Source organism: Haemaphysalis longicornis, unplaced genomic scaffold, assembly GCF_048455015.1.
Source record: "Haemaphysalis longicornis isolate Haplotype H1 unplaced genomic scaffold, Haemaphysalis longicornis Haplotype H1 scaffold_13, whole genome shotgun sequence".
In the NCBI taxonomy this organism is placed as follows: domain Eukaryota; kingdom Metazoa; phylum Arthropoda; class Arachnida; order Ixodida; family Ixodidae; genus Haemaphysalis; species Haemaphysalis longicornis.
In genome coordinates, this window is record NW_027526233.1 from 84,425,837 (window position 1) to 84,497,925 (window position 72,089).

General features: G+C 46.9%; 1 protein-coding gene across 2 annotated transcripts; it reads left to right on the forward strand.

Moving 5' to 3' along the window:
- The first annotated feature begins 19,285 nt into the window (after positions 1-19,285).
- LOC144164125 (uncharacterized) lies at positions 19,286-48,480 on the forward strand. Of its 2 annotated transcripts, none has more exons than XM_077694666.1 (6): positions 19,286-19,380; positions 20,521-20,652; positions 37,234-37,388; positions 38,677-38,741; positions 45,032-45,115; positions 47,789-48,480. In XM_077694666.1, the coding sequence occupies exons 2-6, from the start codon at positions 20,530-20,532 to the stop codon at positions 47,926-47,928; spliced, it is 567 nt and encodes a 188-aa protein (XP_077550792.1). In that variant the 5' UTR covers positions 19,286-19,380; positions 20,521-20,529; the 3' UTR covers positions 47,929-48,480. The 2 variants fall into 2 exon arrangements, with proteins under 2 accessions (XP_077550792.1, XP_077550791.1); XM_077694665.1 differs by having other exon boundaries at positions 19,327-19,401.
- Positions 48,481-72,089: the final 23,609 nt, after the last annotated feature.

Here is a 72,089-nt window from a genome sequence, read left to right on the forward strand (position 1 = left end):
AAGGGACGACATACAGACATCTGGCCACTACAGAAACGTCACCATTTACGCACTGCTTTCAACGAATGTGAATACGTCTAATTATTGGTGAATTCAAATTCGGTTGTGTTGTAAAAGGTATTACAACAGGTGAAAGGCTGGCTCTGATAAATGGCGATTAGAAAAGTTCCATCAGGTTTGTCGCAGTTCTCAAGTCACTAAACTAACTAGTTTTACTCGGCGTAAATTGCAATCCCTAAGCTCACATGCCCAAATGTTTCGGTGACTGCACTTGTGTCGCGCGGTTGTGTCGCCCCAATCTATCACATCAGCATGACTAGGTTCCGCTGTTTCCCCCTTCGATAGACGCTCCTCTTCGTTTCCTCTCTGCAGACGCAAGTCCGGGCTACAGCGGCGGCATCCGCCGCTCCAGCCCTTTCGTGGCCGACGCTGCTGCGTAGGGTTGGCCACCCACGCTAATTCCAGGTAACGGCTGGCAAAATCTTTGGTTTCACTCTTTGCAGAGCCGCCTGTGTGAATTCATGTGACGTCGCCTGGGAAATTGTTGTGGGTGTGGCTTAAAGCTTTGCTTTCCAATCATCTCTACAAAGTGCATTAGAGCCAATTGCTTGCGTGTTCACCCAGCATAAAGTTTCTAAAGACTTAATGATGAAGAAATATTGTTGTGGGATTACTTCTATGTAATTCACCACATTTAAATATTCTTTTACAACGCTGCTCTTTTACAGCCACAGGCAAATTTCCAGCCTCTTCATGAGTCATTCCTAGGAAATGGAACGTGCCTCCCCGTGCATGACAAAAAGCTAGACTACACCATGGCGCCAGATTTCCTTCTAGTACATATTATCAGTCTGAGGTTCTATGGTGTTGGCAACGAAACGTGCGCCAGCAATTGTTCAGTCGCTGACATGAGGATACCTCTCTGTTAATAATCGGGTAATAAAAAAATTTACCATCACTTCCTGAAGAAAGCTTAGATAAGGACGAAAGCTTTCACCCACCAAAGCGGCGAAAAGATGCGCCACATGCTCCGATGTAAGTCCAATACGATAAAAGACCAAAACAGAAAGGAAACAATGAACCCAAGCGACAATTATTTTTTGTGTACTATGTTTAATTAGTATTTTTAAATTATGTATTGAATACTGTAGGCCTTTCTAAGGCTCATACAGAGTGGGCGTGTAAATATGCCCACGCGCGTGCAGATGAAGATATCGCACATACAGAAAGAAACAGAATCACAAGATGCTGGTGAAAATAAAACTGAACGATGAAAGCTATTGCACTAAATTATGGCCAGGTCGCAAAACATCATCGCGGCATCCGCCGATGGTGCTGTGATCAGTGTGTCTGGAAGTGCTCACAAACAAACAAATGGGAAAAGTTTACTCTTCAGAAAACAGTCTTTATACATTTCGAACAATTGCTTCTGCAGATTAAAGGTTAACACAATCACGTGGAAGTTTATTCCACCCTTCCACTGTTGACGGAGGTACAATGAATATTTAATTCTGTAACAGTCTTTATCTAAAAGAAAAAGAAACTTGTGATATGTGTGTGATATAAAAGAAAAAGAAACTTTAAGGAACCTACAAAGCGATGGGCTGCACGGCTCGGCATGCACGCAAGCAGGCGCTGCTCAGTGACACTGCATGCCTCGAATACTTCATATAGGTAAAGCGGAGGGCCTTGTGTTGTATGTTTTCTAATTTGTTGGGAAAATATTCTTGATGGGGTTGATGACAACGCTAGCGTACTCAAGGATCCGCGTTTTAAGAGATTTATACGCTGTCAGTTTTACATTAGAAGGCGCCAATCCACGTTTACGGCGCAGGAACCCTATCTGGCGTAATGCTTTTTTGTCTGTGCTGCTTACGTGTGCACCCCACTTCAGTTTGCTTGTGAAAGTGACATCCAGGTTATTAACAGCGTCGTTTCTTGCAATGCTTGTCCCAATAAATTGCATTTAAAATACTGAATTTTTTTCGAGCGAGTTATGCTAAGTCAAGCCGTTATGGACAAGCCTATATTCATTCCCGACTCAAGGCACAAATGCAATATTTCCTAGCGTGGTGTTATGTCTACGCTGGTCATCTGTAGTGCGGATAGCAGTGCAGATCACGCAATCATCAGCGAATAATATCATTTTAACGTTAGGCTCAAGGCACGTATAGATATCATTGACATATATTAAAAAAAAAGATGGGTCCTAAAATAGAGCCTAGCCACACTCCAGGAAGAACTTCCAGTGAATCAGAGTCTGCGTTGCTTAAGGTTAGATACGGTGTACGATTGCATAGATACATTTTTATCAATGCTATAACGTTACGGTTAATACCAATAGATACAATTTTCTCATTTTTTTGCTGATGTACGTTCTGCAGATGTACAATTTAACTTCAGGCTGCCTTTGAAAATGTCATTAGCAATCCGGTGTTTTAAATCTGCACTTGGTTCGTTATCGCCCTCTTCCGAGACATAACTTACGAAGTTATTCTGGTGGCTCCTGTTTTCCAAATCTTCAGCCTTCACCAATAGATCGCCTACCAGTTTATCTGTTTCCAAGGTCAGTATCTGATGCTCGGCGAGTTTATCCTCGCATTGTTGTAGGCGAGGTAACGGTTCTTATATGGCAGTTATTCTTTCCTTTTATGTTAACAACGGTTGTTTCTCCTTGTTTGAAGTTCGCGGAAAGGACAGTGAGCGTTCGATTGGTCTTAGTTTGTACTTTAGGATATTCCTGAAAAGCTGGCTGTATAAGGTTGCTTCGGAACTCGAATCTGAGGCTGCGCGGGGCACTGGATATAACTCCACATCACCCGATGTTAGCAGCAGTAGTTTAAAAAGTTTCGGTGGACATCTACGTTTAGTTTTTAATACGTATGACGTGCTAGCGTCTCCCCTGCATCGATGGATTATATTGGTACAGAGTTCCTGCATTTATCATTTATGCGTTCCAAGGGCAAAAGTTCCGTTTCCAGGGCTACGCTAGCACCAGTCGTTTTAACCACCATGGTACAGGAAACTCGGAGGACACCTACACTTGCGTGGCTAAAGGTATGGGCGTGAATATTTGCTGCTGCGACAGGGGGTTAGGGAGTTCTAGAAAGAAAGACTGCATCAAGGTTTAAAGGGTTTACGGTGGGCCTGAGAGAACGTTTTAGGTTTTTTATTAAAAGATGGAGAGAGGGAGGAAGGAAGTGGAACAAATTTGTTGAGTATGATTTATGAAAAGTTTGAGAAAAGATGATAAAGAGCGAAGTTGATAAAGAGAAAAGTTGATAATGAAGAGAAGAGATGATAAAGAGAAGTAACTTCATTTTTTCAAAGGGATTCGTGCTGACAGCAGTACAACCATTTTTATCGGAGTATTACTTGAGTTTGTCGTAACCAGTATGTATCCGCATTTGTCCTTTCTTTCCCAGTTGACGGCCCGTTACCGCATTCTTTTCTGGCGTTACTTGCAAATCTGAAAACCTAAGCCGTTACTATTTGAAGCCGCCGATATAAATTATAAGTTTTGGTATGTATGATTGTTTTGCTTTCACTCGTACCTGTGCATTTATGGCACTGTATTCTGGGTGGGTCAGCCATCGTCATTTTTTGTGCAAATCGTGGTTACTCTTTCCTGCTCATCTGAGGTCAGGCATTTGGGTCAGCGCCACCAGATGTTCGAGTCCATCAACAATTTTCCGCTTTTTCCACGTGTGAGTGCGTGTTAGTAAGTCAGTTGAATTGTCTTCACTTCGAGCAAATCACCAGCTTTCTTGAGATGACTTGTCCCGTATTTCTGGCACTCTGTTGGTGACAATTCGATCTCTTTTGTTTCTCTTGTTTATCCAAGGAGGAGCAATCATTGAGTCGGTCAAGCAAGCTATATCTTGGACTGCTTCATTGAATTGAGTCGTTATGTGTTCTTTCAGCCTTGATAATCACATTGCTGCCATAATTGGCAGTTCTGCCAAGCTCCACTCTTTGATTGCAGCGACAGGCGTCTTGCTGTCAATAGCATCGATTCTCTCGTTCCGTCGAGTACAACCATACTATGTGTGCTGCCGCTCTGTATGCTGCTGGATCCACATCGGCAAACACGCGCAGCTTGTGCGACTTTACTTATTTGTCCTTGTGTGCGAACCATCGGAGAATTTGTACGACGCACAGTATCTCCGCCTCCGACATGAGTCTACCCCGCTCATGGCATTATTGTTTATTGTTATTTAAGGAGTGAATCATATCCCGTTACGTCAGTTTTTCGTTGTCTTTGAAAACCTATCTTGGCGCGAAATGTAAACGGAGTAGTAAACCAAGCTAATATCTTGGCTGCTTCTGTCCTTTTGTTTGTCCTTTTGTTTGTAACACTGTCCTTTTGTTCAAGCACGTGTTGTCGTGAAGGAAACTCATTTCTCCACAGGGAACAATATCACGGTATTTGAGTGCTTCCACATCACGCCAAAACGCAGAGTGCTCCTTGGAGCGGATCGTCACGTGTATATTATTCCCCTCATTTTCATCGTTCATTTGGTTGTGTCTTTCTTCATTGGATGCACATTTTCATAAATTCCTCGCTGCCTCATTGACCACTTGTTCCGTGCTTTGTATAGATTGAGCGAAATTTCCAGCGTCGCTGCCCCAAGGATCACGTCATCCTCGTAGGCCGCTTGTCGAAGGATTTCTGTTGTCTCTATATACCTTGCAGACACTAGTTTCAGGTAGTGCTCGCTGGTAGCTGCAAGGAGAAACGGGCTTGGTGTCGTGCCAAACGTCACTAAAGCCATGCCCCATATTTGAACCTCACTTAGTAACTGTCCATCAGTTTCGTGCTTGCACCACCGAAATCCCTGTTCTCTTCGTGGATGGAAATTAGGGTACACTTATCGCAGCCGCCCACTATGTGTTAGAGAGTCCCAGGCTCTCCACAGAAGCGGCAAAGAGAAGAACAGTGTGTCCGGCCAAAGCGGTGAAGTCTGGTCGGATGTGGGAAGCTCTTGACCGGCCAGGCACGCAATATTCTTTCCTGATTCATCGGTAGCGATTTGTGGGGTAAAAAGCAGTTTTTTACGGGACAGCACATAGTGCTGCGTGATTTCCTGGAAGGTAAAAAGAGGTTGAATGCGGTCGGGCTAGGCTTCGGGTTCCCCAGGGCTGGCTCGGCGGGTCAAATCTCCTAACTCTCCGATCGACCCTGTGGACGACCAGATGGTTGTTTTCAGCGTATAGGGCATGGAGGATCCCCGGGATGTGGTCGGGGAGTGGCGGCCGGCCTAGAAGGGCAATATTGAAAAGGATAGGGGGCAAGACAGGCCCCTGTCGTGTTCCGCGCCCACCCAATAGGAAGGGTTCCGTAGATTTTTCCCCGACTATTAACATAACTTTCTTTACAGAGATAAAATCTCTGATGTAGTTGTAAACCGTGTCTCCACATCCCAGTGGTTCAACCTTTGCAAAAGTCATGTGTGCTTGACGTTATCAAACGCACCTTTGAGGTCCAATGCAAGGTTGGCAGTGGCGGAGGCACGAGTCGTAGGGGCCATCACTTCCTCTTTAAGCTGAAGTAATATATTCTGAGTTGAGAGTTGCGGACGAAATCCAACCATCGTAGGCGGAATTTTACTTAAGTCTTCCAGATACGGTTGCAGTCTGTTGAGACGTACATGCTCTTGGAGCATTCCCACACCCGATGTAAGAGAGATAGGTCTAAGGTTTTCAAAGGCTAGGGGTTTGCCTGGTTTTTGTAAGATGCCGACTTCCGCTGTTTTCCAGCCCTCGGGTAGGGCGCCAGCCTCCCAAATTTTGTTTAGGCGGGTGGTAAGTTTTATCAGCGAACGATTGTCGAGATTGATGAGTTCTTTGTTAGTAATTTGTTCAATTCCTGGAGCCATGGGGCACCTCAGATTTTGAATGGCCGCGGTAATTTCGTGAACAGGGAGATCCTTGTCGAGAAGCTCGTTTTGGCTGCCGGTGTATGGCGGCAATAGTTCCGACGGTGGCGCAGGTAAGTACCTGGCTTTGAGAACCAAAAGGAGATCCTCTCCACCGTCTGGGGATTGCTGAATGACTCTAGGCTTATTGTGGTTGGATTCCGTCCTACTGCCTGTGGGACTGGAGAAATATCGGAGCAGCCTGAAAGTTTTGGATGTCCTTAGGGTGCCTCAAAGCCCATCGCAAAGGGTCAGCCAATTTTTTCTCGCTAGCTTGTTCGCGTATTCCACTGCCTTGGCAGTGAGTAGAGCAATGCGCTTTTGGTCTTTCCGATTCATGCGCTGCTTTTTCCACCTGTTTAACAGCCTTTGTCGGGCTTCCGAAATGTGAAGAAGAAATGCGTCGATGCAAGGAGTCGTGTTGGAAGTCTGTAATGTTTTGGTATGGGCGTTCACATCCCGGGATAACTGTGCGATCCATTCTGGGATGGTTGAGGAATTCTCTTCCTCGCTTTGGCGTCTCTCTGCTCTTGTTTCTCTTAGCTTCGTCCAGTTCGTTAGACGGGCGAACCCAGTAGTGACCTTTTACTCCAACCAATGTACAGTGGCAACCAGAGAGCACGATCGCTGCCATAGTATTCGTGCAAATTGGTCCATGTAGCGTGGGGGATATTTTTTATAAAAGCGAGATCGGGATCGGTGTCTCCTGTCGAGCTTGTGGCGATACTTGTACTCTTCGTGGGATCGTATATAAGTGTGAGGTCCATGTCAGTCTGTATTGCAGGTTGCCTATGGGGTTTACGTATTTATAGCCTCATAACTGGAAGGACGCGTTCAATTCGCCCATTACAATCAGTGGGTTGCTCGCTGCTTTGGAGGTGGCCTGCTTTATGACATGTTTGAGGATGCCACGGCAGTCAGTGTTTAGGGGAAACAAGGGATTCTTTCTTTTAACTTGTCGCGTTATCAGCTCCTGCAGGATAGCGACCGGTTCGCATTGCAGCTGGTGGTGCTGTATAGCCACTACTCTTTTACTGACAAGTGTGTAAAGGCTATCCCCTACTTAATGGCTGTACGTGACGTATCCAAGTTGGCGAGCACGTGTGTTCGTTTCCTGAAGCGCAACAATGTCTGGAGGTGATGTTGACGAAGATATGCTTTGAAGAAGAGAGCCGTATTTGTTTTTAAAGCTTAGGCAGTTGCACTGCCATACGGTGGTCTTGCCTGTAGAGCCTCGGCGAGGTTTTGGCGCCTGTAGGGGAACAGTCATTCTCGTAATAATCTGGATGTAGCGCTTGGTGCATGTGGAGGTCGGTAGACTCTGCTGTGGTTACTTTCTGCAGCCGCCGGAGGTGCCTGGCCTCAAGAGCAAACAAGCATTCGTCTAGCCTTTCGAACCTTTTTTGAATGTAATCAGCAAATTTCAGCTACGGGGTTGCGATGTCTCGCTGCATAACTGGCAAGTGCTCCTCCATTGATCGCTCTATAGCCTGCTTTATAGTAGCCTGCACGTCTTGGATAGTCCTGGTTTCCAAATCCATTACATCTTGGACGGTAGCATAAGCCGCTGGAATGAGACCCTGCTGGTAGCTGGGTGTTAACGGTTTCCTGTTGATGTTATGGGTCTGGGCTGTTGCGGGTTCGCTTTTTTCTTCCCGTTTACGGTGCGAAGAGGTCGGGATTGGGCGTCTGCCTCGTTGAGTCTTTTGTCTGTTTTATAAATTTCGCTTCGAAGCGGCAAAAGTTCGGCTCGCATATTAGCTAGCTTCTTCTTGAGGGTGGCGTTTTCTTCGGCTACTCGTGCACTATAGGCGCACTTCCTAGACAGGTATGGAGTGACTGCTGCGGGAAGAGCTTTTGGAGAGGTAACCTGCATCCAGCTCACCTGTGGTAAAGTATACAAAGCTGGCTTGCTTTTTTTGCCGGCCACTCGTTGCCCGGACTTTACTTGGAGTTCTCTCTCGGGAAGGCGTTTGTTTTTTCGACGAGGACTTCAGCCTTGACCCGGAATGGCGCCTAGAGATTCTCCTTCCCTGGCTGCACTGCGCCTCGTTGATTAGCAAGGATGGCGTAAGTGCGAACGACCACCACTGAGTTCAGGGGAGGGAGAGCGAATCTGTAGGGAGGAATGTGGCTGTTGGCGCTGAGGCTTTTGTCGATTAACAGGTGCCAGGTACCGTTTAGTGCAAGACTTGTCCACCATGGGGTGGGAGCCACCACACAAGCTGCACTCAGGGTGGCAATCATGCGGTGCCGTTGTTAAGGCGGACCCACATTTCCTGCACCTCAGCTTTGAAGAGGGTTCTGGGCACACATGCTCCCTGTGACCAGACTCTTTGCATTTGCAGCAATTGGGTACCATTCTCTTGTAGAGGTTGCACGAACCGGGATACCACTGTAGTTGACATACAGTCAAACCCGGCTATAACGAACCCAGATAGATGATGATGATGGTTGGATGTTTATGGCGCAAGGCCAACTAGGGCAAAGAGCGCCAAAACAATAGTCATATGAGGGTGAGACCTTAACCACTATGTAAAGTCAGCAAAAACAAAAGTAAAATCAGAAAACGGCAATGGGCATGGCTGGTGTATAGGGCCAGATTTCATTATGCATGATAGGAAATGAGGTTTAAAAACTTGACTTCTGACAAATACTCAAACACACGTTTCACTGAAACAATGGCATCGTCACCTAGAAAAAACAATGGATGTAGGGGAATATGTTGTCTGTAGAGTTCTCTGAAGTGTTTGTGTCGTGTTGTGTGAAGTGCCTTGCATGTTATTAGTATGTGCACTACGGATAGGGCCTCTCCGCACCTGCTGCACTGGGGTCTAGGAGATCCCGTCAGCAGATACGAGTGAGTTGCATGCGTGTGCCCTATCCGTAGCCTACCCAAGGCGACTTCCGAGTGTCTGTTGTGTGAGTCAGATATGTACCGTCCCAAGTGTGGCTTTATTACATGTAGTTTGTTGTCTGTCTGTTCATCCCAGTGTGTTTGCCATGTTCTTCGCAGGTGTTGTCTTATGTGTGGCTTGAGGTCTGTGTAGGGTACTGTTGCTATGTCCGGTGTATTTGTATGTGCAGCAGCAGCGGCCATCTGATCAGCGGTCTCATTTCCCGCAATCCCAGAGTGGCCTGGAACCCAACACATGATCACCTCGAGATTTAATGCATACGCGGACATAATGGTTTTATAGACTACATTAAGAACATGGTTTTTAGAAGACTTGTTGGATGACAATGCATGTACAACACTCAGTGAATCTGTGAAAATGATAGACTTGGGTATTTCATGTTGCACTATGTGATTTAAAACAAGCAAAACGCCATGGGCTTCTGCCGTAAAAATGCTGGTCTTCGAGTTCAAGGTCTTAGAGACTCTAAAATCGGGTCCGTGCGCCGCACAGGACACAGTAAGGGCAGTTTTTGATGCGTCACTGTAAAACTCTGCACATTCATACTTGAACTGCAGGGACAAGAAGTGCTGCAAAAGAGCAGTTTGTGGTACCCTGGTTTTATCAATTTTCACGAAGGACAAGTCACAACACACAGGTTGAAGCTCCCAGGGTGGTAAGACGTCAGTAAAAGAAGATGTGTGAATGTCTAAAAAGGAGATGTCGAAATTTGAAGCTTCCTGTCTCACTCTAAGTGAGAACGGCAAAGGAACAGACGGGCGATTTACAAACAGTGGCGATGTGGATGTATCATTAAAAACACGTTTAAAAGGATGGTCTTTCAAAGACGAAATTTTAAAAGCGTAGAGAAAGTCCACATACGTCCGTTGGTACTCAAGGCACCACTTATTACATTCAACATATAGACTCTGGGCCGGGCTAGTGCGGAACGCACCCGACGCAAGGCGCAGACCCAAGTGCAGTACTGGATCAAGACTTTTTAGCGTTGTTTTCGATGCCGACCCATACACGACGCTGCCGTAGTCTAATCGAGACCCGACTAACGCGGTGAAGACCCGGAGAAGCAGTTCTTTGTCTGCACCATAGGATTGGTGGGAGAGGACCTTGAGAATGTTTAGTGTTTTGAGGCATTTATGTTTAAGTGTTTTGACGTGAGGTATGAACGTGAGCTTGTTATCAAATATGACACCTAAAAACTTGTGCTCCCGTTTAACAGGAATAGGTGCACGGTTAAGCGTAATCTCAGGGTCGGCGTTAATCCCGCGCTTGCGGGAAAATACAACACAAGTACTCTTGGCCGGGTTCAGTTTAAACCCGTTAAGGTCCGCCCAGCCAGCTAGTTTCTTAACACCGAGTTGTACTTGACGTTCGCATATTGACAGGTTACAGGATTTAAAAGATATTTGCACATCGTCTACATAGATGGAACAGGAAATGGTCGGCGGCAATGACTTTCGGAGGGAGTTCATCTTAACTATAAACAAGGTGCAGCTTAGAACTCCACCTTGCGGCACACCATTTTCCTGCAAATACACAGTGGAGAGTGCACCACCAACCCTCACTCGAAAGGTTCGTTCGGCCAAATAACTACAAAGAGTGTTCATCATGTTGCCAGAGACACCAAATGACTTAAGGTCCCTGAGGATGCCGTAGCGCCAGGCTGTATCATCAGCTTTTTCAATATCGAAAAATACAGTAACGCAGAACTGGTTATGGACAAATGCATCTTTTATGTAGGATTCCAGTGCAAGAAGTTGATCATTGGTAGATCGCCCCACCCTGAAGCCTGCCTGGCAGCCCTCGAGAAGACCATTGTACTCCAGAAAGTACACTAGCCTACGGTTTATCATCTTCTCGAGGAGCTTACACAGGCAGCTTGTGAGGGCGATGGGACGATAACTTGCGGGAGAGGAAGGGTCCTTCCCCTCCTTCAGAAAGGCCACAACTATAGCCTCCTTCCAAGACCTTGGAAGCTGCCCCGAAAGCCATATTCTGTTGTAGAGGTGTAGGAGTGTCTCAAGAGTGTCTGTGTGTAGGTGTTGTATCATGGTGTATGTAATGCTGTCTGCCCCTGGAGCTGAGGGCTTACAGGTGGAAAGAGCAACCTTCAGCTCATGAAGTGTGAATTCAGAGTTGTAAGCAGAATTCGACTTGTTCTTGTCTCGTAAGGGCTTCTTTTCTGCATTAGTTTTGTGTTGCATGAAAGTATTAGTGTAGTGTGCTGAGCTGGACACGTGTTGGAAGTGTTGTGCGAGTGTGTTAGCCTGGTCTTCCAGTGTGTCCCCTGTTGTACTAACCAGGGGCAGGCTGTGTGTCTGTTGTCCTTTTAGTTTTCGTATTCGTGTCCAGACTTTGTGAGTGTCGGTGTATGAGTTTATGGAAGTGAGGAAGGCGCGCCAACTCTCACTTTTTGCCTCACGACGCACTCGCTTCCCCAAAGCCTTTGCCCGTTTAAACGAAATGAGGTTATCTGACGTGGGGTACCGGCGAAGGACACCCCACGCCTTGTTCTGGACCTCTCGCGCCCGCCTGCAGTCCTCGTTCCACCAGGGCCTCCTTGGGTTGCGGGACGCACTGGAGGCCTGGGGCATGGACTTTTCGGCGGCGTCGACTATGTGCGCCGTGACGAGTTGGGCTGCTTCCTCCACGTGTAGGTGTTTTATGGTTGTGTGGTGTAGTTTAGATGTTTCTGTGAATGTACTCCAGTTTGCTTTTGATTCATTAAACCTTTTATGGGCAGATGGACTGCATGGGCCTTTACCTCTGTATGTTAGGGATGTGGGGAAGTGGTCACTACCATATGGGTCCGTGCCCACGCCCCACTCAAGACATGGAAAGAGAATTGCAGAACCAATAGCCAAGTCGAGATGTGAGTACGTATTATGTCCTAAGTTATGGTAGGTAGGCTGTTTTTTGTTGAAAAGGCATGCTCCTGAAGATGTAAGAAATTTCTCTATCAGGCGACCTCGGGCATCCGTTCTGGAGGAGCCCCAAAGAGAGTTGTGCGCATTAAGGTCGCCTGTTAGTATGTATGGTTCGGGCAGCTGGTCGACCAGCGCCTCGAAATCAGAGCTCGAAAGTGCATGATCAGGAGGAATGTAAATGGAGCACACCGTTACCAACCTATTAAATATTATTGTTCGAATTGCTACAGCCTCGAGGACAGTGTTCAGAGTGACAGGGTGGCAGGCTAAGGATTTCCGGGCGACAATTGCCACACCTCCTGAAGAGTGTGTGCAGCCAACCCTGTCCTTTCTGAATACCATGTATCTATTTAAGAAATTTGTCTGTTTGGAATTGAGGTGAGTCTCTTGGAGACACATGAGACTTGGCTGATTGGCATGCAGGATATCATACACATCATCAAGATTTTTAAGGAGGCCTCTGCAGTTCCATTGAATGATGTTTTCTGTTCCCATTATTTAGGTTTAAGAATGAATGGAGTGTGTGTATGTGTTCATGTGTAGTCTTTCGGGGCTGTTACTCTCGGGTTAGGCTTTTTAGGCCTGTCTGTAGGCTTGGAAGTCGGTGGCCGCTCCTTGCGCTGCGTTGCAGGCAGGAACGGCCCGACATCCATCTCGTCGTCGGATGTCCGAGGGGTGCCCGACGGACCGGGCGCCCCGGACTTGGCCCCCCCTCGGGAGCCCTTCGTTTGAGCCGCCACCGCCGAGGGCGTCCGGGGCACCAGAGGTGGCACGGGCGGTGCGGTGACGGTGGGAGCCGGTGCGGGGCCCGTGGTGTCCATCACCTCGGTACCCTCCAACGGACTGGAGGACGGGGAGACAGAGGCGGGAGCGGCACCGGTCCCGACAGAAGTGGTTTGCACCACAACCGCTGCTGCCTCAGCAAGCGGCGTGGTGCCGGGTTGGGCTGCGTGAGGCAACCCAGCGGGGGGCGGGGGCGGGACCAGGTCAGACTCGCTGAACTGGGTCCCTGTGGAAACCAGACGCCGCTCCGCCCCCCGGCGAGCCGCGTCTGCGTACCTCCCCAGAGGAAAAGAGGCGAACCTCTTTCGCGCCTCTGGGAAGGTGATGTTCTCCGTGACCTTGATGTTAATTATCTTTTTTTCCATTTGGAATTTTTCACACTTGCGGGAGTACGCTGCATGCGGACCGCCGCAGTTCACACAAGTGAGGGTTTCGGATGGACAGTTGTCAGTCGGATGATCGTGCGCCGCGCATTTCGCACACGTCGTTCGGCCACGGCAAGAGGTTGTACCGTGCCCGAACCGCTGGCACTTAAAACAGCGCCGCGGATTCGGGATGTACGGACGGATGGAGCAACGGATGAAACCTGCATTGATGTGTTGTGGAAGAACTGCGCGGTCGAATGTCAAGATAATGTGCTTGGTGGGAATCTCCTTGTCGTCTCTGCGGATAGTGATGCGTCTCACGGCAGTGACGCCCTGATCCTTCAAGCCGGCAAGGAGATCCGCATCCGTTTCGTTCAGGAGATCTGTTTCGGATATCACACCCTGGGAGCTGTTGAGGCTCCGATGGGGTGTGACCCTGATGTCTAGATCAGCCAGTCTAGTCTGAGCTAGAAGCTTCGTGGACTGCTGCTTGTCATTTGTTTCGATGAGGAGTTCACCAGACCTTTGTTTTTTGCACTTATATGATTTTCCTACTATGGCTTCAAGATACTTGGCGATCAAGAAGACTGACTGAGATGCTAGAGGGTGGGTTGGATTGAGCGATTCCATCACAAGAAATCGAGAGAAATTATCCGGTTCAGGAAATGTTAAAGATGGCAATTGGGGAAAAGATACTTCGGTGCGGCCCCTTTTCAGGGACCGATCACGTTTGGGGGGGGGGTTTTGAAAATGCCATAGAGCATAGTATAAAAGCAGGGAGACTGGGGTACTTTCTTCTTTGACCTTACCCTGGTAGCCAAAGAGGTCCCAGAGCTCCCTGCCTGGTAGACAGACAGGGAGCCCATCCGCCGGAGCTTGACCTGGGCTCCGACGGCCACCGTTAGAGGTTTCTACCCTTCACCTTAAAAACACATCACCACGGTTGGATCCAGCTTATGTTTGGGGGCTCGGGGTCCGCGGTATCGCCAGTACCGTCACCAAGATTGCTCAAGGTGCCCCGTGCGGGGTCCAGATAGATCGAATTATGCTATATATCGAACAAAAATATTTCAGTTACGGAAATACATGGGAAACATATTCCTTATAACGAAGTTCTCATCCGATATATCGAACTCTGCGCGCCGAAAATGGCCGCCGAAAAGCGCGGTCTCGGAGCGGCGATTGGGATACGGATTGGCCGCGACCACAAAGCAAGAGTTGCGACTGAGATACAGCGCCTCGCACGGACGACGTGACGACAGACACTTTCCTTAACTGTTTCCGACGCGCGGGACTCACGACGGAACCCGTGCAGTCAGCGAGTCCGGACCAATACAGCAGCATCGGTGAACTGCGGGAAGAGCCCCCCCCCCCCCCCCCCCATGTTCCCGATCATGTCTCGAGTGAAAGCTGTCCGACGCTTATAATGAAGCGCTTTCGGGAGTCGATGTGCTCGGCCAATGCGTCTTAGATTTTGGAGGACGTGGACTCGCACTGGTGTAACAATGTTTCGTGTGGAGAATGCTATGCTAGTTGAAGCCGCCAAAACGAAAGTGAAAACAAAAATCACCGCTTTTTTCTTTGCAAAATTAGCAGTTCAGGCGGAAAGTAGCTTTATTACTTGCAATAAATGGAATATTTTGGGTATGGTACTGCCTATTTTAATGTGTTTGTTTCTGCGTGCGGGGATGGTGGAGTTGGGGAGGGCGAGAAGGGGGGGCTCCATCGGATTGCGAACTTGTAACAATAGGTTCGTTATAGGCGGGTTCGGCTATATCGAACTATTGAATATATCGAACTAATCCTGGTGCATATTGCAATACGCTATAAACGGGTTTGACCGTAAAAGGCCACGCGCTTCCACAGAATGTGATCACCATTGTTTCGGTGTTTCCAAGCCTTCTGCAATTCAATACTTCATAACCTGGATGCTCGATGCGTTTGAGGACCGTGTCTGGGGTTGTGTCAAGGTCGATGTTATGAATGACCACTTCGCAGGAGTTGTCTGGAGATGGTGCGTACTACGCTACCTCGTAAGACTTCCCATGAATGGTTAATTTCTGGATCTTGCTTAGCGTCATAGCGGTTGTTTGAGAAGGGGTACTCATGATAAGGACGTTTCGGTCCTGTCTCTACGCGCATCTTGACGTTGACTGCTCGAACAGGTAGGTTTCCTTCAGTTGCTATAGCCATTATAAATTTTTTGGGGCTCACCCTTGCAATGCGTAGACCGTTGCGGGGCCGAAATGCCAGTTTCAGATATTCAGCAGGTAGTGGAGGCGGTCGGATTTTGTGTGCTGTGGACCGGCATTTGCGAAGGGTGACTTCTCCATCGTTTCGGCCAACTGCCAAAAGGACTATTAAATGAATGTATCAATAAATCAAAAGAAGTTTCCCGTTGATGTTGTTCACTCAACGGCGAAAATCCGTGGATTTTGAGAGATGGGCGATCGTTGGGTTGAAGATTTCTCCGCTGAAGGAGGTTGGGCGATGTTTTAGAGGAGTGTTGAAACATCCTATGACGCATACAAAAGTAAATTGAGTGGTTAGGACAGGGTGTGTCTTTCTCGTTATTTTATCAACGCGTCATTATGCACGTTTAGAAAACACAACGTCAGTGATATTCACAAACACGAGTTACCCGCCCCCAGATTAGGCGAACCGGCAAACAATTTTAGCCCAGGAAACTCACCTCAAATGTGAAATAACAGTCACCGGCGTTTACAACACTTCCATCAAAGAATTCCATCTCGCCCCTCCATGGTGCATTTTTTCTTGTTCGGCATGAGTACCCCAGACTGTTTACTTCAGCGAAATGACGCTTTCTGCATCCAACTCCACACAACCAGCTGGTCACCACAATGAAACCCAAAAAATTCCGGGAAGAGACTCTACACTTACTATGATAACAACGCCAGGATGTCAAAGCTTGTTGTGCTTTAACTAGGCAATAATTACCTAACGTTCTTTAAATCAATTTTAATGACTGGTGATGGTAATTCAATATATGGTAATTGATTATACCAGCCTAAAATTGTGTGGTAAAATATGCCACAATATTGGCCACACAGCTAGGTCCAGTAATGCATAAGCTGTGTTAAACCCTTCTACGAAACCACATGGCAGGAATGAAGAATGTGGTGTTGGGTATACTTACTGCCGTTCATAAAATATGGAAATATTGTGCTGAATTTAGCCAGTCATATTGGATCGAACAGATTAAAAGAAGTCGGTGCTCAGCGCCGATGACGGCAGATGGCCACCGAAATTGCGCGACGGAAGTCGTAAGGGTGACCAGCAACAGCCTGTAGTACAGCCCCCAACTTTGTTGACGTAATTAAATCGGTGAAGAATGAGGGAAAATGGAGAGAGCGAGATTGATTTTACCAAATCTTTCGTGGGGCATTGTTAGCGCATAGCTTCACGTGCGCGTGTAATATTGGCTCCTGTATTCCTGGCAGTGTAATCACCGTTGCGTGACTTTATAGCACTACTGAAACCCCTCCGCAGGTCCCTTTGAAGAAGTCCGAATGGGCTACTAAACCCAAATATTTTTGTCTTTCTATGCATCGATTCAGCCATATGAACAACATAAATATTTATAGACACTAAATGTGGAAAGACACTTCCCACCTGTCAACAGTGTTGCTCAAACAGAAGACATTACGCATATTAGAGACGCCACAACAGGCAGTCGCAATGCTATTTTTACAGCAAAGGAATGTGTGTTTGATGTCAGCGAGAGTAAATAAACGATATGCATTGGAAACAGCATTTTCACTAAAAATACAGAATGAGCTCAGCGAGCATAAATGTAGCGGTGGGGTTCAAAGGATACCAAATCGAACAGTGACAAAATATTCAGTAGAATATACGAGAAATGGCATTCGGCAATGGATTGACATTCACAAACCTCCTGTGTGTTTTCTGCGACGATAGAAGGAGAGGCGAAGTCTACTGGAGATAGGTGGGGGAGAGAAGATAGGCATTAACAAGGCAGAGGCGGCAGAACATTGTCCTGTTTCGACGACATTTTACAGCAAAGGGAGCAGATAATCTTCCAAGTTCTATCTCGCGATGGTAGTTCCTAGGTAAGAAAATTGACAAGCCACGCCGATATTATCTTTTTTTGTGTTTACGTCATTTTCGTATATTTTCTGGTAATTTTATCTATGAAGATTATATGATCTCCGATCGTGGTTTCTGCCCCTCTTAAGCATCTTGTCCTTGCCTTTCGCCCTTTACATTGGAGTAGGTATGAGTAATCCAAAAAATATTGCATTAACCCAATTATTTACAGGTAATTTGAAAATAAAAACGTCTAATACGCTCCGGTTCAGTCGTGCATGCTGAACATAGAGAAAACAGCTGATTGCGGTTACGGCCGAATAAAGCACAAAGCCAAACAAAGTGGTAAAGATTTACCACTTCACTGCCAGTACTCGGTATGCAATTCCGACTAAAATATTGGGGTATAGGCTCGATTTGGATGCGGAGGCTCATCAAATGAGCCAGGTTTCTCGTGAGTAAAGTCAGGCAGATACCATAGCCGGGAATAAGTTGCTGAGAAAGAAAAAGCGCGGCAGACGATGCTCTCACGGGAATGGGCATAATGCGTGTGCGTGTACCCTCGCCTATTTCACCTCTAGATACCGTGGTAAGGCTCTGAAATTCTGATTATGTCATCGCCCCCATGATATTATACAAAATTGGGAGGGTGTATTTATCAAGGTAGGAATCAGCGCATTCGGCTAGTGTATCGTGGGAAGTTAGGGGAGAAAATTCATTTTAAGCAATGAAACACAGCAGGCCTAACAGTGAGAGAACGTGGCATGAAATCACCAGGATTTGTAAGCACTGCCTAAGATGTAATGAATGGGGAAAGAATAAGGAATTGCAGAACCAGTATGCCAGTATGGCGGGCGCCATAATAAGGCCCTTTAGTGATGGTGAAATTAAAACAGCGCGAACGACGACGACAGAGGAACACAAGTACACTTTACGAATGTTTGCGTTCCTCGCTCATGTTCTTTATGTTTTTTGATTTCTTGATCACATGCACCAACTCGCCCAATAAAACATTTTATAAGATATGGTGACTACCGCGCATAAGGTTGAGGCTACGGCGAAGTGCGTAGCTCGGAGCGTCACGTTCGGAAACCTCGTATGCTCTCATCATCGTCGTCATTCTTTCTTCTTGGCGACTTTTGCAATCATAGTTTACAATAACTGATATCACCTATCTGAGGCCTGCATGTAGGTTTCGGGTTAGGTAGCCGTAATATCACGCTTTACGACGTGCCAAGCAGTCATTGTACGCACAACTGAGCTTACAACGTTCCCTTTAATCTTAACGATTGGGCTCATATCATTCCGTGCTGCCGGCTTTTGGGCCGCCCAAAACATTTAGCAGCAAAGTTGTGCGACTAATCGCCTAATTGTTCCTTCCGTAATTGAAATCCACAATGTGTTTATGCAATTCATTGTACTTGTGTCTCACATACGATTGGATCCACCATTGGTTGGCTGTAGTCATCCAGTCGTCGTGGGATTGGGGATGCGTCCTTATCTTGCAATCAAAGATCCTGGGTTAATATTTCTGCAGAGTACAATCTACCCATCCATTGTTTGAACCGACTTCCTTAAATTATATTGTTTTTTACCATGTCGGCCATGTTCCATTATCTCTCGGTGCCAGGAACGTCGCCGCATAAAAAAGCAATGAACAAACATATTCCGACGATCTTATAAACGTCAGCAGAGCTTCGATCGTAACTTTGTGGCCAATAACGTCATGCATTGATACGGTGCTTGGAACAAAGCACATTCAAGGATTTTTCAGACGTCAGCAGGACGCTTTTCTCCCTTGATACTGTTAACAAGCCGTGCATTGCTGTGGTATTTCAAACTACACACATTGAAGGACTCTAGGCACGCACATCGCTCAGCACTTGTTGCACGTTGTTGTTGATACGTGCAGAGAAAGACGGCTTTCGAAGCCTAATTCAAGGATAAGAGAAAAGGCACACACGTGGCGGAAGTTTTTCACAAAAAACTTTTTCGACCTTCAATTCGCGTACTAATGTGCTTGTTCCTGAGTGCCGGGCCGATTGTCGGCTGCTTGTATCTGGGTTCAAGCCCCATTTTTTATTCCTCGCTGTAGGCTGTGGCCCATAGAACCTTCAAACCGGAACGAGGAAACCAGATGAAAAACAAGCGTTCACGGTAGAAACGTTTCGAACAAAACAGAATTAGGCATCTGCCGCACTTTTTTTTTGGGAAACTCGAGGCATGATCTCAGTCGAGCTATGTACACTCTGTTGCAACTAGAGCCATTGCCGCAAAAAAAACACAAAAACTCACATCTGTGCGCGCTGTTATTTACCTGTGCCTTTATATTCGACAGGATTGGCTCACATTCGGCATTTGTACCTCTCACGTAGCCCCAGAATTTTTTCGCATAGCATACGAGGTAGGAACTCCCACTTCCAGGGTATGCATTTCAAGCCAAACCTTGCAGCAACTTTTGGCAGCTCTCTTGGCGGTCTGTTGAAGATTCTCAGCAAACTTCTTTTCGAACCATAATCCGTACTTTACGATTACTTGGCACATTTGGTATTTTCTATTGCGGTGACCATACCAGAAGCTTCTTCATTAAGACGTTGATATCAAAGTTACTACCTAATACCCGCACCAAAGTTCTGAGGTCACTAAGACATCCGGTGCAGAGGATAAACTAGGGAAAATCTTACGTTTTGGCATTACCAGCAACCTTTCGGTTTCTGCCAAGTAAACGTAAAGTTTGGATCTTTGCACCTATGCGAAATGCAAGAAAGTGCGTGGGTCTTTGTGCGGAAGCACTGAATATTTCTCGGTTAATTTTCTGGCTCATGGCGGTAAACCAATTCATTAAATATTTTACCTACGCCTATAACTCGAAATTGTGGAAAAATTACAGAATAATTTTATTACCGGCCGGCTTCAATGTAGCATGCAGTATTTCAGAACTGCTAAGCAACGAATATATGTACTATACATAAAGTAATCTTTGTGCTAATGGTCATTACTACGAGCACTCCTAAAGGTAATATTATCTTGCAATTTAACATGCCAATTTAACCTAGATGCCATAGTGTTACGTTTTTTATTTGCCAAATACTTTAGAGTAATCCGTGGAATCATATTTAAGCGGGTACTTCGACGGTGCTTCAAAATGTCTCTATTTGAGCAGAGAGAACTAAGTTGCATTTCACAACTGTGCTGAAGTTTACCTTTTTCAGTGGCGTAAACATTTTGAAAAGAAAACTCAACAGACGCCACACGCATGTAGGACATTAGGGTGACGTAAAACGCCGAGAGCACTCAAAACTTCTAGGTTGTTTATTCGTTCGCAGCAAAGCAAATTGGCAATTATAAAATAAGATACAAATTTTTTTAAGCATTGTCGTAGTGATTAGGTTTTATTCATAGCTACCTCTTGCTCAGGCTGGTGTAGTAATAGGTTGAACTCAAGTTTGTTTTTTCCAGCGGCGTTTCTTAAGTGAAAAAAATGCATTAACGCGACCTAATTTTGTGTTCGTAATTGCTGCTTACGCATATTTGTTCCTCGCAGTGTCCTGAGATGCTGCCCCAGAAGAATTTTAACCGACTTCTCATCGGAGCTCTGGCAGCGGTTGCTCTACGAGTTGCCGTTTGCACAGCACAGGATTGCCAAGCAAACCCAGATGACTGTGATGCTGCTAAAGTGAGTTCATTGCATGAGGCCTTGGAAGACATAGACCTTATTTACCTCATAGTAGGAGGGCACTACCAGATAGTTGCGGTTCGTTGCTTTGAAATAAAAAAAATCAATAGTATATTTTGTTCTAGACTGCCAGAAGTTGAAAAGCTTGTATCACGAAGCAAAGGACTCCGATGGTGACCGCACGGCCGTGAAAGCGCTGTCTGCGACACACACGTGATTTTCCCGCGTAAGCATTCAGCGAAAGTTTCTGCGAAACGTTTGGCTAACCTGCTTAGTTTAAAATAAAAACTGAGGCATGTAGCCCACTGGGTTAGTGCAACGAAATTGTATACATTCTGGGGTTACGCCGCCAATGACGCTATGAACCATGCGTCTTGTAGTCTGCTGCGAAAATGATACGCTTGAGCACACGCTGCCTGAGTCCCCCAATTGTGACTAGTTAGGTGGTGGTTAAAGTAGCGGTTCTCGCCCGATGGCAGCGAATGGGAGGCCGCTCTACCCCGCGTTTGTTCACACTTCTCGCTTCTACTCAGAAAAACCCTCGAAACTGCGTCAGAACGTGTCACCTTCTTTCAGTGTTTAGCGGCCCTTCGTTCGCGTATAGCGTTCCGCAATCATTCATGTAATGTTGTGCTAGTATGACACCTTTCAAGTGCGAGAGCTTCGTGCAGCGGCCTCGCACTTATGATGACGTTCGTGTAAATTGGCTTGGGGGAACAGATTCTTTTGTTTTGGTTTCCTGCGGGAACCAAAACCTAGAGGGACATAGGCGACACATTTGGGTTGAATAGTTAAATTACTGCGGAACCATCTTCCCACCCCAAGGACTTCTTACCCCGCAGTTCCTCCAACCACTCGTCCCCTACATACACCCGCTGTCTATTGGATATAATAATATAAAAACCAGCGATTCTTTGATTACTTCAACAAAAGGGTAACATCAGCATGAAATCGGTATTAGTGACCAATACATTGCATTGCCACGGAAAGACACGCCCAAAACACGAAGTAACGGCTGCTGCATTACGAGGGGCAGTTAGGTTTCAGCCTCTTCGGGATTATGGTTGATGTGCTTTCCTGGCACCAAACTCTCTTTAACTTCAAGCGAAAGCCGCCCTGAGGTAATCATGGCGGAAGTGAATAATTCGGCCGCAATTATGAAGTTTTCTTTCTTGTACATGTCGGGGATCTTCAGCAGTAAGCTAAGATATAGCCTCGTTTCATGCTTCCTCTGTGCCGCTTTCAGCAAAGCACTGCGTCATCAAGGTGAAGTGGACGAGTTCCGTACTCATTGCGCTGACAGCCCGAACGTTTTCACTGCATAGGTCACGAATCCATTGTCCTAATCCTGGTGTCAAACAAGTAGAGAAGTCTTCGTGTTAAAAAAGTGCTAACATGTAGTTTGAAAACTGAAGTAATATGATAAAGGCTCTCCCGGATATATGGTGACATCTCCCAGCTAGTACTAACCGTAAACATTCAGTTCAGTGTATTTCAAATTCATTTGAATCATTGCGTGCTCGAGAAAGCTCCGAACCGATACCCGTTCATATTCGGCATCAGCATGACGATTATGAAAGACCTCGCCCAAACCTGCCGACGTGAGGTCTTCCGTTACGTGGCCAATGAGCTGGCTGCGGTTGGCGGGTGCTGTTCCGGCGTGTGTATCCCATCAAGATCCCGTCAAGTGGTGTCCACCTTTCCGTCAAGAAGGTGGACACCACTGCCGGTCTGGTCGCGTCAGCGAGCGCTCGCGCGTGTGACTCCGCACCGCTACTTGTGTGACGAGAATGGTGAAGTCTTGAGCTGGCTCCTGTAATGGCGGTAGCCTCTGCGTTCGTTTAGTGGAAACCGAAACTGACAGGGATAAACGAGGCTGTAAATAATTTTAACGCTGCCATCGACAGTCTAATGTGTCATTGTAAGATTAGTGGCTGTATGTATCATTGTATGTCATACTCATTGTATGACTAGCGACTGGGACGGTGTTCTAAGATCAGTAATGAAGTGAAGTTTGATTTTCTTCTGCTTCAGCGTTGGCCGGCCGGCGTTCAGCGGTTTCCGACCTAGCAATAGACAGATGAATGTCCGTTAGGGTCGAGCTAGGGGACTCATAATGCGAACGATAATGATACGTTACCTCTGGAGAGGCGTGTGGTTTATGCTGAGGCTATAGAGTAGGGGCTTTGCTCTGCAGTTTTATTTGCAAAATAGTTTACGAATAGGGTGTCGAGTACATCTTGTGTCGAAGTAAAAGTCGCATTCAAACATCCGGGTACATCAGCTGCAATAGTACTGATTTAAGGAAAGCTGTTTGGAGTGGTGAGAATGGTTTTTGGGCCATTAAACTCTAAGAGCGCGGTCGGCTTGCATGCCATTGCAAGCAACGCCAGGGTGGGTCTGGTGCGGCGTGGTGCAGCGAACTGCTCTTAGTCTCAGCCACATTCTAGGCCCCTGACCTTCTTATGTCGTTTTTTTTTCTTTTGTGCTTACTGAGTTTTCTTGGTTCTATACAGCGGTATCGATCGAATGAGAAGCAGAACGGTTATTCTGGTGGTGATGAAAAAGAATGTAATGATGATGATGATGATAATTTAAATTTCGTTGCGCAAGGCCGACTATTGGCAAAGAGCTGCAAAAATAGATATTTCACGAGAGTGGTCTCAGAGGTATTTCTGTAAAATATACGAAATAATACGCTTCAAATGAAGAAAAAAGCAATGAAGATGCCTGATGTAAGGCTCGGTTGTCAATACGCCTGATAAAAAGTGAGGGGAAATAATTGAACATTGGTAACAAACTTAGACGTGCGCTTATAAAAACCATGGGGTCGTCATGGGGAGCGATTACTCTACTTTCTCTTCCATGCACGATTTGTTAGGTGTAAAACTCTTCATTGCTGTTTATTGAGGGTATCATCAATTCTTTAAAGAATTTTAAATGGTTTTGAAAAGCTTTTTCTCGATTTTCTGATATTAAAACATCTCGCTCTGCAATGAGCGCGTGCAGAATTATAGCATCATGCTCGAAAGTGATCGAATGATTCTTTGGACCCGAAGAGCGTGTGTTTACCGGTTGTGCTTTACTACTGGGTGACAACGAAATGTCCATCAGTGGAACCACATTGTCTGCAATTCTCGAGGAGACCGGTAACTGCCATCAGGGTGTGGTTACTTGCGGCCGTCATTCAGGGTGTTGGCTGCGGCAGTTGTCTCTTCGAACTGTCAGAGCGGCTGTGGCAACGTCCTGACGAGTGGCGAGCAAAGCAGGCGGTGGTGGAAGACAAGAAGATCCCGTTTGTCCGAGCCTTGTCCTGGAGTGGCGCCCACTGTCTGGGTCAGGGTCTCCGCTATTTGTTCAGCGTTTTTCTGCACCAACCAAATTAGAGCAACTGCACTCAATATGGAAGCTGTCGAAGTGGGAAGCAATGATTCGCCAGAGAGGCTGTTGCACCCTGTTTATAATAGTTTGATTATCAGACTGCCGTTGATAAATAAAGTGGTCAAGATAGGGCTAGGCAGCACCTTAAAGGGCATTAAAAAGGCGCTAGATTGAGCTTTAGTTACTTTGGGGTAATTCATTCGTCGATTTATGTTCGTTCCTTTTTTATATCTGTGCACTTACTTGCGACCTAGGAACGGCAGCCTTTCGTGACAACCGTGCAGCGGAAATATTTCCTCCAACACTTGGCAGATGCGTAACGTGTGCCTTTGTGCCGTGATATAATTGACATCAACTGCAGAACGCGAGGGACTAGGTTCTGATGGAGACTAGAAAAAGCAGTTAGGTTTTTGAAGCCTCTGATGGGCTATGTACCGCCGTGGCTACAGTGGCTATGACCCGTAACTCTCACTAGCTGCGACGACAAAACGGGGCCCTATGGGGCTCCGCATTTATACGTAGTCGAATTAGACGTCAGGAAGTCAATACCGTGGAGACTATGATACAGAGACGATCGTTGTAATGTTTCATTGCAGCGGTTTGTACTGATGCATGTCGTGAATGCTATGCTAGCCCATTGTCGCCACTTCTTACACCCTCAGCAGCACTACCAAGTCCCAAAATACCGTATATAACTCTTGTATATAACTCTAGCGTCAAAAGGACTCTTTTTGGGAGAACTATCCGAAGCCTTTCCCTCCTGTTGGTTTTGTGATCCCTGACTACTTGCACCGAAGTCCGCCTTTTTCTGTGCCGTCATAACTGCGCCAGCCCCCTGCTTCGCCGTCCAAGGTTTTCCTTTATCTCCCGCTTTTGCTGGAGCAACCTCGTCCCTTTCTCCCCGGCGTGACGCGTACTCATCAGCCAAGTCGGCAGCTGCCTGCACTGTTACTACTCCGGCCCTATCCTGGATCCAGAGCTTCATTGGCTCTGAAAGCTTAGAAAAAAACTGTTCGAGAGCCACTAGTTCAAGAGCCTTTTCAAAGCTTCCAAAAGCGCTGGCTCCCTTCATCCATTCTACCAAGTTGACCTTCAACTCGTAGGCAAACTCAGAATACGCTGCCGGAACGCAACTGACGAAAGTCGGAACCTCTTTAGAAGGCTATCCTTCACTTTGTCGTAATTGTCCGCATCCTCCACCGGAAGCCGCGCGATCACATCCGCTGCTTCACATGGCAGCAAACTTAACAAATTTCGAGCCCATGTGCTACGGCCAAGCTTCGCTTTTTCACAGGTTCTCTCGAAGTTCACAAGAAAGAGGCCCACATCTTGCCCTACTTTGAAGGGTTGCATTAGCTTAGATAAATCACAAAGATTTTGTCTTCCTGCTACCTCTACTCCTTGAACCTCAGCCATCTTCCTCACTTCCACTTCCAGGCGCAGCTGTTCTACTTCCAGTTCTTTTTGCTTTAGCTGGCACTCCTGTTGCTTTAGCTGGCACTCCTGTTGCTTTAGCTGGCAGTCCTGTTGCTCCCGGTTTTGCTCGCGCTCCTGTTCCTGTTGCTTTTGAATCTCATTCCACGTTTCTGTAATATCTTCACTGGTGAGATTCAAGCCCTCGATAGCGCGAACAATTTCGTCCTTCTTCATCCCCGAATCTACTTCTGCTCCCAGCTCCTCCCCCAGAATCAGCAGCTGATTCTTCAACAAACGCTTCCAATCCATGACAGAGAACCAGTGTGGTGCGGCTCACTATCTACCCAGAAGTTCCGGAAACAACTGCTTCTGTGGTAGCCTCTACCAGCGAAAAGATTGCACTTCTATCTTATCAGCCTGGCAACCAAAAAACCAAAGCCAGCACTCACCAGTTCACAGCTGTCAGTCTCCGTGATCTCGGCGTGTTGATCATTCTCCGTCCTCCAGGCTCAGATCCAACCGCTTGCCATCCAGTTGTTGCGTCTCGTTGCGAGTTGTAGCGACCGCAGTCTGCTGGTAGCGGGGCCGGTCGCCGTCGCTTCGTCGAGCCAGGACTAGGGGAGAGCTTAGAGCAAATTTAACGGGTTTATTTACATTTTTACAGTGAGTTGTCGAGATGAAGACAGAAGACAGCTCTTGGCGGGCCGTAGCACGCCCTTTTTTGTTGACCCCCGATCCCTAGTTCCCTAGGTTAGGGATCCCCATACAAAACAATGCGGACCAATGGTGATGTATACGTTCCTCGCTGTGAAGCACCGCCCTCGGGTAGGGACACGCCTTTCAGGTATGTCGGCAGATGCACAGCACACCCACACACACACACCCTTGCCACTCGTCCGGAGCCCGTAGTAGAGGGGAAGAACGGAAGACGCGCGAGCGCCTCGTATCTTTTTGGTGTCCGCCGCGCGCTGCGTTCCCACGGTGGGGTTCTCACACGTACTTCCCAGGGAGCTAGCAAGGTTCGTGGAATCACTCCGGGAAGGGTTAATGGCTTGACCATTGCCACTGCCTTCTTCGCTGTGCTGCCGCCGCCACTGGGTCCCATTGTCCGGTCGTCGCCGTCTGGGCTTTCACGCGCACATGCGTTCAGTTTCTTAGGCCGGGGGACGAGCGGCGGCTCCTTAATCCCTTTTGGGCAACAACACTCAACACCGCTCAAAAGCCGCTGTCAATCAGTGGCCGCCGCAGCGTCGTGTCGGCCTCCTTTCGTTTCCGTCGACAAGCGGTGGGGTGGTCGACCGGCGGGCGACTGACCCGCGCAAACATGGCGCCAGTGAGTCATAACAGCTCCTCCGCCGACGGGAAGATCTCGGACGTCGTGTAGTATCAGCTGCTCGACGGGAGAGATCACAGTAGCAGCATTCTTCCAACACCATTGAAACCACAAAGACCAACCTCCCCGAACCAGCAAGCACCGGCAATGAGTTTTCGGCAACCAGGCTGCTCTTTCAAAGGTGCTACAATGCACCTACGCTTTTTTTTACATATGGCAACCACACTAATACTCTTGCTCACAGCTAAAAACTTCGACTGAATTACTTAAAACACTACTCAAAATCACTACAGAAAAACGTTCCTCAACTGAAAACAAAAGAAAGCAAAAGAAAAGCTAGAAGGCTCTGCTTAATGTGTCAACATTGGCATTGGCAGAACACTTCTTATACTTCACATTGAAGTTAAGCTCCTGAATCGCAAGGCTCCAGCGTAGTAGTCGCGGATTCTTTCCCGACATTTGCGAGAGCCATGTCAGCGGGCAGTGGTCAGTGACGAAGATGAAAGAAGTTCCGTAAAGGTAGCAGGCCAATTTTTGGGTGGCCCACACAATGCAGGCACATTCTTTTTCTGACGCACTGTAGGCCTCCTCGCGAACTGAGAGTTTCCTGCTGGCGTACAGCACTGGGTGCTCGTTCCCGTTCTCATCCTCCTGGCAGAGTATTACTCGTAAGCCCCTATTGCTGGCATCGCACTGCACAATAAAGGGACGATCATAGTTCGGTGCATGCAGTACGGGTGAGCTAACAAGAGCCGCTTTGAGGCCTTGGAAGGCACCCTCCATTTCCGGGCTCCAAACTACCTTTTCTGGGGCCTTCTTGCACAGGGCATCCGTTAACGGAGCGGCTACTTCCGAGTACTGAGGAATGTAGAGCTGATAATACCCCGTCAGTCCCAAAAAGGAGCGGATAGCAGTCTTGGTTTCTGGCTGCGGGAATTCACTAACCGCCTCTACTTTCAACTCGTCAGGTCGCCTCCTTCCCTGCCCTACCACGTGCCCTAGGTACCTTACTTCGGCGCGAGCTAGCTGGCACTTAGCCGGCTTCGCTGTCAGTCCAGCGTGCGTCAAACGACTAAGGACATCGCTAATGTGGTATAGGTGATCTTCCCATGTATTGGAGTAAATAGCAATGTCGTCTAAGTAGGGAACAGCGTACCCTTCAGCCCCCTGCAGAACTCGGTTCATTAGCCTTGAAAAGCAAAATGGGGCGTTCTTAAGACCAAAACTCAAAACTAGGGGCCGAAATGTGCCCGTCGGTGCCACAAAGGCTGCATACTCACTAGCTCGTTCAGACATTGGAACTTGCCAATAGCCTCTTACTAAGTCCAAAGTCGAGACGTATTTTGCAGCACTCACTTTTTCGACCAGCTCCTCCACGTTGGGTATAGGATATGTCTGGTCCTTCGTTATCGCGTTAAGTTTGCGATAATCCACGCAAGGTTGTGGATCCTTGCCAGGAACCTCTACTAGTATCATGGGGGACGTGCAGGTGCTTTCGCATGGTTCAATAAGCTTAAGCTCCAGCATTCGATCTACTTCTTTTTTCAAGATCTCCTGCTGCCGCGGGGCTAACCTGTACGGCCTCGACTTCACGGTGGTGTCAGAAGTTAGTTCAATGTCATGAGTGATAACCGTAGTTCGCCCTGGCCTTTCCGAGAAAACTGTGATGTGTTCTGACAACAAGTTACGTAAGTCGACTTGCTGCGTCTCAGTCAAGCCCTCAGTAGGTGCCACGGCTTTCATGACGTCGGTAACCTCTATTGATCTTCCAACTTCAACCAAGCCTGGAATTTCAGGCGTTAGCTCCTCCGGGCTATTAAGAGCCAAGTTCACCTTCTGCACTTCTCCCACATAGCGCTTCATTAGATTGTGGTGATAAATTACAACCTCTCGGCGCCTTCCTTTCCGTTCCAGTGCATAATTTGTGTCCGAGAGCTTTTTCACAACCCGAAAGGGCCCTTCCCATTGAACCTCCAGCTTATTTGCTCGCGAGGGGCGCAAGACCATCACCTGATCCCCTTCCTGATAAGCTCTCAGTTTCGCGTTTCGATCGTAGTAGCTCTTGGCTCTACTTTGGGCCTCTCTCATGTTCGCCTCAGCCATGTCGCGAGCGCAACGCAATCTTTCCAACAATTCGAGTATGTACTCAACCACCGTAGGGTCGGTACCTTTCGACTCCCAGGTTTCGTGCAAAAGTCGCAGTGGAGACCTGAGCGTCCTTCCGTAAACCAGCTCCGCGGGGCTGAAACCCGTCGCTTCATGAGTGACCGATCTCAGCGCAAACAGCATTGCTGGGAGACAGGCATCCCACTGACACTTCTTTTCAAAGATAAGGGCTCGCAGGATTCGCTTCATCACGGAATGACACCGCTCTACACTGTTGGACTGTGGGTGGTAAACTGAGCTGTGGATTATTTTCATCCCACACTTCTCGAGGAAGCCCGTAGTCAGAACACTGGTGAATACTGAACCCTGGTCGCACTGTATCTCCTGAGGAAAGCCCACTCTCGAAAAAATAGACAGTAGTGCGTTGACTACTTCTACTGAGCTTTGCTCCTTCATTGGGATCGCCTCTGGAAACTTGGTTGCTGGACAAACGGCGGTAAGCAAATACCGGTAGCCTGACTTTGTCGCTGGGAGTGGTCCCACAACGTCTATTACCAGCCGGCGAAAGGGCTCCGAAATGAGCGGAACAAGCTTAAGTGGTGCCTTTCCCTTCTCGTTCGGTTTTCCCACTCTCTGACAGGTGTCACACGCTCTTACGTGGTCCTCAACTTCTTTGAAGCATCCTGGCCAATAAAACTCCGTTAGGAGCCTATCTTTGGTCTTCCGAGCTCCTAAATGCCCCGACCAACCAACTCCGTGACAGAGATCAACAATGTCATGCCGATACTTAGCCGGCACTACAATCTGGTCAAACGTGCGACCTTTTGCATTCCGGTAGTGGCGGTACAAGACGCCATTTTTGACGGGAAAACTGACATTCTTCCTCGCCACCCCTACCCTGACGGTGTTCCAAATCTCCTTAAGGCTGGGATCGCTGTTTTGCTGCTCGATGAGCTCGTCTCTTGTCACTTTCCCCAGTACATTGCCTAGCGATTTTGATACAGGCAACACGAGCAGCCCCTCTTCCGTTTCCCCTTCAGCTATATCAGCGCTAGTCTCCTCCTCTGATCCCTCTCTCTCTTTTTCAGCAGGTGACGGGATAGTAGGCTCCGCTGTGCTGACTCCAGCTGGTGTTGCTGTACGCCCGGCGAAACTCGGTTCTTGCCGCTCTAGTTCGGCTGCTAAAGCGCGTGCTTTAGCTCTAGTCAAGGCTTGGACTGTTCCCTCGTGAAAACTTTTCCCTTGCTCTCTAAGCAGACGGTCGGTCCGATTCGAGAACAAGTAGGGGTATTGCGAGGGTAGCTTGTCTGACACCGCCGCTTCCGTCTCTACTTCTCCGAACGGCCCAGTGATGACTACTCGAGCTACCGGGAGACAAATGCTTCCATCTTCCAAAACCGGCTTAATCCATGCGCACTTGCCATTGTAGTCTGCTTGTGTCACGTAGTCCGGGTGCACCAGATCAATGGTTGCCCCACTGTCTCGTAAGACGCGGAGTGGCTTTCCGTTCACGGTTAGATTAAAAAGGTACGGACTAAGTAGCTCCTCACTAGTAGCAGAGTCACAAGTATACGAAAGGGCTGGCCTGGGCCTACGACATCCTATGGCAATGTGACCGACCTCCTTGCATTTGTAGCAGGTAGGTGGTTGCCTAGCGTCAAAAGGACTCTTTTTGGGAGAACTATCCGAAGCCTTTCCCTCCTGTTTGTTTTGTGATCCCTGACTACTTGCACCGAAGTCCGCCTTTTTCTGTGCCGTCATACCTGCGCCAGCCCCCTGCTTCGCCGTCCAAGGTTTTCCTTTATCTCCCGCTTTTGCTGGAGCAACCTCGTCCCTTTCTCCCCGGCGTGACGCGTACTCATGAGCCAAGTCGGCAGCTGCCTGCACTGTTACTACTCCGGCCCTATCCTGGATCCAGAGCTTCATTGGCTCTGAAAGCTTAGAAAAAAACTGTTCGAGAGCCACTAGTTCAAGAGCCTTTTCAAAGCTTCCAAAAGCGCTGGCTCCCTTCATCCATTCTACCAAGTTGACCTTCAACTCGTAGGCAAACTCAGAATACGTGCTGCCCTGCTTCTTTGTCAGATTGCGAAACCGCTGCCGGAACGCATCTGACGAAAGTCGGAACCTCTTTAGAAGGCTATCCTTCACTTTGTCGTAATTTTCCGCATCCTCCACCGGAAGCCGCGCGATCACATCCGCTGCTTCACATGGCAGCAAACTTAACAAATTTCGAGCCCATGTGCTACGGCCAAGCTTCGCTTTTTCACAGGTTCTCTCGAAGTTCACAAGAAAGAGGCCCACATCTTGCCCTACTTTGAAGGGTTGCATTAGCTTAGATAAATCACAAAGATTTTGTCTTCCTGCTACCTCTACTCCTTGAACCTCAGCCATCTTCCTCACTTCCACTTCCAGGCGCAGCTGTTCTACTTCCAGTTCTTTTTGCTTTAGCTGGCACTCCTGTTGCTTTAGCTGGCACTCCTGTTGCTTTAGCTGGCAGTCCTGTTGCTCCCGCTTTTGCTCGCGCTCCTGTTCCTGTTGCTTTTGAATCTCATTCCACGTTTCTGTAATATCTTCACTGGTGAGATTCAAGCCCTCGATAGCGCGAACAATTTCGTCCTTCTTCATCCCCGAATCTACTTCTGCTCCCAGCTCCTCCCCCAGAATCAGCAGCTGATTCTTCAACAAACGCTTCCAATCCATGACAGAGAACCAGTGTGGTGCGGCTCACTATCTACCCAGAAGTTCCGGAAACAACTGCTTCTGTGGTAGCCTCTACCAGCGAAAAGATTGCACTTCTATCTTATCAGCCTGGCAACCAAAAAACCAAAGCCAGCACTCACCAGTTCACAGCTGTCAGTCTCCGTGATCTCGGCGTGTTGATCATTCTCCGTCCTCCAGGCTCAGATCCAGCCGCTTGCCATCCAGTTGTTGCGTCTCGTTGCGAGTTGTAGCGACCGCAGTCTGCTGGTAGCGGGGCCGGTCGCCGTCGCTTTGTCGAGCCAGGACTAGGGGAGAGCTTAGAGCAAACTCAACGGGTTTATTTACATTTTTACAGTGAGTTGTCGAGATGAAGACAGAAGACAGCTCTTAACGGGCCGTAGCACGCCCTTTTTGTTGACCCCCGATCCCTAGTTCCCTAGGTTAGGGATCCCCATACAAAACAATGCGGACCAATGGTGATGTATACGTTCCTCGCTGTGAAGCACCGCCCTCGGGTAGGGACACGCCTTTCAGGTATGTCGGCAGATGCACCGCAAACGCACACACACACACCCTTGCCACTCGTCCGGAGCCCGTAGTAGAGGGGAAGAACGGAAGACGCGCGAGCGCCTCGTATTTTTTTGGTGTCCGCCGCGCGCTGCGTTCCCACGGTGGGGTTCTCACACGTACTTCCCAGGGAGCTAACAAGGTTCGTGGAATCACTCCGGGAAGGGTTAATGGCTTGACCATTGCCACTGCCTTCTTCGCTGGGCTGCCGCCGCCACTGGGTCCCATTGTCCGGACGTCGCCGTCTGGGCTTTCACGCGCACATGCGTTCAGTTGCTTAGGCCGGGTGACGAGCGGCGGCTCCTTAATCCCTTTTGGGCAACAACACTCAACACCGCTCAAAAGCCGCTGTCAATCAGTGGCCGCCGCAGCGTCGTGTCGGCCTCCTTTCGTTTCCGTCGACAAGCGGTGGGGTGGTCGACCGGCGGGCGACTGACCCGCGCAAACATGGCGCCAGTGAGTCATAACAGCTCCTAGTTAGGCGAGGAAACAAACGCGCTCAACGGAACGCATAGAGAAGACGGGTTAAATATTTTGCCCTCGAAGAAGAAGAAGCGAAATCAAAGAAAGCAATGCAAATGCGACTTTGGAACAAAGTAGTTGTCGCTAAGTTGTGTTTCCTCAAGTTCTGCGTTTGTGCAGGCCAAGCAAGTATAAGAAGAGCACTGGTTACATCGGAAAGACAACCACAGGAAAGTATCATTAGAAGGCGTTCTCTTGCATGTCCCTTTCGGCGCCTCAGTTCGTCTCGTAATTCTTCCGTTGACTCTCCTAAACAGTAACCCTCGACTTCTCCGACAAATCAAAGATCAATAATTACGTGTAAATGTGTAGAAAACCGAATAGAAACCAAGCCACAAACGTGCAGGCCGGAATGTGTAATCTTTCTTGACTTGCCAGGGACATAATTGTAACTGCTCATCCTCGGGCTGGCCTTCCGCGACACTGAATGGGGAGCGCTGAGCATGGCATTTTGTCTCCATGTAAATTGGCTGTTAATACAACTGAGAAAATGTATTTAAATTAAATGTTAAAATAATTCCATGTTTTGGGATAGGTAAATTAAAAAAAAGAAAGGAAAATAATTTTCCTCACGATAGTCTTCTATGAGCTACACAAACGCGGAAATGTCGGTTTGCCAGTCAGTTGATTCAACAGTCAAAAGGAGTTCACAAAATTCTCTAACAGGGAAAAAATACAACCAATACTGTTCCCAAGTGCTAAAATGGCTGACTTAATTGATACACATCGACATTACTACACGCACAAGGAACATTAAACATTTCTTAAGGAAAATATTATACTAAAGACGCAATTACCATTGTACTACTTTAAAAACAGATCTTTAACTCGTTTTTACGACAATAAAAAATAGCAACGCGTTAAGAAATGCGGCTTCTATCCACGCTGTGAAGGTGGTTGGGCTTCGAAGCTGTACACGCCATCCGCAACTATTACCCATGCGGCGTCACTTGAATTCAGTAATTTCTTTCACTTAGTATCGCGTTTCCTGCTGACGCGGACACGATTTTTTTCTGTTAGAGGTATAGTGCTTCACAGTAAAACCGTAGTTTGCAAATGGCGAGATAAAGACAAAGTAGAGCTAGGGATGTGGACTTCGTAGCTTGATTTCGAAGAATACAAGAAGCAGCAGGTGGCCCGTGGATGAGAAGTAAACCGAAACTAACATTGTTGAAGATGGGGAGTGGAACAAAGTGTTGCGTGCACGAGTGGCCGAATGTCTTTTTTGATGACATTTTAAGTGATTCAAGCCGTTATTCTGCGCATTCTTCAATTTTGAATCTGTTCGAGCATAGGTCACGGTATTTCAGTGCTCGGATATGTCAGGAATCGTAGTGCGAGTACTACGTGTTGTAGGTCTCGGAATTTCGCTAACAAAGGGATCTTTTTCTTCTTAAGTACATATTTCAATCTCAGCGGGTCTTTTACTTTCTTTATTACATATTTTAGGGTCGGTGGCCTTTAGAAAGGCAGAACATGCATATATAAAAAACGTGCTCGCAATCACAGACAGTATGTTGCAATTCAATCGTGAGAGTGGGCCACTTTGGTAGTTGAAATGCCTATGGAAGGTTGCAGAGCTGGGTACAATCTTTTTTCAGCCTCAGGACGAGGGCGAAATTAATTCACGAAGATAAAACGCTTTTTAAATAGGTTCGTTGAACACTCTAGGCGAATGTCATACGAAAACCTGAGCAACACGGGAAATGACGATGAAGATTACTGCTGCAACTATTACACTTTTCGCAAAGAGATAGGGTAACAATATATGTAATTTTTGGTTGTGAAATACTTCCACCAAAGAGTGGTAACCCCATTTGCCATTAATCAGAGACAATTGGGACTGTTGTCCTCTGGGTTCCAGTAAAGCTTTCTGCGACACTAGAAACAGGAACGGCCGTAGCCTTAACGGCTTTTGTTCACGCACTAAAATACAAATAAAGACAATTGTGGAAGCTGGGATGGGATCTTGCTAGTTACTTGATCAACAACTCTTCAGACCTAGAAAACGTCACAATAAGGAATATATTATGTCTGTATACGCCAACCGCCGCTTCGAGCAACGAAGTTGGCAAGATTAACAAGGATTTCTGAAGAATGTAGTGGAACATCTACGTTGTAAGAAAAGAAAACATTACCGCAGAGCTGAACCAGAGCTTGGGAAATCCTTCTTGTACAATAACAAACAGTAATCTAAAAAGAACGCAATACCTTTTGGCACACGTGCCTAAATAATGTATGACTCTTTGAACGCTCTGCAGGTAATCAACTGAAAAATAAGGTTATCATACACAGCGTCTTACAGAAACATTCTGAAAATAAACAGTGTACCATATACTAGTTGATACTGGCGGATGAGTCAGCGGCCGCAAAAGCTAATAAACGTATCGGGACGAAAGCACGCAAACAATACAAAATGGGCTGTTAGGTTGGTATGAACGTGAAGAATTTGTTGCCGTGTGCCCCCATAGGTTGGAGCGCGTCACGGCCTGTATTTCGCCCAAAAAGTAGATTTGGCGGAAGTTCCACGTGTCGGACAGACATTAAAAATAAAAAAAACAAAAAAATGAAAAAAAAAACAAAGAATGGCAAAACCCTGCATTTGACGAAGAAATGCAGATTTAGTGGCAGTGTTAATCGTTTTAATAGCGTAAACAAAGTCAATTCCTCCACAGAATTTCAAAAAACAAAACAAAAACAAAAATAGAAAAGTAGTACTACCGAAAATATAACCCCCCTGAATTTCCATAAAAAAACTCCCACCTCCCCTCCCGGGAACCCCTGTGTAGATGCGTCGCATAGGGGGTTCACGTTGCAGCGTTGGACGGCGGAGGAACGGCGCTGGAAGGATGGAGCGGAGCGGAGCAGGCACCGCGTTTTATAGCTCGCATAACGGTGAGGTGACGCGCCGGCGCCAGTGTGTCTGCCGCTGCTATTACGCAACACAATCCAGTACAATCCACTTTAATCCAATTCAATCGAAATCCAATCCTAGCCAAGCCAAGCTAAGCCAAGCCAAGCCAAGGCAATCCAAGCCAATCCAATCGAATTCAATCCAATGCCCCTCGCGAGAGAGTGTTCGTTATCGGAGAGGAACGGGGGTGACCAGCGGAGAGCGCAGCTTGCGCGGCGAGGGCAATGGGGGGGGGAGGGGGTGGACGCCAACAACGCCGACGACGCCGGATGCAGGGACAAAGCGAGTGAATGAGATGCAGTCGGATCTAAAATTCGGATTTTGCGGAAGTGACAACTTTAGTAGTTATAAAAGTGTCATTGGGCATAACTTATCTGACCGGATTTTGCAAGCACAAAATAATAAAGCTAAAAACGTTATCGCGGGAACGACGAACCATGTAAAGCCGTGCATTTCCAGAAGAATGCAGATTTCGCGGAATTATCACCTCTATTTGTTATCATAGTGTAAATAAAGATAACTAGTCGGACAGAAGTTCGAAAAACCAAGAGGTTTCATTGTAACGAACGCATAACGTACACAAAAGGTGCAAGAGGGCTGCATGTTAGTTGACGATTCTCCGTATTACTGCAGATTATTTCAAGACAATAAATTGGGTGAAGCAGTAGCAAGGATAAACACATTCTGTGAAAAGTTTCAGAAACCAGATAAACGTCACTATTATTTTACTGTGATTGATCGCAATTGAACTTCACCGACTTCAGTGTTATTATTGTTTTTCGTGTCTAGCTTAGTGCACGTTGTAATTCTTTTGTTTACGTTCCGTCTCGCTTTTCCTTCTAAAGGGCAACAACGCGGCCACCTTATTGTGTACTTTGTATACGCATGCTTCGTATATTACATCAAACTTATTATATCAAACACTAGACATATGCCCAACGTATATGCCACCTAAAGCGCGTCATCTTTCGGATATTCATTCCCGCGCACCTATCTGTTGCCGGTTGATTACATTGATTGTAGTGTTTAACGCTCCGACGCAACGCAAGCGATGAGGCGCGCCGTAGTGGAGGGCTCCGGATTAATTTTGACCGCCAGGGGATCTTTAACGTATCTGTTACAGAAATTCCTTCGATAACTTCGTAGATTTTGTCTCAGTATGACCACCCAGAGAAAAACCAGAAAAAATAAAAGCATTCTTTAGCAATGAAAGGGGCAGCATGCACTCGTAGAGCAAGACACCTTTCCTTGTTTATCATATTCTTCGTTAACGAAGAACAATTCTTGATGGTATTTTTCCCGAAGCGAAATTTCTTGAAAGGGCCACCTAGCCGGCAACCAATGCAGGTGTTTTTAGAGAAGAAACTGTTGTCAAATACGTTAGTGACAAATACACCAGCAGTCGTAAGGGAGTATTTCACACTAAATTAAGCAATTAACTTATGCGGGAGCTCGTATCCGGTAGTCATGGATGAAAACAGGGGGCTAACCAAGGAAAGTTTCGGGCAAGCATTGCGAAGCACAACCTATGCCGGCCTTTCATTTCCCCTTCATGTTGGCCACTTTATTCCTGATATCAAGCCAAAAATATGGCGCAATAAATGATTAGATAAAAACACCTATCTTGTGGCATTTTTTGCAGCTACTGGCGGACTACGACTTGATTAATGTTCGAGTGTCTTCGTCACCAAGTCCCGAAAAGCTCTGCGAGCAGTACGTGAAAACGTCGCTCTCTGGAGATGGGAAGACTGCTGAGTACAACTACACATACCGATATCCTGGAGCAGATGACAGCCCGTAAGTGCAGAAATGGTATCAGGGATGGGTGACCAGACTGACGGTAACTATTCTCTGGTGCACCTCGACGACGTAACTGGTGTAACAGTAGGGCTAAGCCCTAAATACGCTGCTTGAAAGCATCCCCTCGTGGGAATAAGTCATTCGTTATACGTTCTTATGGTCGAAATCAAATAAACGTTTGGGCTAAGGAAAGCCTTCTTGCAAGTGGGTTGGAAAATGATTGTAGGTGCTAAGCCACCGTTTCTTTATTGTACACGCTGTCGAAAACATAAACGACATGGTTAGATGGTTGCAGTTGCAAGGTAAAAAACATATCAGCGTTGCATTGCATGCAGGAGTGGGTGGAGGCTTCCACGTACAGCGGATAGGATTGAGGTTGAACCAAGAATACCGTCATAGATAATGTAAGAAAGAGCGTAAAGATGCCATTTTCAAAAGCAAAATCTTTTATTTTGGACGACCGAGAAACTATTGTTAGATGGCTATCATGGGCTAATTTTACACTATCAGAACAAGTTGCGCGTCAGGATGCAACAATTTCTAGCCACATACACGTGTTGGTATGCTGCAAGGTAAATATTTCTTTAAAACGTTTCATCTTTATGGGTAATTGTCCCCAAATCATTGGTGGCGCATTGTTTCCTGCACAGCATTCTGACGATAGCGGAGCTGATTTTCAAAAAAGTGTTGCTTTTCGGCAACAAAAGTATGCTGGGGAGGCCGATGGCTGTTGTACTTTTTATCGTTGTTCAGATTCAATACCTCGGTTTATAGAGAGTAACACTCAATAAGCCATAGTTATTGTCACGTTAGGGGAACGTGTTCTCTGGAGATAAAAATTTCATACATAGAAATGTTTCCATCTGCATAAAACACCTATATCTTAGAGAACGCGGTAAAATTAGAATACGGCGACTGATAAACGCAAACAATATAAAAATGATTAACGCCACGCTATAAAGGATTTGAGAAATTGTTTACACTGAAAGGTAGCGCATTGAGAGAAAACCGTTACTGAAGCTATAATGTTGATGCCAACACTGATGGCTCAGAACCTTGATGAACACAAAAAAAAAAAGTCTGCGTTCTTGCGAAGCGCAGTCAAAAAAGGTGTTTCTGTCCCCAAAGCAGGCATTATTATTAAAACGTTCACATTTTTTCTAGCATTTATGACAACGTAGAACACATTTAGAAAAAAATTCTGCGTTCTTGCGAAGCGCAGTCAAAAAAGGTGTTTCTGTCCCGAAAGCTGGCATTAATATTAAAACGTTCACATTTTTTCTAGCATTTATGACAACGTAACAATCACGGCTTCCAGCAATACAGAGCTTCAGGGTTACTTCGGCAGTGGTGAGTATCAAAGACCCTTAACTGAATATAGTGCTGACATTCTATAAAATTTCCGGGTCTGTGCAACAAGCCGAGTGAGGCCAAAGGTCATCCTAAACAGTTCACACGTCAATCGCTTGTGTCTGAAAAGTTTTAATGGAAAGTAAGAACATATATTGGTGATGGGTGTGCTAAATTTGGGTTTGAAAATTGCGTAGCAGCCTTTCTGCAAGAGCGACATAAAGCTCGCAGAACGGATGTTTGTTTTTTGGACAAACCGGTTAATCATGGTAGGAGTAACACTGGAAACGTTTGTTATGAAGAAGCGGTATTTGGAGCTTGTTTGTTTTTGTGGTATTTGTATTCGGGTCAGGTGTGTTTATGGTATTTCTATCCGTCGTATTTGTAGTTAGGAGACGTGGTATATACAACCAGATAACTGTAGCTTTAAAGGTATACCACTTTCAAAAACGCCTTGTTTTAAGCAAAGCTGCGATTTCACAAAGCCTGGAAATGAACTATATTACACACTTAAACTATATTCCCAGTGATACTGTAATTTTGGGCACACAAAAACAAATTGCAGCAAAAATTGTTTGCTAAAATAAAAATACACTGCATTGCACTTGGAGGACACCTGAGAAAATTATTAGAATGGCAGTGGAGGCAGCCGCTTTTGGCATGCATGCCTTGAGAATGCCGAGCAGAAATGTTTGTGATACGGGTTCCTTCTATATTGCACAGGCCAACAACTACGGACTTCCTACTAAAGATATAAATTAATGACTCTTTTGATTCAAATTCTTGATTCTAATTAATTTTCAGTGCGTGCCATTTGACTCTTTATTCCGCCGAAAGTTTGGAATGACTGCAGTAGTCTACCTGAATTACGTAAACGAAAAATTTTGGGGTGTCTCTATATATTTCTGTATATCGTTCGAGGTGTTCCTAAATTCAGTAGTCAATGGAAAAGTAACGATAAGTTTTTGAACGAGAAGTAAATACAGAGAAGTTTTTGAAAAAAGTAAATCTGTAAACTCTGAGCATAATATGGACATCGTTCAGCAAAAATCTAACTTTATGCAAGTTTGAGACACAGCATGGGTATGCGTATTATTTGCAGGTTTTTTTTATAATATCTGTGTGCCGCGATCCAGTGAAAAAATGGCCGTTGTAAACTCTTTCTTGACCAAAAATACAGGAAACACTCGCAGCCAACTATAGACATTGTGGTGGCTTTTGAAGAAGTCCAACAGTAACGAAAGGTTTCAGTAGATGCCGCTGGAATTGTTGAACGCGGAATAATTGAATTACTTGAGCAACAGTCCACTGTGTTTATGGTAGGAGGAAGAAGATGGGACGGGGAGAGCAGGCAAGGTGGTGGACCAAAGAAGAAAGGCGTTTACGCGGCAGGGGCGGCAGAAGCCTATCATCTTTCGACAATAATTAGGGCTGACTGAGCAGGCAGGTGTCATATTTTCGCGGCTGGATTGCTCCCACCAAAGTTCAGGCGCCCGGACTTCTCGTCTATGATTTCCACAACAGGTTGTTTTTAAATGCGGCCTTGTCATCGGAGTATACGGAAGCTTACCGTGTAGAGTGTGCCTACGACCTTCATGCCTGAAAACCAAATTTATAAGGTTTTTCATGATTGCTGATGCCCTGCTCAAAATGAAAAAAAAAAACCGTTCCTACAGAACACCATTCAGGATACGAGCTTGATGTATTCAGCAGGTATACCAACGTCCGCGTGCATGATGCGTCCATTGAAGCCGGCCATGCCACTAACGCATGAAATGGTAATGTCAGCGCCCCTCTGCATTTTTGTCCAGGCAGCATACTCTACGTATGACAAGCAAACCAATCGGCTCCACCTGTGCTAAGACTTGACCTGCTCTTCCTCCGAGCTACCCAGGTCAATTTTATGAAGTAAACAATGCTCGTAACTGACATAGCGTTCCAAACCACGGAGAAACTAAAGTACACCGTTCTCGGCACTCCCAGTTCTCGGCACTCTCGGCTAAAGTACACCGTTCTCGGCACTCTGCAAACCCAGCACCAGAGACCATGCTCCGTGCGATGCACAGTGCTTTGTGGTTGATACCGCAAACATCACAGGCTGGCGAAATCCGCCACCTCTGTCTCAAAGCGGCGGGCCTCGCATCAACGATGGTCCTAGTATGTTTCGCCACTTAAAACCTGCCCAACAAGCAGCCGGTCATACACCGTGCAAACCAGTGGTTGTCATCAATGCCACATGTAGCGACCCTACTGTAGACTGTAGAAAGGACACGGATCTCACGGGTAACCAGTTGAATTTCCCAACAGAACTATGTTGCGGAGGGGCTAGTTGTCTGTACCTGCGCAACATGAATGAGCGCATATGCTTTTGGCATGGAAATTCCGAGAGAAGCTCCTGTTAGTCGTCAGGGATGCTGTGACTTATTTTAATGACCCCTCAAACGTGACCCCCGAGCGCCTCTGAGGACCGTATATTCTCCGCGTACTCAATACAATGCTTTTATTGTATGATGCTGAGAGTCATTAGGTGGCCCACTGCCGCGTGCTTTCAGCGCTATGACAAATTGGTCTCGGCGCCAGCAGGGCACATAGGCGGTGGCTTGGACAGACGTTTTAGCAGCCTAAACTGGGATAAATATACTTCTCACAATGCTTTATAAAGTGAAACAAAAAGGGGTAGCGTATATTAAAAGTGTTTCAGAGTCCCTTTACGTTGCTATTTTTTCAAGTTTACGTTTTTCATTTTTTACGTTGCTATACCTCTTCAAGTTTTCTTTTTTTTCCACGCACTATCAGTGATTGGAATGACCTAGCCACCACAAATGTGCTGTTATAAAGTGGTGTACTGTTGTTGAACTCTGCTCACTTGTATCACCCACCCTGCTTGGACCTGGTGTCCGCAGCTTGTTATAAATAAATAAATAAATCAATTTTACTACTAGCAACTCCATTTCACTGAGATAGAGAGAGATAGAGAGAGAGAGAGCGAGCTTTTCGTAGTGAACTGGTGAGGTGAGCCATGTTAGTGACAGGGCTTGCTAGGCCGAATGGAAGATGACTGCAGCAATATGTGGTGAATGTTGCACAATACAGGTACAAAAGCGAAAGCGCAAACAATAAATTCTTAAAATGAGAAACAAGAAAAATGCTGCTAATAAAGTTCGCATGCAGAAACAAATTTGAACACAAAATCGGTATGTAAACTCTGAATCTAAATTTAAAGTAAACGGTGCAAAAAAAGAAGAGGACACCAACTCCTCCAACCAACCCCCCACTACCACAAAAAAAAAAGGATAAACACCACAGCGCTAAACAGCCTATATTTCAGGACGCTTGCACTGACTATGGTCTAGAGAGATTTTTCCAATTCAGAGTCTTGTAAGGACTGGGGCACAACTCTTGTTCCCAATGTACAATCAGAACTATTTGTCCAGGGCCCAAAAAATGTCAAAGTTCGAGTCTGCCTTCACGGCGTACAGCAGAAATGGAGCTCGCTGCAGCCTTTCCCGCCGCAGCGAATCGACGGCAGATGTACAACATCCGATTTACAGTGTCACAAACGGCGCAAGTCAGTCGCAGCGGTGAATCGTCCCAAATTAACTTAAAATTACAACTTAGAATAAACTTTACGGTCACGCGCAGTCAGTGGGGTACTCTTTGAAACAGCGTGAAAAATTCAAGTCACTCCCAACACCTCCATCATCATCATCATCATAATCGTCGTCGTCTTCATGAGCTTGCTCAAGTCCACCGCAGGGAGAAGTCACAGTGCGGGTCAATAATCTGCAGTGGTGAATACTCGCTTTGAGGGTCCTGCGACTCCAAGATTTGTTCAGTCCATCCACTTGCGTGGATAATGGCATTGCTGCCCTCTCGGGAGAAAGGACGTTGAGTAGTGTTGCTCAGCACGTAGCTGTCTTGGCGGCTTCGTCCCATCTAATGGTGACTTTTATACCCGAGTGACCAGGCTGTAACCGAATAATGATATGATGATCAGCGCACTGCGTTAGTGTGAATTTCGGAGTTCACATACAAGCTGCCTGCGATTGTTGGAAGGATTTCGGAGGGCTTATAGGGCGCTACGCGAGTCGAAGAATACTGCACATTGCCGGGCATGATGTCCGCTGATGGGATAAAGTGCCGCCCTTAGAGCTGTTATTTTGGTAGTGGTTGAGAATGCTTCGCGGCTTAGTTTCTCACGATAGTGTACTGTGATGACGGGATACACACGCTGATGGCAGTTGAGCCCGGCAGAACTCACAGCACCGCATAAACGTATGTGAAGCATTCTTAAGAGCTGAAGATGTACTTGAATGTAAGGAACTTCAGTGCGGCCGCCGGAATTACACATTTTTATGGATCCGGGAATTGGGAGGCATGTTTTCTAGGCCACCAGTATTCGCTGTGCTAATGTTGGCTTGAGAGGTCTGTGATAGATAATTCGCCAGAAGCAGGTGTCTTGCATGCTTTGTGGAGATGTCTGCCAAAGGATAGGGACGGCACAGAGTCAAAGAGCCCCCTTAATAATGTTCTGAAGCTAATGGCCTGAATCTGGGTGTAGCATTCCTTCTAAGATTAACTAACCTTCCAGAGCATATCAACGTTCTCATTATCGTACAGAAACTGAAACTTTTGGAACAGTTTAAAGTGCAGACACAAGGTTTCTATTTGTTTATGCGCTTGTGGAGGTGAAAATGACTGCGTTCCTCGACGGTACTCAAGCTTCCCCATGCTTAACGTGAGCGCAACTTCCTCCCCGCCACAGCGATGACTGAGAAACAGGTATGATCAGGGGTACAAACAGAACGGGAGTGATGGGCAAGATGCATTTCGCAGGCATTTCGCGCAGCCGAAGTTACCCGAGAAGAACCAGCGACCTCAATATTACATGGGGTCGCACAGCTGTCACCACCTTACCTGATACGAAATTTGTGGGACGTTCAGGAGTGGGCGTAACTTCCAAAGCCATGCGCTATGCAATACAGTGCCGATGACATAACTAGCGACCAAATCCACCAGAGGGCGGTTTTGGTGCTTCCCATACACGAGAAATTGTGGCTTGATGCACAGTTTAGGCATTGTGCTTTTCAATGCGCATATCACAGAAACTTCCCTTCAAAAATTTTCTTCCGATTGCCTTGACGCTGCTGTGGCTCAGGCGGAAATTATTACCCTTTATTTCTTAATAGAGCACCCATGGTATTAAGGCGTAACAGTATTTCATTGTAATACAAAAACACTTGACCTTAATTCCCGCACTAATTTAAGACTATTGCATACAGAAAAAAGCGTTCAGCAATTGTTGGCCGCTTATTTGCTTCAGACTTCTGCTCATGACTTCGTGAATCTTTTTGTATGTAACATGTCCGTCATGACCACGGTGATTCTGAATTCTCTCCCTTCCCAGTCAACGAACGGTTTCCCCCCGGATGCATGTAAAACACTATAAACTGAAATAACTCCACCACTCTTGACACCTTATTCCTCCCTCATCACCAGAATTCCAACGCCCTCAGGCCACTTCCATCCGTAATCCGAAAACCGTCTGCGGTGTCATTGTTTCAACCATTGTGTAGTCCACCGCCAATACCTCCAATACTATACTTGGCTACAACTTAGAAGGACAACGGATATCACCTATGTGCCTCGTCACAGCACCGCCTGTTCATTCGCCCGGCGCAAAGAGTACCCTAATGCCCGTATGTTTGACCTGGCATGAGTCACTCACTCAATTTTTCGAACTTTATCTCTTCAAATTACACCAGCGACAAAAAAAAGTGGTTCAGAAAAGGTAGACAATGCCGCGATTTAACCGCGATTTCTTTTAAGCGGGGGCGCTCGTCTGCATCCATGTCCGTCACTTCGGGGGATCGTTACAGAACACGAGTTATTGCCGTTATGAACTTATACCTTGGTATAGGAGGTATGTAGAGGTTGGCCGTCATTTAACACACGTGTTATCAGGTTGTGGTGCAACTCATACGTCACACTACCCTACAACTCTCACCCTCACCCCGCCCTGTTTCTCGAAAAACGTAGTCGCTTAGTCACTCTCTCTGCAAATCTCGTGGCCTTCAGTGGCAACTTTCATTGGTGTCAGTTGTACCCTAACCCCAAATACTAACACGTCCATTAAAACAAACCGTTATCGTTTGGGCGTGTATAACGTATTAGGTTTCTCTCTTTGCGCGACGGACCTGCGGTTTTTGCATTTTGCCCGTGCTATCCTAGGAATAAAGTATGTTAGTTGAATACTTTTGAGGTGTTTTAAGCCACTTCCCTTCTTTCAGATCCAGCCACAATAATTACTCTTCAACTTCTATTCATCAACGCAGCCTTCTGCTACGTCGGTCAAGCCAACACCAATGGCACGCGTAAGATATTTTGCTTTACTCCGTAAATGGGTCATAGAGGAATACCTAAGTAATTTTCCAAACATAACGACAATTTCGGATAAAAATTGGTATAAGGTATCAAAATTTTTCAGATAGTATAACGCTATCTGTCTTAAGCCAGACCGTTTCTATGAAATGTTGCCTACATGAATACAGTACACGGTGTTAACCCCTTATCGCAAAATTGTATTCAGCGAGGTCATACAAATATTTTCACTTCTGGAGGCAACTATGGACTGTGCTTTAAAAAGAAAATATCTATCCTTAATAGTGTGCCGTTTAGGTTGGAAGGAGTGGACCATTGTCATTTCATATAAGAAATATAAAGTTCGTAGGTATTGCTGATTATCTCGTTTCACGCCCGAAAATTAGAATAAGCCAGTTCATGCAATGCTCGTAGGTGCCACATCTAAGCAATTTCGGTAGATTCCAGGATCTCTCTCGGTCTTAGCCTCGCCAGTAAATATTTCGTTGTCATTGCGGCAGTTGGTAACAGTCTTTTCGCATATTTTTAAAGTAAGTTGGGTGCAGTGCTTTTTTGTTTCGCATTTCATTAAAGCCCAACCACCATTGGCACAAGAAAATTATTTATTCGCGATATTTCAAGATATTTAAAATACCAGGTGTCTTTATAATTTTCCTGAAGTGAACTGAGGTTGTCCAGATTCGAATTGAGAAAACGGTACTTGGTCTGCGGATGGGCGATACCCATGCTACACATGCGTACCTATTCAGAGGTAGAGAACAGCCACGGTGCTGGAAATGTGTAGGGTGGTTATCCGTCATTCACCTACTAGTGGAATGCAAAATACTTCAACCACAAAGAAAACGCCATTTTCCAGAATAGTACACACGCTTGACACCTCAACATACATTGCTATTTCTATCTTACGAGCCAACTTTTTTTTCTTAAGCGTGTTTTTAAGTACATATCGGGCGTGGATTTCTTAAGATTTGTGTCATATCATCGATGAGCCCAGTCACCATCTGACCCTTCAGCCTTAAAGGGTCTAGCATTGCCACCGCAAGGTCCGTGGCGTGGGGTATAGTAAAATCATTTCATAGTGATATTTTCTTGTACTATATCCTTTACACCAATTTTAACTGTGTTGTTTTTATTTATGCATACACTTTATTACCTACTATGTTATATAATCTCTACTTAATTTCATTCTGAACAAATCGTCATCATGGTACTGCCGGTATTTGTCCTTGATGCCCTTGCGCCAAGAAAAGCTAGCATAATCATTATCAAATATGACTTGGTTTAAGTACGGTACACTGTTGCAGAATTATCATAGAGACATTACACTTTCTTAGACTGCTGCTGGCTAGTAACGCCATTTACCCAAATAAAAACGTTTTGTTCAGCCAAAAAACATAGGTTATCATATTACATGATTAGGATATGCAGTCAAATATGGTTAATCCGGACTCGAAAAGGGTCCCAAAAGTTGTTGAAATTAAAAGAAGTTCGAAGTAAAGGAAGTTACTTGAATTGAGATCTTTCCTGCAGCGGCACACGTAAAATCAGCGAACAGAGCAACGGGAAGCCCACGAAGATTTATTCGTACCTATGTGCATTTCAAAATAAATATTACCCATCATTAGGGAAAATAGTCCTGTATGCGCGCCTTCTTTTCAGCTGCTTTGGTTGGGAATATGTGCCCCGTCTCGTTATGATGCCTCAAAACATAACAACGTGACGCGCGGAATCTAAACTGTTTTAAAGGCCTAGCATCTCATCTAGAAAACACAGGAAGCGGCTAAGCTCAGCAAAAGCTTGGTTTATTCATAGTCTTGGCTTCGCTTGATTAACCTTTGATGTAGCTGTATTTCCAACGACGGCTCAAAGCCGCTCGAATCCGTAAAACGCTCACAGAAGGAGGCCAGGCCTCGCTTTGATTCTTGGCGAACGCGACGTTTATTTCGCATGGCGAACGCGGCGCCAGATGGGTCACATCGCCCAAGACGCCCCAGCAGGCTGCGGGTCGAGTGTCGATCAGCTGAGAGGCCGCTCCGCCGCCGCCGGGACTGTAGGGCCGCAATTAAAGCAGAACGACCTAAAATGGGGCCTTGTGCGCAGCGTCAACAGCGGACCCGCGAATCATGCGGTGCGCTTCGGGTGGTGTGTCCCCGGGGGTGCGTCTCCGGTAAAAAGGTTAACTTGCGGATCCTCCTCGTAACCGCTTGACGAAAGCAGTAAAGCTTCTCTTTAAAAGAACGGCGACAGCGGCCACTCTACGCTGCCGTGGCTTTTTATTTGTAACAGCGCCTTTTTTTTTTGCAGCCAGCTGTCGGTCAACACGTTGACGGGTGGTGGGTTGCTTCATGTTGATTGGTTACGGCCGACGGAATGGAAGATCCGCCTGTGATCTAACCATTGCGGCACTGAACTCTCCTCGGAGGAGAGCGAAGAGAGAGACTAGTCGGCCCGTGCCAATTCGCTCCGCTATTCATTCTTTGCAGCATGTTCAAAATAACTGTCGTAGATGCGTGAATGTTGGAATTGCCGGGCGTTTTCTTTAAATATAAGGAAATTCGCAAGGATTGCAACGTCAGTTCCAAAACACCGGAAGTTTGAATTATTCTTCTGCATAATAATAATATTCCATTGTATTTTGTAATACGAGGCTGTTTACTCTTTTTCAGCGTATTACCTATTCGACAATCCCGATGCGCCACTGGAGGAGTACTTCAAGTGCCTGGATAAGATCAGAGAGTACTCAAATGACAACATCACATTTGTTAGAAATCAGCCCCTGTGTGTGAAAATTCCCGAGAAGCCCTAAAATGCTATGCTGGACCGCTGCTGCCAACATTTATTGTGCTTGCGTTCGGCGCTTCTTTTCATCAATAGAAGCGTACAACTTGCAGGTAGCAGCGCTTCACCTGGTACTTCTTTTTTGCACTGCTAATACGGAGCTTTTCATTTTCGCTTTCGCTGTCAAGGTTTCTATATGAAGCATTTGTAAGAATTGAACATTAAATAATATATCACACCGGTTTCGTTGGTAACAATAAATACCTTTTTTTTCCTACTTTAGTTTAGCTGCATGTGTGGTTGAAATGGTCCAATAAATACGTCTCAAACGAAAATATAATTTGCACATAACAACCAAGAAACGCTATCTTGTGATTTGTTTTCTCTCGAATTAAATTTTGATATTTGTGATGTACTGGTACAACGTACGACCGCCAAATGTTTCATCTGACATTAGAAAATGTATAAAAATTCCTCGACAATTGTGCGAACCTTGGACTTTCAAATGCTTGCTCCTGTTGAATCCGCACTGCTCGGAAATGTTGTAACGAATACATTTGAATTAAACATCAATAAAGAAGTTATATTCAGAGTGTTGTGTGAGATGAGAATGATCGGCCTAGTCATGTAATCCAATTTGCGATGGTGAGGGTACGGTACAACGTAGCCTGCGGCGTTCGTCGTTTTGCCTACTGCTCCGGCGACTTAATTCTGGGAATGGACTTTCTGACGGAAAATGTTGCAATGATTGATGTACAGGCCAAGTCTATAACATTTCCTTCCGATTACTGCGTGACGCCGGAACCGATCACCGAAAACCTTGCTGCTGTAAGGATCGCCGACAATCATGTCACCCTGCCACCCCGAGCAAGCTTGATGATCAGCGTCTACTGTGAAGATGCGGTTCCTTATGTCGACGTTATCGTAGAGAGTGACCAAAGGTTGCTCCTCGACCGCGGTGTGTCTGTCGCAAGAGGCATTGCGCGCTTTAAGCAACGCAAATCGCAAGTTTTGGTCACTAATTTGAGCGGGGAATACCAGCATATTAACAGGGGCGCTGCAATTGCGTACCTCGAAGAAACTCAAGAAGGAAGTGACGTGATCGCGGTTGCCGATTTTGAACGCGCACGCGAAGATTCCTTCAAGCTTCCGAATCACTTCGACGTGAATCCGGTGCTACCGCAAGAAGTACGAAAGAAATTATTGGATTTGCTGCGTCGCTACAGCGAGTGTTTTTCGTCGAACTCAAAACTACGTCAGACACCTGTAGCAAAGCACCGAATAATAACCGAATATGGACGCCGACCTACCGGACAGTCACCGTACCGCTTCTCTTCACACGAGCGGGAAGCCATCCGGACGCAAGTCGACGACAAGGCCAGCGACGACATTATAGAGCCATCGAAAAGCCCCTGGGCTGCGCCGGTCGTACCGGTGAAGAAAAAAGACGGCACATTAAATATTGCGTTGACTACCGGCGAATGAACAAAATCACAAAAAGGACGTGCCCCCTCTGCCACGGATCGACGACGCCTTCGACCACCTCTGCCAGTCGAAGTACTTCTCACCGATGTATCTGAAGACCGGCCACTGGCAAACTGAGGTGGACAAGAGAGACCGAGAGAAGACCGCATTTATAACCCCGGACGGCCCATACGTGTTCAAGGTGACGCCATTTGGGCTGGCACGGCGCCAGCAACATTTCAAAGAGTCATGGACACTGTGCTAGCTGGCCTGAAGTGGCACACCTGCCTCGTATACCTCGACAACGTTGTGGCATTCGCCCGGCCTTTCGACGAACACCTTGCAAGGTTGGGGTCTGTACTCGAGGCCATTCGACCATTGGGGCTAACGCTGAAGCCTGAAAAGTGCTGTTTCGCGTACGAGGAGCTCAAGTTTCTGGGCCCCGTCGTCAATGCCGCGGGAGTCCTACCTGACCCGGCAAAAATTTCACCCATTGGCAACTTCCAAAGACGAAAGACAAGAAAGGCGTGCGAAGATTTCTCGGAATATGCGGATACTACCGGCGCTTCGTCGCAAACTTCGCACGCATTGCAGAGCCACTCACACGCTTGACGAAATATCGCACCCCTTTTAGCTTGGAAAACGACCAAGAAAAAGCATTCTGCGAGCTGCAAAAACGCCTTCAAATCCCGGCCGTGGTCGCTCATTTCGGCGAAAACGCCGAAACGGAAAGGCACACGGGCGCCAGTTTGAGAGAGAAAGAGGGCAACGACCGAGTAACGAAAAAAAACTTAAAAGTCGTTTCGGCTCCCGCACGGGAGCATTGTTCACAATGAATTTTATTGCAGAGAATAACGGCCTTAAGTAGAAAGTAGAAAAAAGAACTGGGCTGCCATTCCTTATGTCCCTGGCACAAGCGAAGCATTGGCTTGTGTTCTGCGCAGCTATGATGTACACGTGGCACACGTGCTATCGAAGAGGCTGCGACACCCACAAACCCACGTAAAGGATAAGATTTCTAAAGAAAGTAATCCCGGAGTGATATATGAGGTTCCTTGTGCAAACTGCAACGCAGTGTACGTAGGCGAGACGGGCTGCTTTCAAAAGCGCCTAAAACAGCACTGGTATGATGTGAAGGCGAAAAAAGTGGCGTCGAATGCCCTCGCCGAATATGCAGAGCTGTCGTGCCACGCGATAGACTGGGGAAATGCGGGCATCATCACTACGGAGAAGAATTTTGCCGCAAGATTAAATTTAGAATCGCTACAAATACCGACAACGCCTAACACCCTCAATCGCAACATCGGAATCTTTCACCCACTGTATGCACGCTGCCTACGTCATGTTTAAAGCCTACTTAAGGCCGTTTTTCTCAGCAATAAAATTCATTGTGAACAAGGCTCCCGTGCGGGAGGAGAGACGTCTTTTAAGTTTTTCTTTTTCGTTACTCGGTCGGTGCCCTTTCTCAAATGTACACTCCCGACCAGACGGTTGTCCGTCAAACCCTTGATTTCATCAAACTTCACCGGGCGTACAGCCTGCCTATTATTACCCATATTAGGCAGTATGTGTCACTCACCAGTCGCATTCGTGCATTCGAATGCCACCTAAAGTCTAACCTGCCCTGCAAAGCCCTGCACCTGATTCCCCGATCCTTGTGTCTCCTCCGGCCGGTGGCAACAAAGTTTGGCTTCAGCGTGGTGGCAAAGGCGAAACGTCAACTACTACAGGCGAGGATACTGGACTGCAAGGAAAACATACAGAGCCTAATGAATGACGCCCACTTCGCGCAACGCCGCATGGAGTACAAGTGCCCGGACGAGTTCGCTGGCATACAGCTGCACGCTAACTACAAGGTGCGTCTCCATTCTCGTGAATGTGAACTTGCGCACCAGAACAAGCTTGACCGCCTCGTGCCAGCCCAAACTGGAGCCCGGAAAGACTATGCATGGACAACTGTGTGCAACCTGTCGTCTTGCAGCCCCATGCCTCTGAGATGGCTGTGCTGGGACTGGGGTTGAACTTGAACTCCACCCCTGAATCGGATGTTAAGAAAATCGTTTGTGCCGCAGAAAATGCTGTCAGCCGTGTGGATGCGGCACAACGGGACGAGGCTCGTACCCGCGTTGTGAACGTGCTGTCGAAGCTTTGCCCCCACACGTCCACACCCGCTTTTACTTCAGAGGAGCGGAAGGCTGTGAAGAGCTTAAGCGAAAATGCTGACATTGCAACTTTTGCCTGCGAACAAGGGTAACGCAACGGTATTGCTTGACACGACGGCGTACATTGAGTAGATGGAAAGCCTTTTAAAAGATAGAAGCAGGTACGCTCGCATTGAAAAGGACACAACCACTAAGGTCCAACAAGAGCTGCAGAAGCTGCTTGCCGAAGTTTTTCATACAGTTGACCGGAAGCATAAAAGTCCTTATTACCGACTACTGTGCCACAACGGATATTCCCCGACTTTGTACGCTCAGCCGAAAATCCACAAGCCTGGAGTTCCCATGCGTCCCATCGTCGATTTTATGCGTTCCCCACTTCACAAGCTTTCTGGCTACCTTCACCAGCTGCTTGCTCCGCTAGTCGGCACAGTGGGCTGCCATTCCTTATGTCCCTGGCACAAGTGAAGCATTGGCTCGTGTTCTGCGCAGCTATGATGCGCACGTGGCACACGTGCCATCGAAGAGGCTGCGACACACACTGACCCACGTAAACGATAAGCTTTGATTGATTATAGGGTTTAACGCGCCGACGCAACGAAGGCGATGAGGCGCGCCGTAGTGGAGGGCTCCGGATTAATTTTGACCACCTGGGGATCTTTAACGTGCGCCGAAATCTCGTACACACGGGCGTTTTTGCTTTTCGCCTCCATCAGAAAAGCGGCCGCCGCGGCCGGGAATCGAGCCTGCGACCTCGTGCTCAGCAGCGCAACGCCTTAACCACTGAGCCACCGTGGCGGGTAATGATAAGCTTCCTAAAGAAAGATATCCCGGAGTGATATATGATGTCCCTTGTGCAAACTGCAACGCTGTGTGCGTAGGCGAGACGGGCTACTTTCAAAAGCGCCTAAAACAGCACTGCTATGATGTGAAGACGGAAAAAGTGGCGTCGAATGCCCTCGCCGAACATGCAGAGCTGTCGGGCCACGAGATAGAATGGGAAAATGCACGCATCATCACTACGGAGAATTTGGTCGCAAGATTAAATTTAGAATCGCTAATAATACAGACAACGCCTAACACCCTCAATCGCAGCATCGGAACCTTGCAACGAATGTATGCACGCTGCCTACGTCATGTTTTAAAGCCTACTTCAGGCCGTTTCTCTCTGCAATAAAATTCATTGTGAACAAGACTCCCATGCGGGAACCGAAGCGTCTTTTAAGTTTTTCTTTTTCGTTACTTGGTCGGTGCCCTCTTTCTCTTTCAAATGTACCCTCCCGACCAGACGGTTGTCATTCAAACGCTTGACTTCACGGACGCCAGTTTTGTATGCTTGAGTACCGTCCTCGTCGAAAACAAAGCGGTTGCGAAAATGTATTCACCTATGCCATCCGTGGTCTGTCGAAGGAGGAGAAAAACTACTCTGCCTCTGAGAAAGAGTGCCTGGCAATTATATGGGTGACTTCAAAAATTCGCCCATACGTGTATAGAAGGATTCAAGTTTGTGACGGACCTCCACGCGCTGTGTTGGCTCGCCAATTTCAAGGACCCCTCTGGCCGTCTTGGGTGGTGGAGCTTTCGCCGGCAGGAGTTGGACGTTACAGTCGTTTATAAATCCGGCAGGAAGCACTCCGACGAAGACTGCCTGTCGCGCGCCCCCGCCGACCCACCACCACACGACTCTGATGAAGGCACCGCGTTCTTCAGAATCGTGACGGAGAGAGACCTAGCCGCCCAGCAGCGTGCCGTCCCTGACTTACGCGTCATAATCGACTACCTCCAGTGATGCAATGTCACCGTTCCTAGGACCTTCAAGCGCAGCTTACCAGCATTCAGCCTGACAAACGCCATCTCCGTGAAGAATTTCAGCCCCGGAAGAAGAATGAATTACCTTCTTGTCATCCCCGCAGACCTTCGACACGAAATTTTGGAAGCGTGCCACGACGACCCGTCTTCCGCAAATCTCGGCATAGCCCGCACAATTGGAAAAATCAAGGCGAAGTATTACTGGCCCCGCCTTACATCCGACGTTACCCACTACGTCCGGAGCTGCCGTGACTGCCAGCGACGAAAAATGCCACCGACGAGACCCGCCGGACTTCTGCAGCCGTTGGCCGTCCCTTCGAGGCCCTTCCAACAGATTCGAATGGACCTACTGGGTCTGTTCTCTACGTGACGATCCGAGAACATGTGGATTGTCGTAGCAACAGACTACATGACGCGCAATTCAGGACCGCCGCTCTTCCGACGGGGACTGCACAGGAAGTCGCAAAGTTCTTCAGAAGCGAAGTTGTGCTGCGACATGGAGCCACGGAAGTCCTAATCATGGACCGCGGAACGGCGTTTACTGCGGAGCTGATGCAAGGAATATTGCGATACAGCAACACAGATCACAGAAGAACGACGGCGTAGAATCCCCAAACGAACGGACTAATGGAACGTCTGAATAAGACGATCGCAGATAAGCTGTCAATGTAGGTTGACGTTGGACATAGGACTTGGGATGAAGTGCTTCCGTATGTCACGTTTGCGTACAACACGGCTATCTAGGAGACTACGCAGATGACGCCGTTCGAGCTTGTCTATGGACGACGGCTGACCACGATGGTTGACGCCATGCTTTCGCATGTAGAAGACGACGGCCTCAACCCCGACGTCCAGGGATATCTTTAGCGTGCGGAAGAGGCCCGCCAGCTCGCTCGAGTTTGTATAACGGACCAGCCGCTCGTGGATGCCTGGCGCTACAACCTCCGATGCCGAGACGCCAAGTTCCACCCAGGGGATTGTGTTTGGGTTTGGACTCCCATCCGACAACGCGGACTCAGTGAGAAGCTTCGGCGACGGCATTTTGGACCGTACCCGATTCTACGACGTGTCGGCCAACTTACCTGCGAGGTGATCCCCGATGGGGATTCCGGAACATCATGACGACGCACGCGGCCCGAAGGTGTCCGCGTGGTTCGCTTGAAACGTTACTATGCAAGATGACGGACTTTTTCTGTTTGTTCTTACTGTCTTTTGTTTTAGCACCGGGTCGATACATTATGAGAGGGCGGGTAATTCCGCGAACCATGTATGCGTTTGTTTGTGTATTTATTGTTTGTTTTTACTGCCCGGCTACGCCCGGCTGTGTTATCTGTGTCAAGCGAAGCGCGTCTTGCATTCTTTATTTTTATGCCGCACGGGCTATCTCATTCAGATAAGCAGACTGTTTCATGTTAACATCACTAGCCCAGAATAGTCTTCTCTGATCTACAATGTTCTGGATGCAAATCGACGGTGACGGTTCCAGAAACACTCGCGCCGAAAGATAAAAGCCTGCAGAGCAGACGCAACAGTATTCCGATCGTCGACGCTCGACCGCACACGTCAATTTGTTGACTGCTGCTTCACCGCCTGTGTATGCTTTGAGTTGTTAGGGGAGCACAAGTTCGCTCCAATAAACGTGTTTTCCTTCTAGACAACTGCGTCGTATCTGGCTTCGTGACAATATGCAACAGGACTTCAAGAACACTAGAACTACACATAAAGAGACGGTGAGTTCTCTTGGCACGATTAGCAGCTCTTTTGGGATTCTTTCCTAGGATAATCTTCTTGGGAACGTGTGAAGGCACCCAGGAAATAAGCACGCTCTTCATTGGTTTGTCATCAAATTCCAAGGTGCTTCACAAGAATGCGGTTCACGTCTTCACCCTAATGAAGTGGTTCGTACTCTCGGGAAGGGGAGTTGCAAGTGCTTGTAAGTGGATTCTACTTAGTTAAGAACTAAAATGGTATATATTGGAGCAAAAAATTATAGCCATAACAAATTTGCAGTGATCGGTGAGACGAAATAAAATTAATTTATGAACTCTCTTAGCTTCGTTTTGTTCACTTCTTCCGTTCACTTCGTCGTTGACAACACGGGATCAATCTTTCGCTGATCTCCTAAGTGCCGTCTGAATTCATAATACCTAAGCTCTGAAAAGCAAAAAAAAACTTCCCAAAGAACCAAGAAAACAGTGTCAGCAGTCAAGCCAGAAGCAAACCGCACTGTGCAAATGCATTTGGCTCATTTTTGTCTGTAAAACAGCAGGATCTCGCCATATTTTGATACGAACTACCATCTGCGTATAAAGTTTCAGGGCGTTACCTTAAGTATGTTCTTCCCACCTCTTTTTTAGGTGGGATTTGCCGAGCTTTTCTAGTCACTGCAGTTTTATCCGACTTAGTTTCGGTTTCTGGATCTGGCTCATTTCGAAAGAAAAATGCCTCATTTGTTTGCTATGTAATGTGTTCATAGACAAATTTGGGAGCAATAACTTTGGCGCAGCTTGCACTAGTGGTGAAAGACTGGCGAAGCATCACAGCTGGTGGCTCCTCTCCCTACTTCGGTAACCAAGATGTAGCCCCTCACACAGAACGATGAACTTCCCACTGAAAGTTCTCCATGACTGGCAGGCGCGGAAGATTTCGTCCACATGCTTTCACATCTAACCCATAGTACACATTGCCTTAGGACAGGCTAGAACAAGCAACAACCACCTTCGCAAACTTCGCCTGTCAAAGGCGAGCTCTCCCTCTGTGGTCTTGATGATGATGATGGTTGGAGCTTAATGGCGCAAGGCCGACGAGGGCAAAGAGCGCCAGAGAAGTTATTTAATGAAAAGAAGTGATTTCCAGAAAAGGGAGGTATAAAACGTGTAAACTGGACATAGTAAGATCAATAAAGATAATGGTGATGGCTGGTGTATAGGGCCAGATTTGTTTATGCATGATAGGAATTGAGGTTTAAAAACTTAACATCTGACAAATACTAAACACGCGTTTCACAGAAACCATGGAATCTTCACCCAGAAACAACGATGGGTGTAGGGGAATATGTTGTCTGTAGAGTTCTCTGAAGTGTTTGTGTCGTGTTGTGTCAAGTGTCTTGCATTGTATTAGTATGTGGCCTACGGATAGGCCCTCCCCACACCTGTTACACAGGGGTCTTGGAGATCCCGTGAGCAGGTGGGAAAGTGTTGCATGCGTGTGGCCTATCCGTAATCGAGCCAGGGTAACTTCGTTGTGTCTGTTATGTGCGTCAGTGGTGTATGCTCCCAAGAGTGGCTTTATAATGTGTAGTTTGTTGTCAGTCTGTTGATTCCAGTGTGCTTGCCATGTTGTGCGAAGGCGTTGTCTGATGTGTGATTTGAGGTCGGTGTACGGTATTGTTGTTGTGTCAACTGTAGTTGTAAGGGCAGCAGCGGCCACCATTCGGTCTGCGGTCTCATTACCTGGAATTCCAGAGTGCCCTGGCACCCAGCACACGGTCACTGCAAGGTTTAACGCATACACAGACATAATAGTACTAATAAGAGCATTGACCACATGGTTTTTAGACTTCTGTGAGGATAATGAAGGCACAACACTTAAAGAATCAGTATAAATTATGGATTTCGGAATTCGATTTATAACAATATGTTTAACTACAAGAAGTATGCCATAGGCCCCTGCCGTAAAGATACTTGTATTTCTATTCAAAGTTCTACAAACATTAAAGGTGCCACCATGCGCAGCACATGAAACAGTTGGGGCAGTTTTTGAAGCATCCGTGTAAAACTCAGCACACTTATATTTGTGCTGCGGGGACAAGAAATGTTGCACGATCGCGCTTCTAGGCACTTTGTTTTTCTCGACACTTCTGAAAGATACATCACATGATATCGGGTGAAGCTGCCATGGTACTAGAAGTTCAGTAGCGGAGGTTTTGATGGTGTCTGAAAACATGACATCAAGTTCTGACACTTCTTCTCCTACTCTGAAAGCAAAGGGAGCAGAAATTGATGGACGATTAGTAAGAAGTTGAGATATGAATATATCATAAAACTGATGCAAAAGGGTGGTGAGGCATTGATGAGATTGTAAAAGCATAAAGCAGGTCTGTGTAAGATCGCTGACGTTTTAGGCTCCATTCGTTGCACTCTACATACAAACTTTCGACTGGACTAGTCCGAAAGGCGCCACACGACAAGCGGAGCCCTAGATGGAGCTCAGGGTCCAGCTTTCTGATGGATGTTTTAGTGGCTGACATATAAACAACGCTACCATAGTACAATCGTGAAGCTATCAAGCTGGTAAAAACACATAAACCAAGTTGTTTGTCAGCACCAAAAGAGATGTGCGGGAGAACCTTCAGGATAATCATTGTTTTTAAGCATTTATGTTTTAGTTGTTTTATGTGTGGAATGTATGTGAGCTTTTCTTCAAAGATTATACCTAAAAACGTGTGTTCCTTTTTGAGAGGAATCGAGACAGCATTGAGTTGAATGACTGGATGCGGTCGGATGCCACGCAACTTGGAAAACAAAACACAAGTGCACTTCCCTGGATTAAATTTAAAACCGTTGCTATCTGCCCAGCCAGCCAGCTTGTTAACACCAAGCTGGCCTTGGCGCTCGCAGATAGAGAGGTTACAATACTTATAGGACAACTGTACGTCATTTACATAAATTGAGCAGGAAATCGACGGTGGCAATGCTTCCCTAAGGGAGTTCATTTTCACAATAAAAAGGGTGCAACTTAAAACTCCACCTTGTGGCACTCCATTTTCCTGCACATGAACCATAGAGAGTGCAGTTTCAACTCGCACGTGAAACGTTCTGTCGGACATGTAACTTGCAAGCGTGTTCATCGGGTTACCCGACATGCGGAAGGACTTCAGTTCGCTTAGGATGCCATACCGCCACGCGGTATCATACGCTTTTTCCAGATCAAAGAATACTGTCATAAAATATGTTTGTGAAGGAAAGCATCCTTTATATAAGACTTGAGCGCGACGAGTTGGTCGTTAGTAGACTGCCCTGCCCTGAAGCCTGCCTGGCAGCTCTCGAGAAGACCGTTGTACTCAAGAAAGTACACGAGTTTTCTGTTTATCATCTTATCGAAGAGCTTGCACAGGCAGCTTGTCAGGGCAATGGGACGATAACTGGCGGAAGAGGAAGGGTCCTTCCCTTCCCTTAGGAAAGCCACTACTATGTCCTCCCTCAAGAGCATGGAATGTGCCCCGAAAGCCATATTTTATTGTATAGGTGTTGGAGTGTTTCAAGAGTGTCTGGTTGTAGCTGCTGTATCGTGGTGTATGTAATCCTATCTGCACCTGCAGCTGAAGGTTTGCACGTGCTCAGGGCAGCCCTCAACTCAAAGAGAGTGAATACAGAGTTGTAAGAAGAATTTGATTTGTCTTTGTCAGGTAAGGTCTTTTTTTCTGCAGATGTTTTGTGTTTTATGAAAGTGTTTGTGTAGTGTGCTGAACTGGACACGTGTTCGAAGTGTTGTGCAAGTGTGTTAGCCTGGTCTTCGAGTGTGTCCCCCGTTGTGCTAACCAGGGGCAGGCTGTGTGTATGTTGTCCTTTGAGCTTGCGTATACGTGTCCAGACTTTGTGTGTGTCCGTGTATGTATTAATGGATGTCAAGTAGGTGTGCCAACTCTCTCGTTTTGCCTCACGGCGCACACGTTTTCCAAACGCCTTGGCCCGTTTGAACAAAATGAGGTTACCCGAAGTGGGGTACCGACGAAGGATACCCCACGCCTTGTTCTGGCCTCTCGCGTCCGCCTGCAGTCCTCATTCCACCACGGCCTCCTCTGGTTGCGCGGGGCACCAGAGGCGCGGGGAATGGTTTTTTCGGTGTCGTCGAGGATGTGCGCCGTGAGGAGTTGGCTAGCTTCTTCAACGTGTAGGTGTCCTTTGGATGTGTGGTGTAATTTGGATGTCTCTGTAAATGTGTTCCAGTTAGCTCGTGCTTCATTGGACCTATTATGGGAAGATGAACTGCATTGGCCTTTACCTATATATGTTAGTGAAGTGGGGAAGTGGTCACTGCCATATGGGTCAGTGCCCACACCCCACTCAAGACATGGAAAGAGAATTGCCGAACCAATAGCCAAGTCAAGATTTGAGTATGTATTGTGTCCTATGTTATGGTATGTAGGCTGTTTCTTGTTGAAAAGGCATGCTCCAGAGGATGTAAAAACTTCTCTATCAGGCGACCTCGGGCTTCAATGCGAGAAGAGCCCCAAAGAGAATTGTGTGCATTGAAGTCACCTGTTAGGATGTATGGTTCAGGCAGCTGGTCTACCAGCGCCTCAAAGTCAGAGCTCAGAAGTGCAAGATCAGGAGAGATGTAGATGGAGCATACCGTTATCAACCTATTAAATAATATTGTGCGGCTGGGTACAGCCTCAAGGATGGTGTTCAAGGTGACAGGGTGGCATGCTAAGGATTTGCGGGCGAATATGGCCCCACCGCCCGAAGAGTGTGTACAGCCAACCCTGTCCTTTCTGTATACCAGGTAACTATTCAAGAAATTTGTGTGCTTGGAATTCAGATGTGTTTCCTGGATACACATTAAACTTGGCTGATTGGCATGCCGAATCTCATGCACGTCGTCAAGATTATTCAGAGGGCCTCTGCAGTTTCATTGAAAAATGTTTTCTCTTCCCATTATGATGTGTTAGAGCTACTAGAGTGTGACTATTTATGTAGGGTCTTTCGGGGCTTGCACTCTTGGGAGGGGCTTTTTTGTTTTCTCTGGAGGTTTAGATGGAAGGACCCGCTCTTTCCTCTGAAGAGCAGACAGGAAAGGTCCTACATCCATCTCATCATCAGATTTGGAAGGGGTACCCGGCGTTACGGACCCCCCCGACTTGGCACCCTTTGCGGTGCCCTTCGTTTGAGCCGCGACCACCGAGGGCAACAGGAGCGCCCCGGGTGGCACAGGCGGCGCGGCGGAGGTGGGAATTGCTGCGGTTTCCTCCGTCTCCATCTCCACCGGGCCCTCGCGTGTGCTTCGGGCCGGTGGAGAGAGGGAAACAGTGGGTGCAGCTACATCCCCACTGGACGTGGATACCAGCACAGCCGCTGCTGGCTCAGCGAGGGGTGCAGAGGCGGGTTGGGCTGCAAGAGGCAACCCAGGGGGGGGGGGAAGGCAGGGCGGGACCAAGTCCGACAATCGGTATTGGGACCCCGCCGAAACAAGACGCCGCTCCGCCTCCCGGTGAGCTGCGTCGGTGTACCTCCCCAGGGGGAAAGAGGCAAACCACTTTCGCGCCTCTGGGAAGGTGATGTTTTCAGTGACTTTGATGATGATTATTTTCTTTGCTGATTGAAACTTTTCACATTTCCTGGAGTAGGCCGCATGTAGACCCTGGCAGTTTACGCAAACAAATTGTTGAACGTTACAGTTGTCGGACGGGTGGTCGTGCTTGGCGCATTTTACGCAGGTAAGTCGGCCGCGACAGGAGTTTGTGCTATCCCAAACCGTTGGCACTTGAAAGAGCGCCGCGGGTTGGGGATGTACGGCCGGACTGAACATCGGATGTAACCTGCGTTGATGAATTCTGGAAGGGTGGACTTGTCAAAGGTTAGGATGAAGTGCTTTGTCGGTATTTCTTTATCGTCTCATCGGGTTGTTATGCGCCTGACCGCTGTTACGCCCTGACTACGAAGGCCCTCCAGCAGGTCAGCTTCAGATTCATTTAGCAGGTCATACTCGGAAATCAACGCCGTGGGAGCTGTTTCGGCTGCGGTGGGGCGTGACTCGGATTGGGAGATCGGCGATGCTGGTTTGAGCAAGAAGTTTTTTGGCCTGATCCTGGATACTGACCTCGACAAGAATTTCACCGGTTCGATGTTTTTTGGCCCTTTACGACCCTCCAACAATACCGTCAAGAAACTTTGAAATGAGAAATACCGACTGTGAAGCAAGAGGTTTTGATTGGTTTACAGATTCCATCACGATGAAGCGAGGACATTTGTTCGGTTTCGGAGGACTCAAGTCAGTAAGTGGTGGGAAAGAAACTTCGGTGCAGCCCCTTTTCGAGGGCCGATCACGTTTGGGGGGGGGGGTTGAAAATGCCATATAGCATAGTATAAAAGCAGGGAGACGGGGGTACTTTCTTCTTTGACCTTACCCTGGTAGTCAAAGAGGTCCCGGAGCTCCCTGCCTGGTAGGCAGGCAGGGAGCCCATCGGCCGGAGCTTGACCAAGGCTCTGACGGCCACCATCCACGGCTTCTAACCCTTCACCTTTCAACTTCTAACCACGGTAGGTAACAACTTAAGTATCTGGGGCTCAAGGTACGCGGTGTCGCCACTCACCTTAACCAAGATTACTCAAGGTTCCCCGTGCGGGGCCTCTGTGGTCTTCATTTCAGTTACGAGCGCGCGTGATCTCGTGAAGAGAACAGTAAGCGAGAGATGACGCCACGAACGCTGGAGAGAGTGTTCTCGAAGGTCGAGCTAGCCGACGCCGGGCGTCCCTGCCAAGGTTTATTTATTATTTATTTGTTTGTAAATCCTGCAGTGTCTCTCGAGACTTTTGCAGGATGGCTACACGTAAGTAAATACAAATACATACAAAACAAGGCACAAAGAATCTCGCTCAAAATGCACAACAATAAAATACAAATCTTATTACCCACACTTTTGAAATGAAGTCAATGGCTGCTGTGTTACCGCTTCGTTAGTTAAATCGTTTCTTTGTCCATTGTTAGTGAGATAGTCCCATTTAACTATTTATCCAAGAAAAAATAAATATTTGTAACAGTTATTTCGGGGGTTTAATGGGGTTATAGTGAACGCGTGGCGGCATGTCGTATTACAATCGGATGAATATTTCAGGATGCGAGAAGTGTCAACAAAGTAATGCCGTCTAATTATTTGAAAGAACCTCAGGCGTCAAATCCGGTTGCTTTCTTGTAGGGGCAACATCACGCTTTGTTCAAGGGGAGCTGATATTGAGGTGCGCCTATATGAATTGTAAATAAATCTTGCAGACATTTTTTGCAACCTTTCTAATTGAATAATATCCGATATTACTACTGCGTACCCTAACATTGGTCGGATAATTGCATTGTATTCAAGAAGACGTACTTTTGGTGTGGAGGATTTTAAGGAACGCCGTAGGAAGAATCAGTTGCGTAGTGATCTAGCTGTGATCTTCTGTATGTAATTTGTCCAAGGAAGCTTGTTGGATATCCGTAGGCCACGGCACTCGTAGTGTTCTACTTCCTGCAGACGAACATTATTAGTGGTGTATTCGTTCTGCAAGGGAACCTTTTTATGGGTTATTTTCATGAAGACAGTTTTTTCGAAATCGGTAGACCTTTAACGCTCGTTGCATCCAGAAAATATTGTTTGGAAGTTAGCATTTAGTCTTAACTGGTCTTGAGGAGATTCTATCTTTTCATATACAATGCAGTCCACTGCGTACAATTTAACGTGAATAAAAGCTCAAGAACGATGTCATTAAAATATATTAAAAACAATAAAGCACTTAGCACTGACCCCTGAGGGATGCCAGATTGAACCGGTACACAGTTGGAAGAACCGTTATTGATTGCGACAAATTGACTTCAAGGGTATGCACAAATTCAGGCAAGTAATTTATCAATTCGTAAAATATGTCCTAATTTGTGCAGTACCTTTTGTGGGGTATTTTATAGAATGCTTTTTTAAAATCCATAAATATTACAACAGTGTGCTTTCCTTCAATAATTGCACTCGCAAAGTCATGAACGGTTTTTACTATTTGTGTATTGGTCGTGAAACCAGCCCGAAATTCGTGCTGATTATTTGTTATTACCTTATGTTTTTCTAAATAGTTAATTACGTGCCTGTAAATGATATGTTCTAGCAGTTTACATGCGGTTCAAGTGTGTTCGATAGGGCGGTAATTCGGAATGCACGTTTTTCCTCCGGTTTTATGTACAGGTTTGATTTTGGCTAACCTCCATTCATCAGGCTATTATTTACAGACTTCGTGAAGAGAACATAAAAATATTTTGCACACCATTTCGCGTATCTTTTTGAGAAGGAATTGGGGATATCCTGCACACACACTGCAGGATATTCCGAGCACACACCTGCACACACAATGCCTAGTCACCGCGGACTAGAAGGTACTTACAAAGGTAATCCCTAATGGAATTCCTGCCACCATATATATTTAGTCAACCTAAAGAAAAATCACGGTTTTGAAAAGGGTGTTCAACGATGGACCATAGTTACACGATCAATCAGGTGAAGGAGTAGTGCGCGGAATATACTCCACCCCTATATACAGCCTTCATGGATTATGAGAAAGCATTCGATTAGATAGAAACCTCAGCCGTCCTTCAGCCATTATGGTACCAGGTTGCAGACGAGCATTATCTAAGAATACTACGGGATATCAACAATCGGTACAAAGCCACAATCATACTCCATAAGGAGAGCAGTAAAATATCAAGAAGGAAGAGCGTCTTACAAGGAGAAGCTATCTCTCTAACAGGTTTTACAGCATGTTTACAAAAAGTATTCAGAACATCGCATTTGGAAGTGGTGGGAGTAAGGGTTAATGGAGAATACCTCACTAACCTCAGATTTGCTTATGACGTTGCCTTGCTAATTAACTAGGGGGACGAATTGCACAGCTTGCTTACAGCACTCGACAAATGGAGTAGAACCGCTGGGCCTGAAAATTAATATGCAGAAAACTAAAGTAATTATCTCTAACCTCGGAAGAGCGCAGTGGTTTGAGGTAGGTGGCGATTCAGTGGAAGTGGTACGCGACCGAGTTGTGACCCCGGAATCTAACAATGATGCAAATATAATGAGAAGGATAAGATTGGGGTGGAGTGCTTTCGTTAGGCATTCTCAGATAATGAATGGCAGCCCGCCATTGTCCCTGAAGAAGAAAGCGTATGACAGCTCCTTCTTACCGGTACTCACCTAATTCGCAGAAACTTGGAAGCTCACTAAGAGGGTTCAACATCAATTGAGGACGACTCAGCGAGCCATGGAACGGAAGATGATAGGTGTAAGATTAAGCGACAAGGAGAGAGTGGAGTGGGTCAGGGAACAAATGCGTGCTAAGAAAATATTAGAAGAAATTAAGAAGAATGATGGACGTGGGCAGGGCATGTAATGCGAAGGCAAGATAACCGTTTGTCATTAAGGGTAACAGACTAAATCCCTAGAGAAGGCAAGCGTTGCTGGGGCCGGCAGAAAGTTAGATGGGCAGACGAGATCAAGAAGTTTGCGGGGATAAATTGGCCGCAGCTAGCACAGGACCGCATTTGCCCTACAGTGGGCGTAGATAGGCTAGTGATGTTGATAATAATGATGATGATGATCCCCGCATGGGGCACCTTGAGCAATCTTGGTGACGATACTGGCGATACCGCGGACCCCGAGCCCCCAAACATAAGCAGGATCCAACCGTGGCGATGTGTTTATAGGTGGAGAGTTAGAAACCACGAACGGTGGCCGTCGGAGCCTCGGTCAAGCTCCGGCCGATGGGCTCCCTGCCTGTCTACCAGGCAGGGAGCTCCGGGACCTCTTTGACTACCAGGGTAAGGTCAAAGGAGAAAGTACCCCCGTCTCCCTGCTTTTATACTATGCCATATGGCATTTTCAAACCCCCCCCCAACCGTGATCGGCCCCCTAAAAGGGGCCGCACCGAAGTATCTTTTCCTTCTTTGCCTTCTATCTCGCTCCCAAAGCCAGATAACTACCCTCGTTTTTTGATCATTGAATCTGTGGACAAATCGAAGCCAGTTTCCTCTCAATCTGTATTTGTTGTTTAAAAATACCTTGAAGGTATCATCGGCAAAACATATGACGCCAAAAAGCTCAGAACTGGTGAAGTGCTAGTTGAAGTTAAAACTCAGCAGCAATCCACAATCCTCCTGAAACAAACCCGCATGGCAGATCTGGAGATCAGGTTCACACCCCACCGCAGCCTCAACAGTTTTCAAGGTGTGATCTCTGAGGCAGATCTCCTAACCGAGACAGAGACTGATCTGCTCGAAGGCCTAAAAGACCAAGGCGTGACAGCAGTAAGGCGCATCGTCATTAGGAGAGAGAACGAAGAAATAGCCACCAAACATCTGATCCTGACTTTCGACCGCTGCACACTGCCCGAGCATGTCAACGCAGGTTTCATCCGTTGTTCTGTCCGGCCGTACATCCCGAACCCGCGGAGCTGTTTCAAGTGCCAGAGGTTCGGGCATGGTACTAACTCCTGTCGAGGCAGAACAACATGTGCCAAATGCGCCCAGCACGATCATCTCTCCGACAACTGCACTGCAACCAACTTCACCTGCCCGAATTGCCAGGGTCCACACGCAGCATACTCTCGCCCGTGTGGAAAGTTTCAGCTTGAGAAAAAAATTATTAACCTTAAGATAACCGAATATATCACCTTCCCAGAGGCGCGAAAGAGGTTCGCCTCTTTCCCCCTGGGCAGGTACGCCGACACAGCTCGCCGGGGGGCGGAGCGGCGTCTTGTTTCGGCGGGGACCCAGTACCGAGAGTCGGACTTGGTCCCACCGCCCCCCCCCCCCCCCCCCTGGGGTGCCTCTTGCAGCCCAACCCGCCTCCGCACCGCTCGCTGAGCCAGCAGCGGCTGTGGTGGCATCCACGTCCGGTGGGGATGCTGCTGCACCCACCGTTTCTCCCTCTCCACCGGCCCGAAGCACACGCGAGGGCTCGGACTAGATGGAGACGGAGGCAGTCGCAGAGACCCCCTCCGCCGCCTCACTGCCTGTGCCATCTGGGGAGCTCCCCACGCCTTCGGCACTGGCAGCGCAGTCAAAGAACACCCGAAAGGGTACCACGTCAAGGGGGCCCAGTCCGCTGGGCACCCCCTTGCCATTAGATGACGACATGGACGTCGAGCCCTTCCGGCTTTCATCGCAGCGGAAGGAACGGGCTGCGACGTCCAGGTCAGTAGAGAAGACTAGAAAGCCCCTCCCAAGAGTCGAAGCCCCGAAAGACCCTACATCACACTCCAGTAGCTCTAACACATCATAATGGGAAGAGAAAACATAGTTCAATGAAACTGCAGAGGCCTTCTGAATAATCTTGACGACGTGCATGAGATTCTGCATGCCAACCAGCCAAGTTTAATGTGCGTTCAGGAAACACATCTGAATTCCAAACACACAAATTTCTTGAATAGTTACCTGGTATACCGGAAAGACAGGGATGGCTACACACACTCTTCTGGCGGTGTGGCCATAATCGCCCGCAAATCCTTAGCATGCCACCCTGTCACCTTGAACACCGTCTTTGAGGCTGTAGCCGTTCGCACAATAATTTTTAATAGGTTGATAACAGTATGCTCCGTTTACATTCCTCCTGATTATGCACTTTCGAGCTCTGTCTTCGAGGCGCTCGTCGACCAGCTGCCCGAACCGTACATTCTAACAGGCGACCTTAATGCACACAACCCTCTTGGGGCTCCTCCAGAACGGATGCCCGAGGTCGCCTGACAGAGAAATTCCTTACATCTTCAGGAGCATGCCTTTTCAACAAAAAACAGCCTACATACCATAACTTAGGACACAATACATACTCGCATCTTGACTTGGCTATTGGATCCGCAGTTCTCTTTCCATGTCTTGAGTGGGGTGTGGGCACGGACCCATATGGCAGTGACCACTTCCCCACTTCACTAACATATATAGGTAAAGGCCCAAGCAGTTCATCTTCCCATAATAGGTTCAATGAAGCACGAGCTAACTGGAACACATTTACAGAGACATCGAAACTACACCACACATCCATAGGACACCTACACGTTGAAGAAGCCACCCAACTCCTCACGGCGCACATCCTCGACGCCGCCGAAAAGTCCATTCCCCACGCCTCTGGTGCCCCGCGCAACCAGAGGAGGCCGTGTTGAAATGAGGACTGCAGGCGGGCGCGAGAGGCCCAGAACAAGGCGTGGGGTATCCTTCGTCGGTACCCAACGTCGGGTAACCTTATTTTGTTCAAACGGGCCAAGGCATTTGGAAAACGTGTGCGCCGTGAGGCAAAACGAGAGAGTTGGCACACCTTCTTGACATCCATTAATTCATACACAGACACCCACTAAGTCTGGACACGTATACGCAAGCTCAAAGGACAACAGACACACAGCCTGCCCCTGGTTAGCACAACAGGGGACACACTGGAAGACAAGGCTAACACACTTCCACAACACTTCGAACACGTGTCTAGTTCAGCACACTACACAAACACTTTCATGAAACACAAAACACCTGTAGAAAAAAGCCTTTACACGACAAAGACAAACAAAAACTTCTTACTACTCTGAATTCACTCTCTATGAGTTGAGGGCTGCCCTGAGCACGTGCAAAACTTCAGCTCGAGGCGCAGATAAGATTATATACACCATGATACAGCACCTACACCCAGACACTCTTGAAACCCTCTTACACATACACAATAAAATATGGCTTTCGGGGCACATTCCACGCTCTTGGAGGGAGGCCATAGTAGTGGCTTTCCTAAAGGGAGGGAAGGACCCTTCCTCTCCTGCCAGTTATCGCCCCATTGCCCTGACAAGCTGCCTGTGTAAGCTCTTCGAGAACATGATAAACAGGAGACTTGTGTACTTCTTAGAGTACAATGGTCTTCTCGAGAGCTGCCAGGCGGGCTTCAGGGCGGGGCGATCTACCAACAATCAACTCGTTGCGTTAGAGTCTTATATCAAAGATGCTTTCCTCCACAAGCTGTAATGTATGACAGTGTTCTTTGATCTTGAAAAGGCGTACGATACTGCTTGGCGGTACGGCATCCTTAGCGACTTGAAGTCATTTGGCATGTCGGGTAACATGATGAACACGCTTGCCAGTTACCTGTCTGAAAGAACGTTTCGCGTGCGAGTTGAAACTGCACTTTCTATGGTTCATGTGCAGGAAAACGACGTGCCGCAAGGTGGAGTTTTGAGTTGCACTTTGTTTATTGTAAAAGTGAATTCTCTTCGGAAGGCGCTACCACCATCGATTTCCTGCTCCATTTATGTAGACGACATTCAATTATATTTTAAGTCTTGTAACCTGTCTGTCTGCGAGCGCCAAGTCCAGCTTGGTGTTAACAAGCTAGCTGGTTGGGCAGACAGCAACGGTTTTAAATTTAATCCAGGGAAGTGCACTTGTGTCTTGTTTTCCAAGAGGCGTGGCATCCGGCCGGATCCAGACATTCATCTCAATGGTGTCTCGATTCCTGTCAAGAAAGAACACAAGTTTTTAGGTATAATCTTTGACGAAATGCTCACATTTATCCAACACATAAAACAACTAAAACATAAATGCTTAAAAACAATGACTATCCTGAAGGTTCTGTCGCACATTTCTTTTGGTGCTGACAAACAACTTCTTTTACGTGTTTTTACCAGCTTGATAGGCTCACGACTGGACTATGGTAGCGCTGTCTATGGGTCAGGCACTAAAACATCCCTCAGAATGCTGGACCCTGTGCTTCATCTAGGGCTCCGCTTGTCATGTGGTGCCTTTCGGACTAGTCCAGTCGAAAGTTTGTATCTAGAGTGCAACAAATGGAGCCTAGAACGTCAGCGAGCCTACACAGACCTGCTTTATGCTTTTAAAATCTCATGAATGCCTCACCATCCTTTTACATCAGTTTTTTATGATACATCTATATCTCAACTTCTTACTAATCGTCCATTAGTCTCTGCTCCCTTCGCTTTCAGAGTAAGAGAAGAAGCGTAGCAACTTGATGTCATGTTCTCAGACACCATCAAAACCTCCGCTACCGAACTTCTAGTACCGTGGCAGCTTCGCCCGTAATCATGTGATGTATCGTTTATAAGTGTCGAGAAAAACAGAGTGCCTAGAATCGCGATCGTGCAACATTTCTTGTCCTTGCAGCACAAATATAAGTGTGCTGAATTTTACACGGATGCTTCAAAAACTGCCACAAGTGTTTCCTGTGCTGCGCATGGTGGCACCTTTAATGTCTGTAGAACTATGAATAGAAATACAAGTATCTTTACGGCAGAGGCCTATGGCATACTTCTTGTAGTTCAACATATTGTTCTAAGTCGAATTCCGAAATCTGTAATTTATACTGATTCTTTAAGTATTGTGCGCACATTATCCTCACAGGAGTCTAGAAACCATGTGGTCAATGCTCTCATTAGTACTCTTATGTCTGTGCATGCGTTAAACCTTGAGGTAACCATGTGCTGGGTGCCAGGGCACTCTGGAATTCCAGGTAATGAGACGGCAGACCGAATGGCGGCCGCTGCTGCCCTTACAACTACCGTTGACATAACAACAATACCCTACACCGACCTCAAATCCCACATCAGACAACGCCTTCGCACAACATGAAAAGCACACTGGAATCAAGACTGACAACAAACTACACATTATAAAGCCACGCTTGGGAGCATACACCACTGACGCACATAACAGACACAAAGAAGTTACCCTGGCTCGATTACGGATAGGCCACACGCATGCAACATATTCCCACCTGCTCACGGGATCTCCAAGACCCCTGTGTAGCAGGGCGGGCAGGGCCTATCCGTAGTCCACATACTAATAACATGCAAGGCACTTCACGCATCACGACACAAACACTTCAGAGAACTCAACAGACAACATATCCCACTACATCCATCTCTATTTCTAGGTGACGATGCCAGTGTTTCTATGAAACGTGTGTTTGATTATTTATCAGATGTTAAGTTTTTAAACCTTATCTCATATCACGCATAATCAAATCTGGCCCTATACACCAGCCATCAACATTACCTTTAATTGATTTTACTATGTCCCATTTACATGTGTTTATGCCTACCTTTTTGTGGTAATCACCTCGCTTCATTATATAACTTCTTTTCTGGCGCTCTTCGCCCTCGTTGGCCTTGCGCCATGAAACACCAACCATCATCAATGATGATGATGATGATGATGATTATGATGATGACGCTGATTATATTATTATTATTATTATGACTCAAGGCACAGGATGCTCATCCTGATCCAAAACATCTTCCCGCCGCATGAATGACTGACAACATCGCAAGATAAGAACTAAAGCATAAGGGTAGTGATGGGCAAGAGGAATTACTGCGAACTTTACGGTACCCCACAAAAACCAGCGAGCTCGATTAGACATGCGTTCTCACGGCCCTCAACATCACACTTGATGCCAAATTCCTGATCGCGTTGCTGTACCAGAAGACTCCAAATGGGAGTGCTAGGTTATATAAAGGCTCTTCACCAGCCATCACTAGTGACTGTGTTCCTCAGTGCGCAGTTAGAGACCAATCACTTCGCGTAAAAAAGTTGCACCAAGTAAGAATGGCGGCTTCTTCTGCGGCTTTGGTAGGAACATCAGAACGAAAGGCTTTTTCTTTAACTTCATTCTGCGCTACCGTGATTCACAAAAAAACTACTTGAGTCCTTGATTTCCTTACACGAGCTGTGATTTTCAAAAAGAAGATTTGATGATAATACAAAAACACTTCGCCGTAAGGCTCCTGTAATACAGGACAACAACACACACATGAAATCGTCTACACGGTCTTTTCTTCTTTGTTCTAGTTTTGTCCATTTTATTCTGTCGCCCATGATGTATGTCATTTTTCGGTCACTACGGCGATGACTCCTAAATTTTGCCTGACAGAGTTCACTTATGGTGTTGTGTCTAATGGATATACAGGCACCATAAACTTAAATAACCCCTCCCCCCTCTTCCCACCTTATTCCTCCTCCATCTCTTGAATTCCGCCGCCCTCAAGCCGCCTTCATCTGTAAAGCACGAACTAGCCACTGTATAGATGTTTCTACCGCCGTGTACTCAAACGCCAGTGCCTAATATTCTATGGCGCATGCTGTAGTTTCCCCGTAACTGAAAACGCATATTAACGTGTCCTCGCGCTAGTCATGCGTAACACTAACCCTCACCCCATACCTCTCCCCCTCAACAAGCCCTATTTCTGGAAGATATCTCTAACTCTGCCTGCAGATCTCGTGGCTGTCATCTGCACCATACAGTAGGAGCTTTGATGGCCTAACCCCAATTACCCTACACGGCCAATGAACATGTCGTTATCATTTGGATGTGAACCGGGTATAAATTTCCCTGTGTCTTCGTTACACCCGTCTTGTGTTCGTGTTTTCACCGCCCTTCCGTAGGAATGAAATTTCTTCAATGAATACATTTTTTAAGTTTCTAAACAGCGTTCTTTCTTTCAGATACTGCCAGAGTAATTCACTTCGAAATTCTATTCATCAACGAAGTCTTCTGTTGCGCCGGCCACGCCAACACCAGTGAAATGGGTAAGACGTTTCCATTTCTCCTTAGATGTGGCGTTGGGTAAATAAGCGAGTTTGCAATTGTAACGCCAATTTTAGAGAGAAGTTGGAATGAGGTAGCGCGAATATCCAGAATAATAAAAGTCTGCCTGCATCCAAGTAGGCCGTTTCTAAGAAATATTAGCTACTCTAGTACAGCACATGCGGGATACTGGTGTGTTATAAAATTGCGTTCAGAAAGTTCATACAAATATTTAGTCTTCTAGAGGCACGGATGTACAGTGCTTTCAGAGGCTCAGTGTATTTTAATGGCACAGCTGGTTAGAACGACACAAATCCGTCCGGCTTTGACAGAAAAGCCCGAAGCACGAGAAGAAAATGTAGTTGTGGATGTCAGGAAATCGAACCGGGAACTTTACGCCATGAAACTTGCAACCTAGCAACTCTACCACCCCGAAGAATCTAGGAGGCTGGTTAGTAG

Bases quoted from the DNA above. Each gene is read 5' to 3' on its own strand.
- LOC144164125 (XM_077694666.1), top strand. From the start codon at position 20,530: ATGCTGCCCCAGAAGAATTTTAACCGACTTCTCATCGGAGCTCTGGCA. The intron at 20,653-37,233 runs GTGAGTTCATTG...CATTTTTTGCAG, and splicing joins ATGACTGTGATGCTGCTAAA to CTACTGGCGGACTACGACTT. The intron at 45,116-47,788 runs GTAAGATATTTT...ACTCTTTTTCAG, and splicing joins AGCCAACACCAATGGCACGC to CGTATTACCTATTCGACAAT.